General features: G+C 27.7%; 4 protein-coding genes across 9 annotated transcripts; 2 read left to right on the forward strand and 2 right to left on the reverse strand.

Annotated features, from left to right (window-relative positions):
* The first annotated feature begins 6,239 nt into the window (after positions 1-6,239).
* On the forward strand, positions 6,240-7,519 carry LOC114126961 (coatomer subunit zeta-1). Its single transcript, XM_027991022.2, has 5 exons — positions 6,240-6,416; positions 6,483-6,728; positions 6,797-6,930; positions 7,170-7,260; positions 7,336-7,519. The coding sequence occupies exons 1-5, from the start codon at positions 6,399-6,401 to the stop codon at positions 7,381-7,383; spliced, it is 537 nt and encodes a 178-aa protein (XP_027846823.2). The 5' UTR covers positions 6,240-6,398; the 3' UTR covers positions 7,384-7,519.
* LOC114126960 (glutamyl-tRNA(Gln) amidotransferase subunit A, mitochondrial) lies at positions 7,255-10,521 on the reverse strand. Of its 2 annotated transcripts, none has more exons than XM_027991021.2 (7): positions 9,773-10,521; positions 9,168-9,360; positions 8,982-9,110; positions 8,533-8,914; positions 8,240-8,460; positions 7,726-7,931; positions 7,255-7,660 (listed from the first exon to the last, which is right to left on the reverse strand). In XM_027991021.2, the coding sequence occupies exons 1-7, from the start codon at positions 9,939-9,941 to the stop codon at positions 7,509-7,511; spliced, it is 1,452 nt and encodes a 483-aa protein (XP_027846822.2). In that variant the 5' UTR covers positions 9,942-10,521; the 3' UTR covers positions 7,255-7,508. The 2 variants fall into 2 exon arrangements, with proteins under 2 accessions (XP_027846822.2, XP_050057471.1); XM_050201514.1 differs by having other exon boundaries at positions 9,701-9,814.
* Positions 10,522-12,610: 2,089 nt separating this feature from the next.
* Positions 12,611-19,482, reverse strand: LOC114126969 (chromobox protein homolog 2). Its single transcript, XM_027991033.2, has 6 exons — positions 18,881-19,482; positions 16,440-16,483; positions 16,306-16,371; positions 16,159-16,216; positions 15,913-16,087; positions 12,611-15,599 (listed from the first exon to the last, which is right to left on the reverse strand). Exons 1-6 carry the CDS (start codon positions 18,932-18,934, stop codon positions 14,746-14,748), a joined length of 1,251 nt encoding a protein of 416 aa, XP_027846834.2. The 5' UTR covers positions 18,935-19,482; the 3' UTR covers positions 12,611-14,745.
* A 385-nt stretch (positions 19,483-19,867) lies between these two features.
* Positions 19,868-49,932, forward strand: LOC114126971 (ras-related protein Rab-37). Of its 5 annotated transcripts, XM_027991037.2 has the most exons (10): positions 19,868-20,069; positions 20,163-20,310; positions 21,641-21,910; positions 24,786-25,001; positions 25,289-25,399; positions 39,831-39,939; positions 45,932-46,042; positions 46,131-46,275; positions 46,444-46,563; positions 49,664-49,932. In XM_027991037.2, the coding sequence occupies exons 4-9, from the start codon at positions 24,807-24,809 to the stop codon at positions 46,550-46,552; spliced, it is 780 nt and encodes a 259-aa protein (XP_027846838.1). In that variant the 5' UTR covers positions 19,868-20,069; positions 20,163-20,310; positions 21,641-21,910; positions 24,786-24,806; the 3' UTR covers positions 46,553-46,563; positions 49,664-49,932. The 5 variants fall into 5 exon arrangements, with proteins under 5 accessions (XP_027846838.1, XP_027846837.1, XP_027846836.1 ...); XM_027991036.2 differs by lacking the exons at positions 19,868-20,069; positions 20,163-20,310; positions 21,641-21,910 and adding an exon at positions 23,325-23,542; XM_027991035.2 differs by lacking the exons at positions 19,868-20,069; positions 20,163-20,310; positions 21,641-21,910; ... (1 more) ...; positions 25,289-25,399; positions 49,664-49,932 and adding exons at positions 32,992-35,039; positions 39,117-39,227; positions 48,943-49,590.
* The last annotated feature ends 10,652 nt before the right edge of the window (positions 49,933-60,584 follow it).

Genomic DNA, 60,584 nt, shown 5'->3' on the forward strand with positions numbered 1-60,584 from the left:
TTACATGATTAATACACGAAACTCTTAGCAAGGAACATTTTTTAAATTTTACAAAAAATATTTTCATAAAATGTAGACTAAAAAATACAGATGAGAATAGTATATTATGTATTTATAATAATATTTTATTTTTAATTAAAAGTATTTTCTTGATAAGCTTTAAAATTATAAAATTGTATTGTTTGAGACGATATTATATATTACTATATTACACTTATATAATCACTATATAGTATATATGTATAGTAAACCAAGACAAGTGTCCAACAACAATAATCAGTGTCTAGCGTTGTAACGAGTAGTTATTTTTTCGTAGTTACTAAAATTACATTCTCGACTCACATTTTCTTTTTTTTTTTTTGTTAATATAAAACGTTGCAAAATTAAAATGCTGAGATAAAATAATGAAAAGTTAAAATCTAATAAAAAAAAATTATTAAAATGCGCATTTCTTCTGACATCTTGAAGCCATAAATAAATTATTAAATTATATAAGTGCATGAAATAAAGAACCGTTAAATTGAATTTTTAGTAAATACAATTTTGAATTTCAATTTGTAATTGGTACCTAATAATAAAGCTATTTGATTTTGAAAACACTGTGTTTTTTAATAATATATCCAACTAAACTATTTGGTTTTGATGAAGGTACTATTTTTACATAACTAATTTAAGGTTAATGTGAGCATAATCTTGGAGCAACACTATGATATTTAGTATTTAAAAAAAGGTATAAAAATATAATAAAAAAATTGAAATATTTACAGTGTATTTGTAATCTAAATGTCACATTTAATGACTTTTGGGATTCAACTCGCGTCTGTTCCCTGAACGACCAAGCCGGGATAGCAGAATCTGAATTAGCCGACGCATATATACGTTGGTTTTTTTTTTTTTAATAATGTGCTTTTGAGTTTTAATAGTCGATTCTTGAAAAACTTTTGGTAAACAAATTTAATTGTATAGCCTTATTGTAGATAAACTCAGAACTCTAATGCTCATGCGTGACTCGCGCTGTATATAATGATGGTCATTACTGTAGTAGTTACTAGCTATATATTATTATGTGTAGATAACCGTGATAATGACTCTTGATATCAAAAATAATTTGTTTTGTTATTCAACTATACATTATTTATTTTATATAAATATATAATTTTATGTAATTTATATATCATATTAATGTTCTAGTTTTTAAGGAGTTAAGACAAATTAATGTACCAAGTTAATTAAAGCATGAATATTCTTTTTTTATTCGAGATATTACAAAAAAATAAATAAAAATTGAACAATTTTAAGTATCTACTATATTTTTTACAATTCATAAAATTAAAATACCTATCTGTATTTTTGAGATTCAAAATTACACAGTACTAAAAAAAGGTATTTTTAATATTCGTATTTTCAAAATACATTTTATTTATCTACTTATGATATCTACACACATTCAATTTATTGTCGTACCTTAAGCCTACTGTGTAAACGAATTAAAATAAGCCCTCTCGCGTCAAAACAACATAAAAATATCGACGTGTTGAACTCTATATATACGACATAAATGTATAGATGAAACATTATTGCATTTAAGTACTATTATACTTAATATTTCTATTTTTAAATATAGAGATAACAGTGCAAATTAACATACAATTACTCTATCATTTTTTGGACAAATTTTAATCACTGAAAGTCTAAAAACTAATAAAATTTAATATTTAAATATCAAAATGATTTATAGGTACATGAAGATGTACCTGTGTATGAAAAGTTTTAATTAGTTATCAACGCCTTACTCTTAACGCGAGACACGGTTTGTTTTGAGTTTACATACATCCTCGGGGGATGAACAAAAGACACGATAATAGAAAACTTTTCTGATGTATTACTATTATTGTATAAGTCAAGTAAAAACTTTCAAAAATTATAAATTTATAATATTAAATTACAAAGTCGTTGACAAAAAATGAAAATAAGAAGGCAGGAATAAAGCTATAATAAACGTAACCTAAAAACTAAGAATATACCAAACGAATAAAGATACACGCAAAAGTGCAACATGTCATGTATAGGTTAGGTATTTATTATTATTTATTATTCTCACTAGTCACTACCTACACATTATTTAGAAAATTAAATTGCTTAGTAATTTGTTAACAATACAAATTAATTATAAATAAAAAAATGTTAATTCCGTGTAGTTATTTATGTAATATATATATATATAAATAACAACTTTAGCTAAAAATTATTATTATCAATATCGATATCAATATGAATAATATTTAAAAAAAAATCATCTTGAGTATATATTATAAGTATGATTTCTTTTAAAACCGTTAAAAAATACAATAATTCCAATTTATGTTAAATAATTATTACCTAGTTTATAGTTATGTTTTTGATACATTGATAATTAAAATACCAATACATATTTGTTTACCTACTCAGAATCAATTAACAATGTCTATAATGTTTTCAATTATTTTTATTTTATTAGAAAAATATTTTATTTATAAGTAGATACAAGGCATTTTTTAAATTTAAAGGATTTAATATAATTTATTTACTAAAACTAAATAAATACTTTTAATTTCATTATAGATAATTTAAAGAATACTAAATTACTAAAATAATTTAATGATAAGTAGAACAATTATATTTATAATTGGAACTAAATAAACAAATCGGAACCTTATTCAACATTTATAGTACCTAGTTGTAGTTTATTGAAACCACTTAAGTATTAATCTTGTTTTACCAAGTACAGCGCATAGAACTATCTTGCTCAGAATATGAAAAACAAAAGAACAATAGTTATATTGGCTGCATATTGTCTTGGCGTGACTAAAGGGAAACCGTATAGCTAATCGAACTTAGAAGCTTACCGGACAATGAACCTAAAGTGATAACCAAAGTAAGAAATTACTTTTGAAAGTATACGGATAAAGGGGGATGACACGTATTTTCATTTGTGGGCAGTGTTGTCCTAAGGAAATGCGCGCACATTAATCAGACACTCAGATTGATATCATTACCTATAGCCGTCGCGACCAATAAATTTCGAAATCAGACCTGTTGTCTAGAGCTCTTTGAGTATCCAATTTATTTTCACGGTTTGAATAACGCGATATGTCGGTGAAAATGGCGAGCGTATACAGTTTATCCCAGGAGAGTATAGAATAGAAAAAATTCCACCAAAGTTTCGACAATTTTTTATCAGCTCATCTCCGCGTCGCCGTTTTGTCCAATGGACTTAACTGGTGCATACCCGGTGTTAGGTGAATGTGTCCGGGAAGAATTATGTGACCTGAGGCCAAGAAAAAGTTTGCCCGCGTATACTTGCGGTCTTTGATTTCTTATCTTTTTGACTTTTACGAATATATATGCAAGCGTCTACCAGCATGCCACTTCAACTTCGAAGTATTTATTAAGATTTATGTATCCAGTTTTAAGAGACGCATTAACATTGACTTATCTATAAGATATTATGTCATTAATAACATTTTTAACTTCTTTAAAATCAACAATTTAATTTTGCGTTTAGGGAAGTAAAAAGGTAGTTACACAAAAGCAATACAAATAATATTATATACACGTAATCACAATGTACATATAGATTTTAAAACAAAGATAATATAATATCATTTAGTTAAGTACAGCTTTGCATTAATATATTATACTGCATGATAACGATTATGATAGTCCATCTAAAAGTTACTCAAACCTAATAAGAGTTACTTTAAATATAGTTTGTTCAACACCGAGTTATTACAATGAAACTATAATATATAGGTAATATAATTATACTAAACTTTGACTCCCAGATAGCTTTTATCGTAGTTTATTATTTATCATAACATAATAATAAATTACTACTTACTTATTACTCTCATAGACACAAAAAGTATCAATACATCGATATACTAAGTAAAATATTAAAAACAATTTAGTTATGCAGTATAAATCTACCTAAACAACAGCTTGAAAACATAAATTATCGGAATTATAATGTTATGTCGTCTATAAAACGCATAAGGCTTCTTTATGTATTTTATAACACGACACAACATGATGATTACTTATTTCTAGATACCTACAATAGATGATCTTGTTAAATTTTAAGTATGAATGTTTTCTTCTGCCATATGATATTCAGATGTAAGTATACTAAGCCCTACTTACCTACCTATATTTTTGTTGGATTTTAAAAATCACAACAAAGTTGTTAAGTTAAAAAGTGTATAACCTTTTACCAAACAACTGAGAAAGAAATATAAAGAGAACAAAATTTTCATGTTACTGAATTCGATTCATTCATTTTTATTCATTTTTTTTTTTTTTTGTATAGTTAGATACTTATAAAATAAAAACTATCCATTTTTTTAATATTATTATCGGCGAATTAGGAATACAGGAATACTTTTATAATTGAATTAAACCAATATCTATAATTTTAAACAAATTTAAATGTCAGCATACCGATGAATAAAGATGTCAGTAAAATGAGAATGTACTTAAAATATTATAAAATAAAATCAGTTTATTTATCAGTGAAGTATTATAGGTATATGAACCATCCCACCATAGCTCTTTTGAATTTTGTACATTCAATTTTATAAAAGTATAATTGTTGTTCATGAACATAAAAAAGATGTAATTATTTTATTAATTTATGCTTAAAATATAATTTTAATACATATTGATGTATTAATTTTATAAAGCACAACTTACTACCAACTAGATTTATACGAGTAATATAGTAATTGGTACAAGTAGGTATATTAGTATATTACATACACAAGAATACAAGATAGGTATAGACAATAAAAAATATAATTACCGATCTTAGTCTCTCAACATCACTTCTTATGCCGGGTCCACTCGACGACGATAATAAAATGTAATATTCCTATTATTGCTGCTGGAGAGAGGTATCTCTTTGACTTCTGAATGCAGTGAGGACGGCGTTATAAAGGTCGGATATAGAGTAAAGGCCATCCCGGATTTGTTTAAATTAATTGTATTGTTGGGACTACCTATACGCTTATAACCATCTCCCTCCACCAAAATTTTGACCCTAATTGTACCAAAATATACCTTTAAGATACTTATACTTAATGAATAATACTCAATGGTAATTAATATTATAAATGTATATATATTCATTACTTAAATTGAGGTATAGAAGGATGTACAACCTCGTAATCTAAAACCGTATATATAACTGAGGATACTATATAGATTCCTACTTACATATACTTACTTATCTGGGAATCAATGCTAATTATCATAGATTAAAAATAAATATTATAAACCGTAATTACTGATGATCATAATAATACCATTATTACAAAAATATTGTTTATAGATTTGTATAATTCATAATTATTACCTATACTAACATTTTAATGACTTAAAAACCTAAGATAATGACCACTAAAACGCCATATTGAAAAAAATAATAATAATTTTTAATTTTAATTTATATTCCGTTTCCGTAACTTACAATAATTAATAAAAATTTTAATTTATAATAATTTTAAAATTTAAATAATTATTATAGAACATTATTTTCATAATATTTTTAAATTATTTTATTTTTTAATATACCTACCTTATACTCTATAATACTATAAATGTGTGATAAACCAGTAATCTGCAGTAGGTAACCCATGGAGAAAAAATATTTTATAAAAAAACATGGTTCCGTTATTTACAAAAAAAGTACCTAGGTATTTAAAAAATTCAGAAAATAGGATAACACTATTTTAGAATCCATAAGATAACTGAATCGGATTTTGTACTTTAAATCATGAACTAAATGTCTAAATAATAATAGCAATATAGAAATACGTACCGGTAAATAGGTTCATAATTAATTATTGAACATTCAAGAAGTCATACGTGCAGTATTCCAGCAAAATGGCACTAAATATCGGACTCAAACAAGGTACGATAAGAGTCAGTACATAACTACTCCACAAAAAATTTTCTTCTTAAAAATCTTGTCACTCATAAAGATTTAAAAACATATAATACAAATTCAAAATCATGTAGCTACACATTTTATAGTCCTAGACCCTAGTTATTTCGAAATAGTATAATATTACTTATATTACTAAATTTAAATTCGTTTCATGAAGGAAAAAATCGGCATAGTTGTTTACTCCATGATAACACGTATCAACCATTGATACTGTGAATTTCGTGATTATAGAGCTTAGATCGACGTCCACAGAATACAGATATCAATGAGTGATGATGTCTGGCAATAAAACGAATTAAATATTTAAAATTTTGTGAAATTTAATGTTTTACAAAGACACTTAATTAAATCAAACTTTTCGTGTCAACACTTTTTAATTTTGGGAGAATTTTAAATATTTAATACACTAATAATGGATTTTTCATTACTAGTAAGGCAACTATTAAATAAAATAAAACTATTGTCGCTCAATATTCATGAACCTAACATTTCGCAGGAACCAACTTTATACACTGTCAAAGGCATGGCTATTTTAGACAATGATGGCAATCGCATACTGGCTAAATACTACGATGATAATATATTTCCAACAATTAAAGAACAAAAAGCATTTGAAAAAAACCTATTCAACCGCACTCATAGAGCAAATGCAGAAATTATTATGCTGGATGGAATAACATGTCTGTACAGAAGCAATGTGGATTTGTTCTTTTATGTCATGGGAAGTTCACATGAGAATGAAGTAAGTATACTGCCTGGAATATAACATGTAAATTGCACATATAGGTACATGGGATTTTTATATTTCAGTTGTTATTGATGAGCGTCTTACAATGCATGTATGATTCAATCAGTCAAATTTTAAGGAAAAATGTGGAAAAACGAGTTGTATTAGACAACTTGGATGTTGTTATGTTAGCGTTGGATGAAATTTGCGATAATGGGTAAAACTACATCATATTTTTTAACTACTGTATAAATTTCTAAAAACAGGATTTATATTAAGCTCTTTATGGTATAGTCCTGTATTTTTAAAGGTCTGTACACATTATTACGGTGTTGGTAAAATTATATCATCTCGACTATGCCAACACAGTAGTGTTAAATTGTGTCAGACTTAATTTTGTTGCAACCGCTACAATAACTAAGTGTGTGCGTACCTTAAAATATATATTTTCTACAGAATTATATTAGAAGCCGATTCTGGAGCAGTTGTACAGAGAGTTGCATTACGAACTGATGACATACCAATTGGAGAACAAACTGTAGCACAAGTTAGTTATCTATTTTATTACTAGGACTCCAATCATATAATATTAACATGTTTACATATGTACATTTTTTTTTAGGTTTTCCAGTCGGCAAAAGAACAATTGAAATGGTCATTATTAAAATAACATATACTCCAATATTTTTATCTAAATCTTTCAGGTATAAGCTGTTTTAAAAAATACATACCATTTTTTCCATTGTTTACATAATTCTATATATTTATAATTTATAATTAATATACACTATACATTTATAGATGAATTTGTGAAAATTGTAGTTTTTTTTCTAACCAATTAGCAAATTGCAACAATCTTATGTCATCAAAATTTGAAGCCATTATTTGTATGCTGATTGGCATCTTATTATTTGATAATTTTACTGGTAAAGTGATAGCCGGGCAACCTAGAATATTTAACTAGTAATGAATATAAGATACTTAATACATGCAATTTTATAATTACACTTACCAGTCATATTAGCTGGTTGGGTACAATAGTCTTGTGTTGCACATTGTGTACGGTTATCTAAAGACTTAAATTCAGATAGTAATGGAGCCGTAGTTAATGTAGTAGGTGTAACTAAAAAGTCATAGTTAGATTTCCATACATTTTTGAAATCTTCTGATATCAATCGCCTTACTTTTAATGATTGCATGAAATACTTTTCATAATTACTAAAAAAATATTAAACTACATCACAATACATAAAATACAAATGATTAATATTACTTGTGTCCTAAATTTATAAGAGCTAATAACTTGCAAAAGTTTTCCATTAATTGTTATCACTAGTAAGTTGCATTTAGACAGTCTGAATACAAGCTACAAGTATAAACAAGTAATACTACATTTAGTTACCTATAAGTAAAATGCATAGCAGGCATATCATAAGACAAATTACATACAAGAATATTTTCTCATCAAAAATCTTATTGGACACAAATAACATGTAATCTGTACAATTAATTTCTAACAAATTTACCTTCGCAAAAGAAAAAAATTTCCACTTAATATTCGAGACCTAACGACTTCACCTAAAGCTTCCATTCGACTAGTAGTGATTAATGAATCAAAAGATTTATGATCATTTTTTGATCGATAACCATAGAAAAGTCCTGTGTATCGTGACATATTGCTTGCTACTTCACAAGCATTCAATACTGAATATGTAGCTATTGAAACACTGGTATGAGGCATTGATACCTATAGAAGTTAATTTATACATTTTAGAGCTTAAAATAAAAAATAATTAATAAATTTAATTGACAGTTGTACCTTCTTTACTGTGCCTTTAAAATCGTTGATAAGGTTTGCAACAAAATCCCACGTTTCTTTTACTTCATCTGACAAACCCTCACAATTGTATTCTTCAGGAATACCAATGCGACACTTGTCTATTGAAAAGTCAGTTTGAAATGAATTTGTATCTAAATTTGTGTCTACACATGTTGAATCGTTTTCATCTGGTCCAATCATCACACTCAGCACGGTAACGACATCTTCAACAGTCTTAGCAATAATTCCAGGTACATCCATTGAATTTACTAGGGGTATCAAGCCATAGCGTGATAACAAGCCATAAGTAGGCTTAAAACCAACTACACCACAATACGAAGCAGGATTTCTTATTGATCCACCAGTATCTGATCCTAAAGCACTAATTGTTCCAAAAACATAATATTATGAATTCAACAGTATATTAAACTTATCTTTTTAAAACTTACGCAACACACATTCCAGAAGCCACTGCTACACAACTGCCACCAGAACTTCCACCTGCGATGTGCCATTGATTGGGGTTTGAACACCACACATTTTTAGTAGGCCCAAAAATTGAATCTACAGTGCCAGAACTTGATAGAAAAAATCCAATTTTTATACAATATTGAATTCATAAAAACTAAACCTACCCCATGGCAAATTCATCTAAGTTTGTTTTGCCGATAATTATAGCACCAGCAGCTTTTAAACGCTCTACTACTGTAGCATCATATGTGGGTACAAAGTTCTGTAACATTTTTGATGCACATGTTGTGGGTACACCTTTAGTACAGAAATTGTCTTTGACTGCAATCGGAATCCCTTCCAGTGGTCTCTGTGTACCTAGAAATAAACAGTTATATTCATAGAGTAATCTAGTAGTACAAGCACCTAATCTGTTAGTCTTTTGGCAATAGTGTTATTTGGATACATCATTGTGACCATAATATTTTTATTAGCAATCAGTAGTAGGTATATTTTCTAACATAAATCAACAGACATGAGTACCATCCATCAACCAGAAGGTTAATTTATAGTAAGTTATTCATTTTAAATAGTTTAAGATGAATGCATTTTAAAAATTTAAGAAAATATATGAATAACTATTGTACCATTGCGAACTTATGAAATAGTTTTGTACCTAAATAGATACTTTCTGAATAATTAAAATCTTGTAGCTTACGGATTTTTCAGTTTATTTGCGGCAACATTTTAACGGTATAGTATTTATTTTGTTTTCGAGATAGGTACGTACCATTCTGCAACCGTTTATGACTGTCCACTGCTCGCTGGTCTCCATCTCGTAAGACATGCACAAACGCATTAAGATTAGACTTATTTTCAATATCACTCAACGTTTTGCCGTAGAGATCTATGGCCGACAGCGTTCGATCCCTTAGCCGCTTATTTAATAACGATATCATTGTGCCTCTGTACCCGAGTATCAGCTCGTGTGATGTACACCGGACGACCAGTTAAGCGGGAGTTCAAGGAAAAAATAGACCCGACTATCTATTATAAAATAAGTTGAATAAGTCGATGATTTATACAAATGTACACGAACCACGAGAAGCTAAAGCTATATTGCCATCTGTATATCGTACTAGAAGTCTAGAAAGTAGAAAGTAGGTAAGTTCCAACGCCAAGTACTTAGCACACACCGGCACGTTTATTTTTTATGAAATTATCTTTTATCAATCGTATACAATAATATAATTAAAATTTCCCACGCGGGGATATCATCAGTTGTGATCACTTATTCACATTTCACACGCTAACACAGTATTTTATATGAAAATAATACGTATGCTAGTCCGTTGTGTTGTGACTTGAGATCATAGCGATCATATTAATCATGTATTCACGTTATGCTTAAGAGTTAAGACTTTACGAGTTTTGACTTTTGAGTTATAAATGGCGGCAGGAACCATTATCAACTGACAATCCGTTATCAGTGTCATGATATTATTATTACTCTGTAATTTATTATAATTTACATACTTCGACCATATAAACTATACAGAATTATGTTCATAAATCATAGGTCCCTATAATTGAAATTTATATCATTAATATTTATACTTGTTAATTACTAATTACTACAGGTATTATTAAATAAGCGTTACCTCTTGTAGTCTGTAGACTTATTAATATTTTGTGATATTATCATAGAACAAAGGTATTATTGGAATATTAAATAAAAATATAGAAATAATTTACAAAAATCATAGGTTCATTCGTAGAAAAAGGATGTAACATCTTCGTTATTAACGAAGGTCTATCATATTAATAGGTAGGCATAATAGAAAAAAATATTTATTTTCAAAAATTCACAAATATTAACAACAAAGAAAAAGTACTTATAAAGTTATAATAAATACTAATGTACCTTAAGAGAAAATTTTTTTTACAAAATATGTTTTTAAAAGAAAATTAGTTTTGTAAAACTATCATTTAAAAGTAGAAATTATTAATTTTTATTCAGTAGTTTACTAGTTTACCTACTACTATGATTCTCAAAAGTTTAGTACACTTTTTATTTAAATAATTAAAATAATTTTCATTTTTTGGTCAAATAATTGTTTTTTTTTTTTTTTTAATATCTTTTAATGAAATGAAATTAATACATAGGTATCCGTATTACATTTGCTGCTAAGCTACCATATATCTTAATATTATATTATAATTTATTTTTTAACAGTTATTGAAATAAATAATGGATCAAAATAAATTATCATTATACATAGGTACCAGCTAATAGTATTTGCTAATTTTAGTTTTTAATTAAAAGTTGTTATTTATTACTAATAATTGATAATAAATAAATAACTTATATACTTTGAATATAGGTAATTGTATTAATCCCTATATACCTTATATACTTTGAATATAGGTAATTGTATTAATCTAAAAACAATTGAAATATTATTTCTCAAACAAATTTAAATAAACTCTATAACAGTTAAAATATTTACAACATTGCTATGAAAATATATAAAATCCATAAACTAATGACCTAAATTTCCCAAATTTGATATAAGTTATATTATTAATTTAGAATATCTGTATATTACATTTAAGTATTAAACTATTAATTAATTTATATTAAATAATCAACAATAATACCTACCATTATACTTCTCTTGGAATTGCATCCTCTTTCTTTGCATGCAAATTCTACGACCATTAGTATTCTATGCTGCCTCTATCTGGGATAACTGGGGCAACTGTGCAAAAATCCACCTATACGCAAATTGATAGACCTTGAATCAGGTCACAAATATCACACTCTTCAATATCAAGATATAAACATTGACCATCTGTATTACTTCCTCAGTTTTTATTACACAGTCTCTCGATATAACCAAGTCAATCTTTCAATAAGTTTCTTCTCTCTCATCTATGTTGCTATGTATAAGATCTTGGAACTTTGGGGGCTCCAGTGCATAAAAAAATGTCATTTAAGTATTTTTTTATTAAAAACAAATTTAATCTCAAAATAACCAGTATTTCTCAGCATTAACAAGTGTTATATAGGCTATATAGCTTGTGCACATAGGTATTACATGCTACACCAATAAAAATAATAACAGAAAATAAGCATAGTTGAGTATGAATTTTGCATTGCTGATGTTAAGTCACCATTTTTACTGTTTGATTCTGATAAGTAGATAACAATGTGTATGTTGCTAAAATTCTCAGGTGATCACCCATCTGGTGATTAGCAATTGAAACACTCACTTAACATTAGCAATATTAGACAATTAGTGCATCCACTGAGCTACACCATACCCCGGTTAATACATTTAAGCATGTATTATAACATCAATATCTGAATAGTTTTTTCATAAAATTTACCTAACTTTTAATATTTTAATAATCATACAAATAAAACCAAAAATCATTAAAAAATATTATGTATTCTATTTTAAATATAAAAATGTTTTCAACCTGTACATTTTTTTTATACCTTGAACACAAATGAGAATATTTTGACATTATTGTCAAACTTTTGACATTCTATTGTTATTCCATTTATTCATAAGAACCAAAGATGTTAATAATAATAATAAAAAAAAAGAAAACCAAAAAATTATTTAAACATCCTCGACATTTATTACAAAGGCACATATAACTATAGTAAAACTCCTACAATGTAAATATTGCAACACAAAAATATGCCACTTATAATATCGTGTCCTGTAATTAATACTTTTGCATCAAAATTCACAATAATTAATAACAATAAAACGTTACATTTTCATAGAAAAAAAAAACAATACATTCATTTCGATTAGAAAAGACCGGCCATGACTAGAGATGGGTATAAAATAGAGAACATCATTATAATGCTTTAGTTTTGGTTTTTATGGGAATTTTGTATACAGTCAATAATAGTTAAGAAATCGAACAAATAAAAATTTAGGTTTAAAACAAACCACAATATGCCTTACATATGATGATAAAAGATAGTTGGACACAATATTTTTTTCCATGTGAAAACTTAAACGAAACAAAGCATATATTTAATTTTTAATAAAATCTACGTAAAGCAACCAGTGATACAGTTACGTAAATTGTTATTTAAAACTTAACTAAAATAATCAAATAAACACAATAATTATGAATTAACTGTTGTATGTTAGAACTTAATTTACTATTAATTTGTTAAGGAAGTGTACCGCATCTTCCATGAAACAATAAAAAAAAAAAAATTAACAAAGTAATAGTACGGCACAATCCCTAAACCAAATAAAAAACTACTTTGTTTTTTTTTTTTTTTATGAATATCGGGTGCTAAAAATCATAGTGAAATTAATGTGCAATCATAATCATAATAAAAATAATATAAATAATAATGTTAAAAAAATGTTGGGTAAAATAATAAATTAATAAGTGTAAAGAGGAAAAGCAATGAAGAGAAACATAGTTTAAACAACAAATAACACTTATAAATAATTATAAATATTAAACTAGAAGAAAATATAATTTACAAGAAATTAATTTTAATTTTTTTTTTTTTTTTTTAATTTATAAGTTTTATTCATTCCTAATTTTTTTTTTTTAGTTTTCAGATTATTGGAAATACATTTCATACCCCTATACCATTTTAGAAGAACAATTTAGACTATAATATTTATTTAACTTGGATTTTCAACAATTCTTATAGCTGTTTACACTTTAAATTAAGCTTGGAATATATATTTTTTTTTTTGCTACCAGTAAATATATTATAGTATGTATATAAAACAAAATTCATGACAAACTAGAGATCATTTGGGTTGATAAAATTGTTTCTGTGAACTCACTATTAGAGGAAATCAATAACATATATGTTGAGTTAATACACAATAATTAAATAAAAACTTAAAAAATATGACGTACATAATATTAAATAATCGCATAATCCATTATTATAAAATCAAGTGGTTCATTATAATATTAATTATTATTAGGTAATCTATAAATACTGTTTTTTAAATTGACTCTTAGAATATATTAGGGAAGAATATTGGGCATGTTTGTACTTATTTTTAAGCACATAAGTCCGATCTTAATTGCTCATTTAAATATAAAATAAACATTCAATGCATTATTTGGTAAAAATATTGTAACAAGATTTGATTGAAAGATATTAATACTATTAGGGAAAAAACTTGAAATGTGAATCTGTTTAGCTATATAGCTCACAAAAATCAATTTGAAGAATTTTCTATACTTACAATACAGGGTGACGTATAGGCTTGAATAAATCACTGATATAGATTTTGGTTGTCCAAATGGAAGACCTATAAATTCTGTCAAGAACAATTAATGATAAAAAACATTTAATTGTAGAAGTACAAAAATGTTTACATGAGAAAATATTTGCAATAAACTTCATGTCAAAACATTGAATGAGCAAAATACAAAATATTTGAATCACTTAAATTACAAAATTAAAGATAATCTCATATTATGAGATGATAACACAGCTTAAAAAATCATCTAAGCATATAACCTCTCATTTTTTCAAAATGTATATATTATTCAGTGCTTGAAACACAGCTTCATCAATCACCCTGTATATATATATATATATATAAATAGTTTTAAAAATATATTTATATTTTACTAATAACTGTAATAACTATCTATTTATTAGCCATAAAAAAAAATATTGCTCCTACCATATTATATCTAACACCATAGGATTATTATTTAAATAAAAATTTAACATAAATTTCATTAAATTCTAGTTTCAACACTAGACTTAAAAAATCCTTTTTCTGTTTTACATTCTCTAATTGTCACAGTGTTCAAATTAACTGTAACATCAGTAATAAAAACATTATCTACAACTGGATTACGTGCAAGCCAATACTCAGGACCTGGGTTTGCAAGTATCGTCTTGTACTGTAAACGCTGAGTGGGAGTTTCAGCAACGGATGCTGTATCAAGTACCTGATGTTGACCCCCAGCCCCTTGAGTTACAGCAGTTGCAGCATCCTCCTGCGGCCTAGCTGGTTCACCAGATGTCCGGGAACTGATGGGCGCTGCTGCAGCTAAAGTGTCTCTTGATTTTACACTTGCTGGAGTACTTTGAAGAATAGCCGTCAGGGTTAAATGTTGATTTTCAGGTGCTGGGGAAATTTGATTTGTTAAAACTGCAGGAACCGCATGTTCTGACGTTTTTCTTTTAGGAGTTCTTCCACCATCTTGAGTAGGTACTACTGAAGGAAAACTATTTGTGTTTTGAATATTGGTGGGAGATTGTAATTTGGGCACTTTAGAATCTGTCACGGGAGGACTGGTAGTTATAGTTACACCAACTTTACCAGATTCTTTAGACAAAACCTCTGCTTTACGTTTAACTTTTTGAGGTTTAGGTAAAGGTGGAGGTGATTTGGAAGATTGTTTCGGTGTAGATGGTACTAGAAGTGAAGGTGCAGGTTTCACCACTGGAGATAACTTTTCTTCTTCTCGTGTATCATTAACTTCTATGATTGGTGTCTTCTTTTCTTCGCTTATCTTTTCTTCTTTCAATTCAACTTTTACAGCTGCATTTAACTTTGGCATTTCTGCCAATGAATCATCATCAACTATAAATAATAATAATAATAATAATAATAAATCTGTTTTTGAACAAACAAAAATACTTTTGGTATATTATGTAATTAATAAAAATTTTATTTTTTATTAAAGTACATCTGAACCATACCGTTTTTGATATTTTAGCTACAGTAAACAAAAGTACATAATAGGATTTGAAAAAAATATATTTTAAGTGTTAAACATTTTTATAAAATAATTCATTGTTTCATTAATTATGAACTAAATCCTAAATTAAAATATTATAAACAAATACTTTAATATGTATATTATAAAAGTATAATAAGGACAAATAAAAATTACTTGTTTTATCTTCTTCAGTGTCATCATCATGTCTGGGCAATAAAGGTGCACCATTTGTAGACTCTGGACACACTTCAGCTTCGTCTTGGCTGTTATAATCAGGTACATCACCATCTGCATTTTCATCTTCATAGTCACTTCGGGTAGGTTCTGTAGTTGGTGTTTCAATGTGTGCCTAGAATTTGCCAAAGTATAGGTAAATACATGCATTATAATCAAAATCTTTTTTTTTTTTTAATAACTTACATTTTGTGTTTTTCTTTTAGGACCTCGTTTATGAGAATTATTATCTGTACGTGTTTGACTAAAAATAAAATATATAAATAATAAGTATATGCATTTTAAAGAATCAAAAGTACTTTCATAGAATTATAGATAAATGATAAAAAATACCTTTGCTCAAAAATATCAATAAGTCTGGTGTCAATAATGTTTTCTTCGGGTTCCCAAGTATTGTGCCTAAATATATTTAAAATGGAATTAGTATCACTATCAAAATTAAATAATTTTATATTTATAAAACATACTTAGGTCCCCATCCTTTCCATTTTACATGATATTCAACTCTGCCCTAAAAAAATAAAAAATAATTAATAAAAATGACAATAACAACACTGACACAATTTCATTTAGGTACCAACCTACTTAATTATACATTTAATTTAAGTTATATTCTAATTTCCAAATAAAGATAATTTTAAAGATATATTTTTAATGAAAGGGTTAGAATGGTCGATTAGTTAAAATTAAAATCTTTTATGGTACATTATTGCAAGTTTGTTTATTCTTTTAAATGTAAGTTGTTATAGAAGGCTGCATTCATTGTGTACCACAAAGCTCATGTGATAAATCTTAAGGTGATGACTGAAAGGCTTGATTAGGGTGAATGTTCATAGATTTTGCATAGTAAGCTGAGGTTGATGGAGGTATAAGTTAAGTTATATTTGTTTTCGTTTAGTATAATTTGACAAAGTTAAGAGGTTGTTAAAACCATATTTATTGTCTCTGTCATACAAGTATGTAACATAGTAAATCTATGCTCAGTAGTTTGTGTTTTAACTTTTTTAGCTTTAATATTGGAGTGAATCGATCTATTATAAAACTTAATGGTAACAACTTTTTTTATGATAGGTTATAGAATTTTAATGATTATCAAAACGATAATACATTTTTTATCCAGTTTTAAGTATATAAAACAATGCAGTTCAAAAATGTTTATACCTAACTCGCTTAAAAGAGAATTACCCATAGTAAAAAAACTTACATAATACGAAAAAGTTTCATAATAGGTTGATTCAATTAATCTAAATATAAATAAAATTATAATTAAAATAAATGATATCAAACACATGCTGTTTTATCAAAAACAGTGTATTCCATTTAAAATAAGTATTACCTACTAAATATTAAGCTAATGATACAAAATCTAATATAAATTAGTGTTATTAAAGGAAGTTAAAAATTAAATACAAATTTAAAGGAGAAAATTCTATGAATTTTTAAGTATTAACAGACATTTTCTTTCATTTATAAAATGAAAGGAACATTGAAAAGTAAATATCTACAATTTATACAATATTGGCATAATGAACCGAAACATTATGAGTTCTTTCAAAATCAACAATATTACAAGCCTTCATATTTGCTAGCTGTATAGCAACTTGGAGTTGAAAAAGTTTGCCCCAAAAAACATTATTTTAAAATTATGTGAGTTGAGTTTAGGGTTTTATAATTGTTTGTCTGAATTGAGTCCCAAGTTTTATAATAATTATGCTAGTTGATTCCCAAGTTTTATCATAATATGTGTTAGTTGAGTCCCGAGTTTTATAATAATATATGCTAATTGAGTCCCAAGTTTTATAATAATTATTATGCTAGTTGATTCCTCAGTTTTATCATAATATATGATAGTTGAGTCCCAAGTTTTATAATAATGCATGCTACCTAGTTGAGTCCCAAGTTTTATCATAGTATGAATTATTTGAGTCTCAAGTTTAATAATAATACATGTAAGATGACCCAGACTTTTATAACAATTTAGGTACATTAATATACACATTTTATTATACAAAAATATTTACAACTAGATAAACTAAATTTAAATAGCTAAAAGTAAAATTAAAAAATTGTTAAAAACAAAACTTTTAAAATAGGTAGGAAGCTACTTATCTACCTAATTAAAATTATATGCTATATTGTAATAAGCACATAAGTAAATGAGAAGGAAAATGTTGTTTTTATTAGAATATTTAAAGTCAATACCAATAAGAGAAACTCAATTGTTAGTCGGTATTTCCAAGGTTTTTCCTCTGGGACTCAATGATATGTGTTTTTAGTTAATACCTAGATGATACTTAACATTTTCAGAATTATGATTAGAAATATATTAGTAAGGATCAAATTCAAAATTGGTCAATTATTCACTAAACAAATTATCAGGGTTTACTTTCTAAAATAGATAACATTAGATGGGTATAATTTAAACCAGTTTTATCTGTACACAAGTACAATATCAAGTCATGAAAAATAACAGAACTTAGAATACTAAACACAATGGTCACTAGCAAAATATTACTAAAGTACAGTTACAGACTTAAGTATTTTATACTCATTTTATAAGGACCCCTTACAATTTTGGTATCCGACCCAGTTAACTCTTACAACAAAACAATCCTAGACAAGTCAACAATGGATAAATGCTATGGCAGTATGGCATATAAAAGGTATACCTAAAACGGGTTAAAACAGCACTGATATGACCCAATGACACACAAATGGGTTACCTAAAATTCATAGGACATGGATGATGGTTGAATCATGACCAGGGAAGTTGACCAGTGCAGTAGGTATAGAAGTTCGAAAAAAAGTTAGTGTACAAAAAAGGCGCGCAAGTCGTTATCAAAAGTTGATGCTAGGTAGGTCGCGATCTCCAGACATGTCTCCCGCGTAGATGAAAGACGACACTTACCTTCCTGACACGCTTCTTCATGAGCTTTTCAGCCGCGTACACTCGGTCGCCCATTGGTGAAGATTATAGTGCACACGACTTAATCAGGAAACAGCAAAAATTACGTGGAACGACGGATACGCGCGGCGGCGACGACAACGGACGCGATAAACGGTAAACGACGACGGCGGTGGTGGCAGTGACGGCAAAGTTGACGGACGTCCTCCTCCTGACGATAGGCAACGGTCACAGCGGCGGCAAAGTTAAGTTCAGCAACAATCATAAAAAAAAAAATAAAAATAAAAACGAAATTTTAAAATTAAAAAAAAAATCTACATGTGTACACTCATGAGATTAAATAAATAACAATTAAACGGTGTTCACGGACGGCGAAATACCGTACACGGCGGACGGTTCATAGCAATTATTCTGTTTCGACACGAAAAATAATAATAAGTAATAACATGTAAACACAACAAATATTTACGTCGCACACACACGCACGCGAATCACAACGTAAAATGCGGTGTGACCAACCGTATCCGGTGTGTGCCGCGGCCACCACGTTTCGAAACCGGAAAAGAAAATAAAAAATATGTTTTTCAACGCGCACAGCAAGTCGGCAACGATAGCAGCAATAGCAGTGTTGCTGACTACTGTATTTCTATGCCTTACGGTCGGTTATTTACACTGCGCGAGAGATGCGTCTGTTCACGCGATATTATATTTTATATCGATGCTCCGTAGGTGAAACACTGAAACGTTCGCATTTGCGTTATAAGCGTTACGCCGACGGTGATCGGATGGATCACGACTGACGTAGTCGTCGACCGTTTTGGGCGGTGCTGTTTCTAATATGTTTTCTGTGTCGTCGCATATCTATCGGTTGGCCGGCGAGGAGACGGGTGGACGGACGGTGCCAAGGAGATCGCGACGGATATTCGCGCGAATCCGGACACAAACTGGTTTTTGCAACACGCCCGTCGCGGCGCCGGCAATATACTTTTATATATAATGTTGTACCTACTTAATATTATATTATTGTTACTGCGTCCCGATATTGGTTTAACGAGGGGGGGATTAGCCCCTACTTCGAATTTAAACCGAGTCCTTGCAAAAAAATACTTTTTCACGTCACGAGTTCAATGTGTGGAATAATAAAAAACTTCACACATTATTACATTACATTGAGATAGTATAGAATGATATGGTATATATTATTATAATTTATAGTAAACTTACATATTTGTGTTTTAGATGTAAGTAGTAATAACGTTTATTTTAAATATTTCAATTTTTACAGAATTACAATGATACACACGGCAATTTAAAATAGCATTGATTCTTCTTCTTGTAAGTTGTGTTAGAAGAAATAAAACGTACAGAAAGTCCACGATATCACAAAATAAATTCAGTGAACTAAAAAGTCATCTATAGCTATTATAATATAGGTACTATAAACATTAAATTATTGAAATTATTGATTAAGATTAGTGTGTATAATCATAAAAATGTCAAATGTGCTTAGTGCTTACTGTAGAATAAAAACATTTTAAGTTCTACTTTTTTAAACAAGAAGGATGTAGATTGTTGACTGAGTACTGACCTATTTTAAACTGATTTCACAGTACTCCCTATAACTACAGTTGGTATATATGCCCGTTAAAATATTGTGTGGCTTTGGGTCTTATTATGAGCTTTAATCTCTTAGGACTAAAACCCGCGTAATTTGAAATAATACATCCCATAGTCAGTACTCAGTAAAGTTGTGCCCATGTCGATCTAGGTAACGTTGTCAGGTTAGATTAGGTACCTAACCGAATACATATAAGTATATTTGCTGGTATGCATCATAATTTGTATAATATATTATAAATTAGTGCACTAGGCATAGTAGTTTGGCTGTTGCACTATCGATACTACTAGTTGCACTCGGCCAAAGGTATACACGCGCGCATCGTCGATTGCTGCAGCAAGCCTCGTGGCGTACAACAAGTCTGTAACGAGGGCAGCTGCAGACGTGTCTTAGTTTTTCGGCGCTCATACAATTCAATAATACAATGCACGTACACACGCATAATAATAATATTATAAACCTTCTTCCCTCCGGTACCGGTTAGTTAAGACGGTCGGTGGTGGTGAAGGGTCGTCAATTGGTAAGGGCTGAAAACGACAGATGAAACGCTCGGAGCGTGCGCGCGTGCATGAGTTATCATCTTCCTTTCCGTAGGTTAATAATTTAGGTAGGCACTGCAGAAGGCACCTACCACCACCGCCGTCGTCGTTACCAATCCGTCTAGAAGGGCACGTTCTAAACACTGCAGCAACAGTACCTAATAAGGGAGTACTTGCACACGCGCGTTATTCTGCAGAGGTACCTACCTACATATTATAATAATAATATATTTATATATATAATATGGGTACGACGAGTGTACGACAATAGTAAGACATTTTACCATTGTGCTCGTGGGCTCCCCTCTTATATATATCCATCCCACCACCCCTCAACAATTTTGGCGTATTAAATGCGCAAACCAAACCGGATTTAATTTTAACGACTGTTTTGCGCTCTACGACAATCGGGTGCTGCCGTTATTCATCATAATATTGTACAGGGAAAATCGCATAATAATGCATATTATATCATTCTAGATGATTAACAACATAGGTCGTAGTATGGTAAAATAGTGTGTAATTAGAATATGATATTATATCGATATAAGTAGATACTATTATTATTGTACGTGTGGTGATATTGGTGATAATATTGAATTATAGGGACCAACCACCCACGGTTTATATAACATTATTATATGGTTCTTTCGACGCCACGACTGGTGTGAACAGCGTCCGGGCCGAAGGCAGCCGTACCGGCGCGGCTAGACAAAACGCAAGCTGTTCACGTGCCGGAACATCTGCCGCTCTGCCCGGTGTCTAATCAACTGTTGTCGAGGCGGCCGGACGGACACCCAATGAAATTTCACCACCAACTGATGCGGTGGCGTCGGTCAGCAGGACGTCCGTAAAATAATAACATGAATAAATGATGTAAGAACATTAAAAAAATGGTCTTGAGACCAAAGATATGTAGTGAATAAGGGGTGAGTGGCGATAACAATAATATAATTTAAGGTTGTACTCAGCAGTCAGCACACGAACCAGCACTATGCAGAGCAATTATAATTTATATAAAGTATATATAGGTATATATTATATATATATAATCTTATAGGTACCTACCTATAATTGTTATTTTATAAAACATTAAATGCCTTTTGTTTTTTACACTATATACAATATTATACATGCATAAGCCCCAACTCATTTATTACCTATTCTAATCTCGCTACTATTTATTTATTTTTATTTAACAAGGGTAATTCACTAATATTCCTTATAATTTGCACACGGGAGTAGCAATAATTAATTATGTAGAAAAAGCTGAGAACTGACTGACCACGTTGTAAATTTTTCAATTGACCGAATTACACTTTTTCCATTACATCTAAAAAATAAGAAACGAAGTTGAAGAATAATCGATGGTTTTTTTATTGATGTTATACCGCAGCCAACCATTATCAACAGAGATTTATAAGGATTGTTTTCCAAAGCATTTAAAACGTATAAATATAATAATACATTTTCCTTAAATAAGCATCATGAAAAACTACGTAAAAATATGTAATTAGAATGAAATGCACGATGCACATAAAAATGCAAATGTCTCTTAAAAGAAATATTAATTATTATGTTAAGCTTTTTCTGTTAGGTATATTATTTTTGTTATTTTATTAAAAATAATTTGCTAATGCACATAATAGCTAAGTAGTATTAATATTATGTAAACAAAACTAAAAATTATACTATAACGATATAAATTATAATTCCATAAATTATGATTTAAATAATATTATTTATTTATCTCATTAATACAATGTGTATAGTAATAATAACTTCCAATTTTTTTTTATAAATTCAATAGATACATATAATTAAAAATTTATTAAACTTCATTTTTGATTGATAAAATTTCACTAAGTACTCTCATTATATACTAAAGAAAATATTAATTAAATAATGATAAATGATAATGCAAAGAAAAAACAATAATATAGGTAAATAAAGCATTAACATCTTAAAGTCTTAAAGAATTTAAATAAAAATAATATGTACTTTACTAAAATAACTGTAATATTGACTGCTGAGTTTGTCAGTTTTAAGTTAATTATTTAGTATGCTTTGAAAGTATAATAATTATTATTATGGATGGTTATTTAATTATAAATTATTTATGTGGTGTAAAACTTTTACCGATATAAATTACATAAAATCTATTAAATATTAAGATATTAGACCCAAATGTATTTAGCGCTGATATGATAAGTGTATCTGTATCAATAGTTGCTTATATAAAGGGTCAAAAGGTAACAGAGCATGCGCTACTGTGTTTGGGAAACTCCCAAAATTGATTGTTTCACCCCAGTTTTATATTTTCTCTTCGAAATTCTTCATAACACAACAAGTGTTTTTATAGACAACATCAGCTACAACCTGAAAAATATGTTTCGTAAATTATGTTTTTACCCTCCTTTACGACGACCAAAACACAACAATTATTGCAATTCTACTTTAAAAGCTTGATAATTATCTACAACGCAAACAAATTTAATGATGAAAAAGGTAAGTTATGATAATATGATACATTTAATCTATATAAACTGAAGCTTATTTACAATTATTCTAAGCCAGATGTTAAGTATAAATGGGTAACATAAAATTATAAATACATAATATCACTAATTAACTCATAATTATTTTTATTTACTTTAAAAATGTTGCTAAGTAAGTATGAATATAGTTTGCATATTCTATAGCATTCATTTTTACGATATAGATGAAACAATTAAATCAAACATTAAATCATTTTCATACATTTATATCATGTTGTAGTATGATTCTTATTAATTATTACCTTTTATATACCTATCTACTTAAATCGTTATATTTAAAAAGTTGTAATTTATTAGTTTGCGCTTTGAGTGCACCATACATTATTATAAGTAGGTAATTGGAAGTAAAATGTTTACAACAAATTTACTATGTACAACAAAATAACAAATAACATAGTAGAGATGAATGTAATAATTTAATATTTCATATTCAGTTAATAAACAATAAAATATTAAAATGTAAAGTTTATTTAAAAATATGTAGGTACCTGTAATATAAACGTTTATACTTTTTAGATACTAGATAGGTACCAGATGTATAATTCATAACACGTAGGCATATCTTACGTGCTAAAGCACTACTAATATTTAATTGCATTTTATAATTTTATATATGTTTGTCGTTTATAAAGTTTCAATTTTCAAATCCCATTATAAAAATGAAAAATTTGTTGAAACAATTAAAATAAATAAAAAAAAGTTTCATATTACATCATTATACTTATACAATATGTAGGTGAATTTTACCAAAAATATAATTAAAACTTAAAACTACTGAACTCGACCATAATTATGTATAATAAATTCTGAAGGTTAAAATAAAATACTTGATATTTATTGATTGGAAATTTAAAATGTATTTAATTTTACACTCGGGACTAATAGATAATAGTAAATCAAATTGTATGACAATTTTATGAAAACAGGTATTAAATACTAAATTACAACCTATATACAATATACTGTATTGGTTGTAGAGACAACATTTATAATTTATTAACAAATTCTAAATCCGATTTTTTTACCTCACTATTTAAATAAATGTTAATATATATAGACATTAGTATATTTATGAACTACTAATATATATATATATATATATATATATATCGCTAAATTATGTATAATTTGTTTCTATTTATATTTAATTTGATCTATAAGTTATAACTCACTAAAATTACATTATATTTTAGATAAAAACACCGGTGTTAGCGATGTCACTACATGACAACATAAGTGATGACGTATTCGAAAGCATCGAAGAGGCTGAAATTAACCAAAACACCAACAATTTATCTTCCATAGACCCGAATTATGACAAAAGGCCTTCGACGACTGGGTACAAGGATTATAAACCCCCAAGTACCATAAGAAAGCCTTCGGATCCATCTTTAAAAATTGTACACAAGGTGAAAAAATATTTTTATTTAAAAACTATGCTGTATATTTCTAAATTTCTTAATCGTAATTAAATATTAAAATTAAATAAATTAGGGAAATTATAAATTTTTGTAAAGTAATAATTTTTTAATGAAATGTATAAGTACTACTTACATTGGAATTAAATTAAAACTGAAATTTAGGTTGAAAAATATGTTGTAATTACTCGTTATAAACTGCATTAATTTATGTGTGCAAAATATATATACTTGTTTCAAATTTTAAATAATTTTACTAATTAATAATGAAATTTCAGACTATTTTACTAGGTGACAGCGGAGTAGGGAAAACATCACTATTGGTGAAATTTGACACTGGAAAATTTCAGACTGGCAACTTTTCTGCTACCGTTGGTATAGGTTTTACAGTGAGTACAATAAATATTATTAAATTATTAAGTTATAAGATATTTAAATTTTAAATAAATAACCTTAATTTATGTATCAAATTTTATATTAATATAAGTAGTTGTAACTTATAATACCCACGTCTTCGCACATTACAATGCATATAATATTACCGCTGTATTCAATTATTTGTATTGTATATTTTTGTATTAAAGTTTGTTGTTTTAAACATACAATATGACTTGATATACCTATATAATTTATTCTAGTTATAAAATTAAATTTAGTAATTATTGTAAGTGTCTACCTATTTATTAACATACTAAAAATTCACGCCAATAACATTATAAAATTATTGTTATTTTAATCATTATTTATCATTATATATATATTTTTAAGGGGTAGGTAAATTATTGTTAAACTGTTAAGTATAAATGTTTATGATTTTTGTATTCAAATTTTATACTTGGAAGCAAGGGTGATACTGGCTACTAGTTGCATGTAGTAAATATTTCTTCTGAATAAAGGAAACATTTTGGGTAGTTATACATATTAATTGAGGTTTAAGTTTTTATGGGTATATTCTAATTAAAAAAATAAAATATAAAATTATATGTATTTTATATGTCATTGAATTTATAATTCCAAATTATTCTAAACATAATTTTCCATCCCAGTTTTGAGATAGGTTAAAATATAGTTTTATTTTAATTTAATTTATTTTCTATTGTGTTATATTTTAAATTCTGAGCCAAGAATATATAATTTTATACAATTATGAGTATTCTCTTATTTTTGTGTCTGAAGAAAATTAATAAAAAAAATTCCGATCATCAGCTTCAAAGTTTCTGATATCAAATTAAATCTAAAAAGTGTTTTATGTGGTTAAAGATAAAAATTTTCAGAATTGTTTAAAGAATAGGGAGAAATGTACAACAATTTGTTAACATTTTAATATTATTATTAATTGATTAGAAATTTAGGTTACCAAAACGTAAAACCGTATTCACTCAAAATCGTTTTTTATCGTGTATAATGATTTCTCATTGAATTTAGATTTCACACATCCATTACAGTGCTTAGTCTATAACAAATTACACTCGACACTTTCTGCACAAAAAAGCGCTTACCTATTGACGGGTTTTTGTTTCTTTTTTATGATTACATCATATTGTGGTATATTATGGTACAGATAACAACGTTGAATATTTTTAACTAAATTCGAACTTTTTAATTTAGTTTTCTTTTAATCATATTGTTATTTGTTATGTATTTCTAATAAATAGTCTACCGCCAAAGATTACTTCTGTAATAATTTAAAAGAGTTATTCTTAGTTTTATATACCAATTACCTAGATATATTATTATATATTTTTCAAAACATCGAAGTATACTAATATAATTATTTAATAATACAAAAAAAATTTTAATTGTAATGAAAAACATGGCGATGAACTTAAAATAAAAAACCTCACAGCTATTAACAGTTTGCATTTTGATAGATACAAAAATACAAAACACATGGTAAATATGAATCGGGTTACAACTATAAAACACAAAAGAAACAAAGCTCACTATTTTGTTTATTAGTTTTTTTAAGCTATTTACAAGTATTTTTCTAAAATAAATAATAAACAACAAGTCAATGATTCTGTTTTTGTTTTACACCATTTTTTAAAAGAATACTAACATTTTTAGAGTAGTAAAAATCTGTGTTAAATTTTAGCCCTGCATTAAATCTTTTTAATGACACAAATAAAAATAATTTTAATCATTGTCAAACTATATTATCTTCATAAACTAATTTAAAATTAATAAATTCAATAAACAAAATTTAAAGAATGTTATTCACCGTTAAGTAGGTCCTAAATATATTGTATGTGTATTATATAAATAAAATTAAAAATTAATTTTTAAATTTTTATTATTTCATAATTATTCAATAATAACAAATAATTTATCATTAGTGGCCCAGTGTTATTTTTCTAGAAATCTTAGTACCTATTTGTGTTGTATATGTTATCAATTTTTGTATTGTAGTATTGTAGGTAAATAACTGTAGAGACTTCAATTTTTACAAATATTTATATTAGAATTACTTAGACATGAAATAATTTAAAAATATTGTTAACTCTTTTTGTGCTATTAATTGACATTTGAAATTGTCGACTTTATTTTAATATTTTTTTCAATTTATATATGACACAATTTTTATTTGTGAGTAAGAAAGTTTAAAATATTGAATGCAAAATTCCTAAAAAGTTTTTTTAATTTAAATAAATTATAGTCTAATACTATAATATGCCACATAAAATAGATATGAGTAGTTGAAATTAAAATGTTGATGATATTGCAGATGTTCACACAATATATAGGTAAATGATTTTTGTTGTTTTATTGTACATTTTAATCCCAGAAACGTACCTACTACATTATGGCTTGATTTTTTTTTTAACACAATTCATTTTCAAAATATTTTAACTAATTTTAAACTAACTATACACAAATCTATTCACACCGTTCTATGGTAAGTACACACTGGCATTGACTAATAATAGTTAATTTAACAGCTAATAATATTTTATAAAATGATAGTAAAAATAATAAATTATAACAATTACTGTATCATACTACGAATTACGATTAGTTCTGATATCATATCATTAGTTATTTAACTAATAGATAAATATAAGTATTATAAATAGCAATATATAAAGGTATTATAATTATATAAAATACCCTTAAAATTATAGGCTAATAACTATTTCCGTTCACATTCGTTTTATATTTGCAATGAATTATTTATTTATTATTAAAATACAGACTTACGCGTTACGCCCAACAGTTAAATAAGGTACAAAATTGGTTGATATTAAAATTAATATGTTGAAATACTATATACTAACAGATTTATACTAAATAAAATCTAGGACCTCCCTTTGGTAGTATAAGATCCATGGTATTAACGAAAATCCTCTTTCCTAAATAAATAGCCGAATGAAGAAATAGAAATAGAATAGTGCTATGATTTTTAGAGTACACGTGCTGCGGGTTGGTACCTTAGTACCTACATTAAAATTAACGAGAGAAAAAATCAATAGAACCTGCAGAGATGATTTTTTGAAAAAATGAAATTTTGAGACCATATCTACCTTCTGCTGCTATAAATGCTAAATTATAAGATTTTGTTGTACTATAGAGTATAGACTATCTAATCATGAGGCGGGCTATAAATTGCACTTACCTAAAGCTGGCAAAAAATAAAAATGTTAATTAAATACGTTTTAGTTTGTTCCTATTAGTAGCCGTTTGAAGTTCCATATTCTAATTTTGGTACAACAAGCAGTGCACACTATAATGCTTTGAAGAATTAGAAAAATCGAATTCACAAGTGGTTCTTTTAATGAAACTTAGTAACTTAAGGGATAATGCTGTGATATTTATAAGAATTTTGGTATTAAAATAAACCTTTGAGAAAACAGTGAAACATAGCTACACATGCCGTGTACTGCAATGTGTCTAGTCTAGCAGATTGGAGTATTACACTATTGACGGAATGATGAAAAAAATTGGGCATTGGAAGGCGATGAAGGTCAGTTTTTGGTACATTGCAGTACTTCAGAATTTTATTCTAAAATAAAATTTTATTTTTTCATCTAATTCATATTTTTCAAGTACCTATTTAGTATTTAACACTCGACTTCTATTGCATGTCTATACAGTCATGCAGCGGAGCAATGTTTACAGTTTTTTTTTAAATTTAAGATAATTTATAGATTTATTTAAATTTAAATGTAGCAGTGGGTATTAAGAATTGACACTTATAAAAGGTCGCTTACTCTACTGGTATAGATTACTTTATTCAATAAATGTTCAAAATAATCAAAATCATTAATCGTTAATTTTTTGTACATTTTTATTTGTATTACTATAATAATACATAAGAAAATATCTAAATAAAAAAGTTAAAAAGCCTTAAAACCACAGTAGTAAGTCGATGTCCTTAGAATCTTTATATAAGTTTTATTGTTTCTGATTGCATTCGAATGTATAGTAATATAATGTTTAATATAGTTAATATACGAGTAAAGTAACTTATGCTTTAGTTATCAATGCAAGAGTGCAAGACGAATTTCTATTAATTTTATATTACCCACCTCTATGTATATCCTATTCAGCGTTTTGGGTATTTGAAATTAATATTCTAAGTATTATAGGTATTATTTGAAAATATAAGTAATTGAGTTCGTATTCCGAATACTATTATGAATATTTAATCAAAACAGAAAAAAGTCTATTTACATTAATAAACTCGGCACGTACTGATTGAAATTGAAAAAAAATGACAAAAATATAAATTAAGTGGATCAAAAGTAGGATAAAAACAAAATTAAGTTAACATAAAAAATATTTGTATTTTAGTCTAACAAAACTTTGTCATTATCTTTTACTGTACCTATTGTAGATTAAAGTATATAACATACAAATCAGCTGTTTTTACATAATAATAAGTTTATATTTGTAATATATCATATTAGAAAGGAATTGAATACATTTTTTTAAAGTTCATTTTTACATTATTCAAATAATCGTCTTGAGAACATACTAAAAAAAAGGTAGGCAAGTGGATACCGCTTTTCTATACATTAAGTGTCGAGTGGGTTACTGTTATAGGTATGTTAAATTTGAATTCAATGATATATCTTTATATACAAAAACGATTTTATAAGAGGAGACGGACTTTCAACCTAGCTACATCAGTATAATATTGTATTTTTTTGATATACAACTATTAGAGTTATTTATTTCACAATTTTTCCCGAAAATATTGCATTTGTTATATTATTATAAATTATAATAAAATATATATATATATATTTACACCATATTTTATCATTTAATATAACTCAACATTTAATAACATCTTTGAATCTTTCTGTAAATACTATAAAAATAGATTCATATAGTGTAAATAGATAATCAGACAACCTTGTAACAACTAGCTCCAATCTCCCTTACCTATAATTTCATCATCACTTCGTTGAATGATTATTGATTTTTCTCCAAAAATATAGTGGTATAAAGAGAAGTTTAAAAATATATTTTGTTCTATGAAATAGAATTCTATTTAAATAGAAACTGAGTGTTCTAAAGTCAAAACTCATTACTCTGACATAAAAATGTCCATAAAATTCGCATCATATTGGCACTAAAACTACGCAAAAAGTAAATTTTATTATAATAATTTTCTTATACGTATATATTAATAACATATTCACGTAATCACATTATACTTTGAATAATATTTAGATATTTTTATTTAAAAATAAATTATACATTTTATTGCATCTTCATGTTAGTAAAGTAGTATAAACCACCCTGAAGGACTACTGTGTAGGTGCAGTGAGTAAATGATTGTAAGTTTGAGCTGGCGCATTACAGGATCAAAATATAGGAGACAGGAGTGTTGTGAAACATTGTATATATAGTCTAATTTTAATGTTTTAATACCTAAATTTTTATTGGGCCGACAGGTAATAATGATATTATACATTCTCAAGTATTAAAAATTGTTGTTAATCCAAAAAAAAAAATTCATCCAGCCCTTGAAATTTCTTAAAGTAATGTATAATATACAATGTGTGATTTTCCATAATAATAATATAATACATCTAGCAAAATATATGATATTATAAGCCTACATCAAACTTACAAATAAGATAAAGTTCAATTTTTGAAATATCGATATTTTTCGATAGCGTAGGTATAATATATTAGCTTTATTAACACATAATATGATACTTAACATATTCAGTTAAGAAGAATCGTTTTACTCTGTTATTTTTAATATTAGAGTGAAATAACTTATTATAGAATTTAAAAAATAATTATATTATGTTGGGTACCTTGATAGCTTTTTTTGACATTTTAATTATTGTAAAGCAACCTACGAACATTTTAAAATTTACAAAATTTGAGGTGTTATTTGGATTAATAAGAGACCTAAGCTTGGCATTGCCAGGGAGGAGGATAAGGGTTAACCCTTCCTCCCTGTCAAGTTAAAAAAAATTATATTTTTTATTTTATATACATCGTTATTATTCAATATTCATAATACATAATAGTTATTAATACTTATTATTTATTAAATTGCATTCGTGCTCTTACAACTTCACGACTTTCAACGTACTGTCAGTGTGGTTCACTAAATGTCCAGATAGAACATTAACTATTTCAAATTTCATACTATTGTATTATAGATATCACACGGCCATCTATATATTTCACAAAAATTATTGACATATTTAATAAGATTAAATAAAAATAAGATTGTTTTTATTTTATACTTAAGAGTATAATATAATAAACATATTCAAAAGGTCAGATTTTTTTTTTAATCATTAAACATTGTGAATTATGATAAATTATTAACTCAATTAACTATTTACTTTAATTGTTGTATACTTATTAATTATTAATTGTAATTAAGTTCAATTTTATAAAATTATCAATTAAATATGTCGTATAGGTAGGTACATATTATTTTCACAATTTCATCACCACTGTAATTGTGTAGTGTCGTATTAATAACTTTAGATTATTATATGAATATATTGTATATAGAATAGATTATACATATTTTTTGCATATTAGTGGTTATTAGGACCTATAATAGTGTTAATTCGGTCCTTCTTTGATCTCCCCCCTCATTTCAAAATTCTGGGTATACGTCGCTGACAAAGATATCAGATGTAGGTAAAATATCCTTTTAAAATCCATTCAATCCATTTATATTATATTAATAATATTGGACGACAACGGTATTGAGCGAATGTCGAACATTTATATATTATAATACTATATTATAAGTGGTGATTATATTTTTATTAGATTCTATTGCTTATGGGATATAAATTAGTAGTTACACACTTACACGTAGGTATAACCATTCAAAAAATTTCACCAAACTTACATCGCAGAATATAGCAACGGTCATTCTATGAGCATTTTATTCAAGTCTGTCACGTAAATGCTTTATATATAATTTATTACACACAAACACAGCACACTGCACATCAGGTACGAGCGTAATAATGTAATACGTTATTATATGGATATAATAATACGCGATGGCGGCAAGTATAATAATACTATAAGGGAGCCGCTGTGAGACCCTTTTAGAAAAAACTAAAAACCCGTCTACTCGCGTACAATAATAATATTATGCTGCTGGCAAACGCGTTTCCAGCAATTATTATAGTCCAATTATTAAATTACCGACTGTAGAGAAATTGTGTATATATATAATATATTGTACTACTTTTGGACCCACCTATTAAGAGTATGCAGACGTCGCATACATTATATAAGTATAAATAGAATATATATATGTAGGCGCGACAGCACTATATCAGCACTTAATTAATAATTTCAAATAATTTCATATTGTATTAAACGTATTATACAAAAAATATATAATAGAATACTTCGTATACATAGGGGGTATGATTACACCAATAAATAAGATCCATGTAAAAATGGTCATAAAAAAGTCTAGAAAATATGATAAAGTAAAAAAAATAACCAGAAAAATACATATTGTTTTTTTCAAAAAAAAAAAATCTAATAAAATAGCAAAAATATTATACATAATATACTACAAAATACATAAATATAATAAAATATATGAACACGTTTTATTACGTGCGTAATTCAGCTCTCTGATAATGTCCGATGAACTCCGGACTAATTCCAATATTTTCTTACTCATCTTTAAATATTTGTATCTCACATTACAGATTTTTAAACTCCATATCTTATCCGCAATGAATTTTATAATGATAAGAGGTCAACTTCACTGTTCTCTCAAACTTCGGGGGTACCTGGGTTATTTAATAAGTTGCGTTTCGTATACAACTATAAAGATTATAATTTTTTTAATTGCTGTGTTGAACTGTGTATAATATAATTTCAAACTCAATCAATCATACATTTTTTTTTAAGGGGGGGGATTGTTTGAATATTTGTTAAAATAATATTAGTTTCAGTCATAATGATTTGATACAATTAGTTTATAAATCAGTAAACAGAGTTAGAGATTTGAACAACAACCTTGCAGTGCCCACGCTGTTATGTCTATAATAACATAATTGTGTCAAATATGCACGTTATCAAATATTGACTTTACGTACTTATTATTCGGGATTCTGTTTTTAAACTTTTATTACTTCGTGAAACACTATGTTAAATATACTATATTAGACTGCAGGATCACAAATTATACGGTAGATAATAATATTATCGTCGCGGTTTAGTATATCTCATGACTTATAATAGAAATAATCGGATAGTTATTTTTTGTAAAAATTAAATTTCGTTAAAAATTACATCGAGTAGGTATAGACGATCCATTTTCACGAAACAAGATCGTATGAATTTGACCATTTTTTGACATATTTTCCATATAGACTAGGTACCTATATATAGTTTGTGTTAGTCGATTTTGTAAACTTGACCATTATTCCGTTATTTTTTCATAATTACTCATCGTCTACCGACGCGCGTATACAAAAACAAACACAATAATATTATTCTACAATATTGTGTAACAATATAATAATACGAATTTGTGACGTTGCGCGTAACGCGCGCAAACATATTATAACACAGTGTGTATTATTATAATTTACAATAATAGAGTATATGATAATAGCGATATACTTGATAATAATAATAACGCGATGTATCCGCGGACGAATTAGACGTACACGGCGGGACGCGCATCATTAGCCCCCAGACGGTAACTATGGATACGCCCGGGAAAGCCATAAGCTCGCGCGCTCCCTCACAGACCGTATCGTGAAATGCGATGCGTGTGCGCCGCGCGCGCGTGTGTGTGTGTGTGTGTGTGTGTACGCGCGTGATCGGCGCGAAATGTATACGCTCACGCTCGCGCGCACGCCGCCGCCGCGAGTGGCCGGGCGGGACGGGGAGGACGACGCTGCTGGTTGAAAAGTTTCCGCGCGCGCCACAAGTGTTCAGATACGGGACCGTGGCAACAGTTCGCGTGCCGTCAGCAGCGCATGTGTCGTCGTCAGAGACACCGCCGCTGTCGCTTATTGAAGGCCCTCTTCGCGGTACCACCACAATACGCAGACCGCGCGTAGACGTGCTCGACGTTATCTTTGTCGCTGTCGTCGTCGTATTCAACTGACCGTTATTTTCTTCTCGTTTACGGACCATGACCGTGTGAGTGGTGTTGTCTGTAAATCATAACATTACGATATCATGACGTGCAGTGCGACCGAGCGCGAAATGTTCGCTAAAGTGCAGTGAAACGTCTACGTCACGCGTCTGCCAGTCATAATAATAATACGTTAACACCGCTTCGACGGTATAATAATATAACCTACTAGCGCGATGTCGTCTGACGACCGGGTGTTCGAACGACGGATCGTGTCCAAGCGGAGGACTTCCGCCAACTTGGAGGACACGCCGGAGAAGCAATGTCCGAACGGTTGGGCCGGCGTCGTGGCTGCCGCCGCGGCGGCCGCGTCGTCTTCGTCGTCGTCGCTCCGGCAAAAGGCGGCCGCCTGCAAGATCTCGCAGAGGACGACGTTTCAACCGCATCCCGATTCCATTTGCGATTGGTTCTTCAAAGTGAGTGAAAATGAGTTATGTAGACTTAATAATATTGCGTACCACGTATTACACAAAATATACAAGTTCCTTGATGAATATTGATATGCACAATTATCTGCACACATTATAATACCTGCGTATGTAGCGGTCATTCTAAAAATTGTTTAAATTATTTTAAAAACGCAAGTCCATTGCCAATTATTCTTAGTTTTATGACTTTAGTTTTGTTTCTCTATAGAAGTGTTGCACGAATCCAAAGCTCTTCGAACTACCTATTGACTAGTGACTACTCAATATTCAGTTTGATAATTCAAATATTTTATGCTTTCTAAAAGATGTCATGGTGTTTATGTATAAGATATTCTAATAACTATATAATTATGTAGATTTTTTTTTTGAAATTTCAGAAACAATTTTTTGAGAATATTTTCTATAAAATTTTTGTTTTTGAATAATTTATTTTTTAAAATATTAATTTAAGTTAATAAACTAAAAAGTTTCTCATCAAATTGACATGTTATATTTGAATCGTAGCAGGAGAAGCTAATGATATTACAATGATTTATCGTTCTTTTTAGTTATAATATTTTTTACAGGTAGTAAAAAAGTTCAAAAGTTTCATGCTACTTCTCTATAGATCAAAAATTGAGCACAGATGGCACTTTAAAAATGATATTTTTATTTAGCTAACAGTTTTTCAGAAAACTACACTAAAACGAGTTAAAGGTGAAGCCTATAGGATTTAACTTAAAACTTAGTGACAATAATCGAGATAAGGTAACCTAAGAATTGTTATTCATCATTGTCTTCAAATTTAAAAACAAGTACAACACTACCTACTTTTGTTTAACATATTATCTTTAATTGTTATAGTGTTATTTAATTAATTTAAATAACTTAATATGTATACCATATTATAGTATTACTTTTAACGTACGCGATAGTTAGATTGGTAAAGGGAGTACCCACAACATACTTAAATGAGTTTAAACTATGTTTAAAATATTTTCTACCTTATCCTTGGGCTTCTCTGTTATAATTTTTAAATTTAGACATTGTATACGTATAACTATACAATACAATGTATACAACAATAAGTACATTATACATAGAAGCATACTAAGCACACGATGTATAAGTTCACTGTATATAATAGCCGCACTGCACTACAACAGTATTACAATCCTTATTAGGTATTTGAATACATTTTTTTCTGGATATTCTGGACAGTCTGTGTTTTCCACCATACATCAAGTATATAATATTCTCATTTTGATTTCCACCAGGTAACATTAAATTGCTAATTTATATTTCATTTTTTAAATATCTCCTAAAATCTAGTCTAGATGACGTATCAAGATTGTAATCTTTTATTTACCTCAAGTACGATGGTAAATACCACTGAAATTACACTCTTTTGAATCTCCTATAAGAAAAGCATATTTTTTATATAATCATATTCTTCACAAGCTATATTTGTGTATTAATTATATACCAGAACCAGATAATCATTTTTTCGTAAGACGCATTGTTTCAATAACTATTATAATTGTTTTTGAAAATATTTTAAATTGTTTCCGAAAAAATTTTACTATTTTTAAGTGTTTCACTTTTTTTAATGACAACATTGACAACGTATATTTTAGTCAATTATTCCAAAGCAGAATAATTTTTCAGTATTTTGGTGTATAGAAATCGATCTTGAACGAATAGTTTATAAGTTATATAAGTAGGTATTCAAAATTTAGATGAGCGGAATAGAATAGTACATAAATGCAGAGATACTCCGAAAATGTTCGTCCACTACTTCATTTGTCTAAACTTTAAATACTTTCAAGTAATTAAGAGTAATGCTTAATAAATAAAAACTAATAGTTATAAAAAATTTAATAGTTATATAATAACTATAATATATAAAATATATATTCAAAAATGTTATTTTTTAAAAACATAAAATCATGTAAAAGAAATATTTTCATAACATTTGTATAATAAGTGTCATGTTAAAATATGAATTAGTCGATACTCAATAAGATATCTAGTTAACTAATAGGACAATTTTAAAGTTAATTTTTATCTAACCTCAATAATAATAATTTTATAAACAAATTTTTACACAATATACATTGTTTACTAACATAACAACTTACTACATAATCAATAATAATTACATTTAATAAGCTTATTAACATGAAAAAAAATTTTATTAAAAATTGAGTTTATTGGATTGTTATTTTTATAACATTTTACACTTTTGATAATAAATTATTATGTTATGCGAAAATATTTTTTTTCGAATTCTATATTAATAATATCATCTCACAGAGTGCCGTTGTCCGCAGGTGTTATGTTTCACGTTTTGTTATTTATAATTTATAAATACAAAGTAGATTATCAACTATGCGAGTCTATAATACCTTTTTGTGACCTGCCTAATTGACATGTTTTTAAATTTATATATCCATAATGAGTTTAATATTAAGAAAACTATAAATTTCTTAGTAGCAACAAATAAACGAAGTAGATACAATGAACTATTAGCATATTTAATTAAATATTTAATTTTAGCATTAATTTAGTTAGAAACTTTACTTACATATTATCATAAATTATTATATGGTATTATATGACTATATACTATATAGTATTGAGATCCTTTTTTAATATTATTTAATGGAATTTTAACAGAAATTATTGTATCTCAATTATATTTGAAGATAGACGAAGTACAAAAAAAAAAAAATAATAGGTAATAACTAATAACTAATAAGTAATAACAGAAACAAATAAATCATGTGAAATAAAAGTTAATTTTTTAAATCAATTTGAAAAATTTTGAGATACTATTATTATTAGTTTTATGATTCAACTATTCTTATTCTTTTTAATCCGTTTATTTTACAAAACGTTAAAAAATTCATCGTAAATCATATTACTTTGTTATTCTGGATATTATATTATTAATGTAAGCTAACAATTAAATTAAATATTACTTAAATAGATTAGTATTAGTTAAATCAATAGGTACCATAGAAAAAAATGAATTTAGGATATTCATAGTTATTTATTCTTCATTCTCGTCTCTTGAGATTCAAAATAATCTATTTTTATTTTATGAAATATCTGAATATTGCTGTTGATATACGAAATATATGTTTGTATCATATCAGAAATATTGATTGTTATTTGTTGAACAAACAATAGCAAGTTATTCAAAATATTTAATATTGCAGACACTTGAATTTCATTTATTGTTACAATACAGTTTTATCCATAACATCTTTATCATTGACTGAAAACACATTCAATAGGTGACATAAAGGAACTTTGTTTAAAACATGTTAATCAGTTTTAGATACTAAATAATTTTGACGTCGAACCAACAATGTTACAATTTATAATAATTTGAGAATGGGATATTCAATTTATCTCAAATGATAACGTAGATACCTAATAAATTATTTTAAAACAACAAAAAATAATAAAATTTTTATTTATTAAATAGTAAATTTAGAAAAATAGTATCATTATCTATAATATCATTATCTAATATTATTAAGTATTATATTGGTTCTTCAGTGACTTTAAAATGTATTTTTAAAACTACGAATATCCCTATCCTATAATTTTATTTTGACGTGCAATTAGCCTAACAAGCTATGCATGAAGCCATGTTTTTTTTATATATCATACAAAGACATTGTAGTGAAATCATTATTATAAACTTTACATATTAGAAGTCTTTAAATTGTACAATAGGACATAGGTACCTACATATAAATTAAACGTCCCTATTATAACTAAGAATGTCCTTCGAATAGTTATATCACAACCACTTTTCAAACCTGCGGGCTTTCGACTGTCTTCATTATGCAGAGTATATTATATTATTATATTAGTTATAATAAAAACATCAAGTTGTATTCTACATTTGTGTAGGTTTTGCTTGGTTTTAGTATAGGATAACTACGTGTTTACATTTTTCTATACTGGCTTTTATAAGTTATAGAGTCATAAAGTTTTGTTCTTTCCCTTCATGCAATAATACAATTTTGATTAGTCTATTTTGTATTAATTGCAGTATTTTATTTTTAGGTGATGGTACTTGGCGATTCCGGAGTTGGGAAGACTTGTCTGTTGGTCCGTTTCAGAGACGATATGTTCTTGGGTGGCAATTATATTTCTACCGTTGGTGTAGACTTCAGGGTGAGATCGACGATCGATTTCGAATCTTGTTTAATTATTGATCGTCGCATATGAAAATAGATAAAAAAAATACTATAAATACGATTGTTTTACTGACGAATGACGATCATTATTAATATGTTATGATAACTAAAAGAATAATAATAGCAATTTGTACGTGACCTAAAAAATGGAATCAACCCGTATATAATAACATCAAATTATAAAACAACATGCACGTGTGATAAGATAATGTAGACGCTGCTTAGCATAGGTAGACGGTGTTATTTAGACAGTTGCTATGAACATGTGGTAATTCATTTGTAGTTGAAGGTACCCTATATAAAATTGATGTATTTTATATTAATATTATTATTTTTTAAACTATGTAGAACCAGGAAAAGCACCTGTGCCTTGATCGTTTATCGCGATTTTAAGATCTTCATATATTATACATTAGAAAAAGTCAACAGTTGGATAACGTAGCTGATGTGTTTAAATATTTTTAATAACTAATGAAATAACATTTTTTTTATATACATTAAAAAACGTTTAATTTTTTGTGAACATGTGTTTTGCTTTTTATGAATTTTACTATAAAATACAATTTATTATGTGTTTTAGAATAAAATTATATCTGTTGACGACTCCAAAGTCAAGCTACAGATATGGGACACTGCAGGTCAAGAACGATTTAGAAGCGTAACACACGCTTATTACAGAGATGCTCACGGTAAATATTAATATTAATAACTAATATAAACTAAATCAAACACATTAATAAATTATGTACAAATTACAAATAAAAAACAGAAATGATAAATTTCACGCGTTAAAAGGACGTCGTACCCTTATGTGATTTTTCTTATCATCACATAACATACAAAAATATACTAGTACGTTCTGTAGTTCCATTTTGTGTTGTTAAATTAAACGTTAAAGAGAGTAATTGACTTATTATCAAAAATAAAGGTAAGAACATTATCTATGTTATATCGTTAGTTCTTTTTTACAATTTTTTAATTTTTAAGTGAGTTATAAGTACTTACCTATGTAAAATATTAAAATTTCAAAACTTTAAATATTGTAAAAAATTAACTTAAGAAGATAGACGATGTCTATACCTCAAAGTTAGATAATAGATAAATTTACTCGAATATTTAAACTAATACCTAAAATGTACTGTGTTGTAAGACAGAAATACTATGTATGCGGGTGTGAAAAATATGACGTCCTTTTATGTAGGAAATTTATTATAATATACCCAGCTATAAATTATAATTGTTTATGTAACTAGTATCTACAATACGCCTACATACCATGTAAATTTATCGTTTTAAATTGAAAAACGATGCATACTAATAGAAAAAAAAATGGGTGACAAGCGAAGTAGTAATAGTTAACCAAATATCCAACCTTGTCATCGGTTCAAATATATATATTTATATAGTTTGACGTTTAATATTGTATCTCGGTAGTAATTAAAATACCAAAATTACAAATTTAAAAAGGTGGGCAAGTGTGAAGTGGGATACCGCTCTGTTATATTTACAGTAGGTGCATGTCAGGTAGGTCACTGTGATGGATGTGTTAAATTTGAACTTAATGATATCATTATATCATTGTATCTATGTGAAAAACGATTATGAGCGAAGACAGTTTATTAGCTTATATCACTAAGTATATTTCATGTTAATATGTGTTTTTTGATATTTCTATTTCTATTAAGTAAAGTAGTTGATTTTACTATTAGTAGTTATATTTTGCTGAATACATTGCATTTGACAAATATCAATATATTATGTAAAAATATAATAATATAAGTAAAAGTTGTATGTCCCCAAAAATAATGAATATCAATAATCATCATTAATATATATAATTTCGTCTCAATTTTAACTTGAAATGTATAAAAATAATTAAGCTTATATATGATTTTTGGGTTTTTGTACGAACTACTTATGGGAGGAGAGACTTTCTATTAAATGTTCTAAACTAAACTATCTATATTAATATAGCATAGTTCATACATTTTCAACTGCAAATCAATTTACAACATTTGGTGATTTTGTGAATTTAGCCAACATTTGATCTTCAAATGCTTTTAAAAATAAATAGTGGTTATGTACTTTAAATATTTTTACATATTATTATCTATAAAAACAACTGATATGATATTTTGTACTAAATTTCAAGTTTTTGACCAAATGAAAACATTTTTATCGACATTTACATTTATTGGAGTAAAATTAGAAAAAAAGATTAAAATATAAAACATCTATAAATAGCTCAAAAGTATCGTAATATTTTTAAAATTATATTGTACATAGATAATGATTATATTTGCTAAGAATGTGAAAATTTCAAGTAGGTATCTATAATGAATATCAAACAATATATACAATATAGTATATTTACTATGATTTACTATGATCAAAATATACAATACCTTTCATAAACATTTTAAATTAATTAAATATAACTTATAAGTGATAATATAATATAATATTGATGTTTATTTAGTATACCACACAATAACAATATATACCATATATTGATCTGGCTAAAAAACACTCATCCATAATATAACTTATACTGTGTAAACTATGTTGCTGTATATTATAATGTAATATAGCTTGAAGCTTTTACATTTCATAGATTTATTAAATTTAAAATGTATATGTTTGAAAAACTATTATGAACTATAGCTTTTATATGATAAAAATTCAAATTTTATTAGTTATATTCAGGGCTAGACAGTATATTAGATACTAGATACTAGATAGGTATGTATCTGAAATACAATTTTATCTTGTACTTTGAATCGAGACACATAATTTTAATGTGTCTTGTATCAGTTGTATCGTATATTTAAATACTTTTTTTACTCGTATCTAGTATCATTTTATGATCAAGATACTAGATGCACAGTTTTTTCAATAGTTAGTAATTTTTTCGATAATCTAACGTAAATCATAGTGACTGGTGTTGGACAATAACATGTCGGCGATAAGATTTTGTTGGTCACTGTTCGTTGATTGTTGGTTCAAATTCTCTAAGTCTGTCTCAAGTGTATTATGCACATACGCGAATTTGTGTAGTGTAGTCCGACAATATTTTGAGCATTGTTATTTAATATTTATAATTATTAACTTTTAAAGAATAAATTGTAAGCGTTATACTTATTTTTAACGAATCCAACTTTAAGATTTCTATAGAATATTTTTCTAACTAGTGTAGAGAGTTCTTGATATAATAAATTTGAAGCAGATATAAAGCTAAAGACTATACTTTGAATTTTTTAAGTTGGTTATTATGATCAATGCTATTATTTTCCCAGATTATCGTTGCATATTTTAAGTAAACGGTAGGAAGAGAAGTATATATAGGAATTTGAAGATAAAAGGATAGTTGAATTCAGAATAATTACCTTTAATCGTACCAAAATAGTTAAAGCCTTAATTTAGATTGTTAATACATGGGAATTTAATCGTAGTTTAAATTCAAAATATATAGGTAACTGAATCTTTGATTACAGAGGAATAAACTAAGCTTATAGTGAATAAGGCAATAAGCCATAAATAAAATTAATTGGCTTTTTTGAATAAAGATATGACTTGACATTTGTTAGTATTTAGAGAGTGATAATTGAAGGTACACCGTTCATTAAAAGTGTTTAAATCATTCTGTAAGAGTATACTATCCTCAATAGATAAAATTAACTTGATAATTTTTAGGTCATCAGTGATTAGAATAATATACGAATTAGTAACAAAAAAAAACAACATTAAAAAAGTTAAAGAGGAATGAAGAAAAGTGATACCCTTGGGGAACCTCAGAAGTTAAAAATTTAGGAGATGATGAAGAATTTTTAAATTCAACAAATTGGATTTATTATGATAAAAAAATAATCAATACATGATAAAAAATGGATTTGCAAAGTCAATTGGTGAAACTAATCAAGAAAGGCTTTCTAGAAATCAGTATGGATAACATATTATGGTGAAAATGATGACTTTTTAAAATAATTTAATACATGATATTTAATTGTTATTAGGTTAGGAATAGATGACCACAAAAATCGTATAATTGAAGTATTGTAATGTTCTTAAAGAAGGAAGTAATTTTTTATTCTTTTTAGTCATAATCTTTGAAAATATATTTGGAGAATAAAAATTATTAATCTAAGATGATAATTTGAAATTAAGAATCGTTTTCCTTTTTTAAAAATAGGTAAAACCTGGGTAGATTTCCACAGGTATAAGAAATTGTCCATTTTTTAATGAAGCTTAAGTTAGGTGAACAAAAATAAATTCACAATCATATAGAAATATGGGGTAAAAGCCATCGGGCCCGATAGCGGTCTCTAATTCATGGAAAACATCAAAAAGTTCAATATGAAATTCATTTAACGAGCTGGAGAATTAAATTTTATAAGAAGTAAAGAAATTATTGAGATTAACTTAAGTTAACTCTTTCTTTATATACAAAAGAAAAAACTACTAAATAAGTTAAATATTTCTTGGCCATTATTTACTGTTTTTTTTTTTTATATTTTTATTTTGTTTATAAGTAGGTAAAGTAAAAAGTAAAAGTAAAATAAAATAAAAATGATAATCAAATAAGATTAAACTTTTTATTTATGTAAATTAAATCTTAATTTGTATAAAATATATAGATGTACCCGTGTACTTACTATATGTCCTTAAAACTTGTAAAAAGTATGAAATTTTTTTAAGTTCAATAATAAAACATTTTAATTAAAATATAATTTTGTAAACTGTATATGCTATTGAAAGATGTCACGAAATTACAAAACATGCATACTAAAAATTTAAGAGAAAAATAAATTTAAAAACTAAAAAGTTACCTGGGTATCTTTCCATTCACATAAAGATCAAGATACATAGTGTTGTGTAGTTTAGTTTATGATCCAAGGTTTTTTATGTAACACCATAACTTTTAAGGTTGAGTTTATAAGGAATATTGCATATTATTTAAGTAGGTAATGAGAGTAATCTAATTTACTTAGGACTTTACATTGTGAAAAGTTGAAATAACCACTGTTATAATTAGACATCTTGAGTATAGTATGATAAGTTTTTTTAAGTTTTATTAACTTTATTAGGTCTTAAATACCAGGGAAGAAATATAGATTTAATAATACTTCTAATTTGTGCATAATACTTTATAATAAGATTTAGTAGAGACTACAATTCATCGATCAGAATAATCATCATAAGAAAGTCTAAAAAATTTTACCAATTAATTGATGCAAAAAAAATTATATTTTAGAATATATAATAGAGAGGAGAGGATATAAATATTAGTATAACAACTGTTTAAAGATGGATGATAACTGTGGATAGGATCAATAACATAATTTTTTTAAGAATTATATAATACAAGGTAAGCATAAAACCCTTGTGATTTAGTTTTGTATTTATTTAGAATGCATTAAGAAAGGCTAGATTCACAAGGAAAAAGAATTCTAAAGAAAAAAGGTTTAAATTTTCATTGAAAGTTGCATTGTGCAAGTTGAAAAATCACTGAAACAAAGAAAATAATAATAATGGTGAAAAGAAATTAGTTTATCAAAAACATCCAAATAATCGATATTCAAGAAAGAAAAATAATTTGAAATTAAATAAACAACCAATAATTACATTTTTAGTAATATTGTTGTATATTGTTAATGTTGACCTAAATAACTAATGAAATATACTTGTTTAAAGCTAATTTCCCCAACCTCTGATTAATAAGCAAGATTAATGTATCAATTGGGTACATCTAAATATTGAACAATTTTAAAAACCCTTAAACAGAAAAATGTACGTTATTTATTAACCAAGTTTTATTGAAAACTAAAATAGAAAAATTAAAAAAAATGTATGTTTGATATTAATACGTTTAGTTTATTGTTTAAACATTCTGGTTACTTATTACATTCTAGTTGTTGAAAAGTAAAACGTGATTAATTTTTAGTGTTTTGAATTAATAATTGTAGGATTACCTCTAACATATTTTATGATAAGATCAGATTTTAATTATCCTTCTAGAGTTCAATAGAGAAACTCTTATTGCAATCCTGGGGTATATGGTTTTGTTGCATTGGAGATGAATTGAATGTCTTTCCATATTGGATTTGATTTTAATCTAGTTTATGACGAAAATCAAAAACCTATTGTTGATCCAGAAGACATAGTTTTTTTTTTTTTTTTTTAACATAGTGGTCTTAGTTTGGTTGCAGTAAGAGATGGTTACCAAAATTAGAGATTTTATTCAATATAGATTTTAGATTAAAAAATTTAAGCACAACTTGAATAATATTAAAATCCGATGTCTGGTTGTTAGATTAGGCTCAGATGTTAAAAAACATTTTTCAGACAATTTTATAGATCAATCATCTATACAATATTAAAGGAATATTATTTCTGATACTTCCGAAGTATAATTAAATATCATTACAAATTCATCTTAATTTATTCAACAACGTATATATATATACCTATTTCATACTTATATGTTAGATACATATAATATATTTTCTTAAATCTTTCCGCCGTAATACATTCTGAACTATTATATTTAATAACAGTTCTCATTAATTATTGCTTTATTTTAATTCAAAAAGCATACTGGCAACTAGGTAGTTATACTGCTTGCATGTTGCGTATAATGTGTACAGTAAATAATTTATTATTTAATTTACGTTTGTATTACAGCACTTTTACTTTTGTACGATGTAACTAACAAAGTAAGTTTTGACAACACACGAGCGTGGTTGAGTGAAATTCGAGATTATGCTAATGATCAAGTAGTCATAATGTTAATAGGTATGCGCCCAAAATTAATTATTAAACTATTTATACTTATTGATTTGCAATTTTCTATTATGTTTAATTAAATTATCATTTATCTTAGGAAATAAAGCTGATTGCAGTTTAAATGATAGAATGGTGAAAAGAGAAGACGGAGAACAATTAGCCAAGGAATATTCAGTCACTTTTATGGAGACTTCTGCAAAATCGGGTTTTAATGTCGAAATCGCTTTTATGGCTGTTGCAAGGTATCTATAACATAATTATTATACATATTATAATTGAGTGTAAAAATGTATTTCACTAAGTGGGACTAAACAATATACCTACACGAATAATTATGGACACTTGCCATACACATAAATATCTTTTTTATATTATAATATATATATTAATTATTATATTTACAATTTTAGGGAATTATTATTCAGAAAAACAGGGATAGAAAAAAAAGGATCTTTTAATGTACAAGATTATGTAAAAGAACAAACTAAAACCAATTGTCCTGCATGTACTACAACATAATACATTTTATGGTAAAGTATAAAGATCAAATTATTCAATGTATTCTATAAAATAGTTGCAAAATAAAAATATCAAAGTAGAGTCATAATAGAATAATTTTAATGCAATTAAATATTTATGCTGTACAATCATTTTAAACATGAGTATTCTATTTTAAGAATGGTAGATATGTATATAATTTATATATTGTATATGAATTTATTTTACAAATTTTATAAATACAATTAAAATACTGAAATGCTTGTTTCATTAATGAACATGCAATGTATATTTATTAGAAACCAATGAAACCATACTTTTTGTTTTCTGTGTTGGCGTTTGTTTATTGTATCAAATTTATTTTATTAAAATGTGTCGAACACTACACATTAAACCGTAATGTCTGTAATACGCTTTAATTGTTGTTTGTGATGACTTAAAATTGTTTGTGTCCAAACTAGAATTATTATTTACGAAATAAGTAATAACGAATACTACACATTTAGTTGAATATACGTTTGGTTATTTTAGTTCATTTTGCAAGCCCTTAAATTGCTACAATAGGTATTGAATATCAACGCTACACAACCGCACATTATAGGCTGTTTACTAATAGTAAACATGAAGTCAACACGAGAAACAGAAAAGTATAATTCCCACCAATTGGCAATTAGTGTTGATAAAATGCTACTACAGGTAGCATATTATATTACCTTCCTACATAAGTATTAACTTGAGTAGATAATGCATTTTTAATAATGTTTACCAACTCAAAATGTACCTAGATAATTATAGTGTTAGATACTGTCCTATATTATTTTCGTAATGAAAAATAACTGTTTATAACTACCAACTGCGGTAATACTGATTCTGTGACATAACTACGTTTAATAATCTGCAGATCCATTATTAATCTGTACTCAAATGGGTAAATACGAATACCAATATCTGCCTAATTGGCCAATTAAAAATTTAATCTATAACCTAGCTCGAATCTATTTAAATAGCTTATTTTTTAACATCATATAAACGATAATCGTTAATACTTGGGTAATTACCTACTGGCTACTGCTCATATTGTCTTTTTAAGTTTTTTTTTTTTTTAATCTATGTAGGGTTTTATCTGTATGTCTGAGTAAAAAGTAAAATAATAATAAAATTAATAAGTTTAGGTAAAAAATATAAGGTTTATATAGTAATATTAATAGATATAAATAATTTAAATATTCAACAATCAGCCTAGTTTGTTATTTATATTATTGAACAATAATTTTCTTAAATCGAACAAGTGTAAAATACATCCGGTATTTGCTCAATTTATTTTCAATAAATGTTTTAAATAAAATTTGAATGTATTCCAATAAATACAATGGACTCTCAGGATATAAACTCAACGTTATCGATGATTCTATTTTTTAAGAGTAGAAATGTCTATTGAATTGTGAGTTAAAATACAATTTTACACATTATGACACATTTTAAACATCAAAACCATCCTGCGTGATAGGTACACTGTATGCTAGATGCTTAAATTCTATGTATTTAAAAATAAACATAATTTCAACTTTCCATAATGATTTAATAAAAAAAAATTCTTAACTTATTTGAATATTTTTTAGTTTTGAATTAATGTTATGAATGTATTTAAACTATTTAATCAGCTTTTTAATAAAATTGTGCATTACTACATACAATTATGTTCTAATTAAAACTCGTCCTATCGATAATACATAATTACATAATGGTAAATAATAATACATAAATAAATTTATATTCATTGTATTTTAGATTCTGGGCGGAGCAATAAATGTATTTATTTTACTATAGTATAAGTTTAGCATAACATCGGGAGAGTTTACCTCCGCCTAAAAATTTCTAATCCATTAACTAGTTTTTATAAATCAATTATAAAATTAATAATAGTATAGAGATTTAAATTTCACAATTCAATTTTTAATTTTCAAAATATATTGAATATTTTTGTGCTAGTTATAGACATTTAAGACTTTTGAATTATTTAGTTTTATTTTGATTATAACGTATGAAAAAATTGCTTTGTAAGTAAGGAAAAGCTTTACATTTTAAAGAACGTCCATCTTAAATAGTTTTTACCGTAATTACAAAATATAGTTACATATATTTTTTTTATTTGTATTTGAAATTCAAATTTTAAAAAAACTCATTACAATTTCGAAAGTTCACAAATTATTTTTTAATTAAAAATTTAATAAAAAGCTATATTTTTATAGATAGAACTTACAACAACTTGAAAATTCCAAAATTACATTATATTATACATTTACTATCTCCGCTCAGAATCGTTTATAAATATAATACCGAGCATATCATTACAACCTAAACGATGATTTATCATCAAAATTCAAATTTAACATATCCATTACAATTTACAGTGACTTGGTCAATGACGAGATATTCTCAACAACCACTATACTTATACAGAAGAGTGACTTCCTGATTTTTTTAATTTAATACAAATAATATAATAAATTGTGACTTGTGTTTATAAATGGCCATGAAGTAGTCCTTTGTCTGTAATTACAGTATTACGAATGATGCGGCAAGTAGTCCCAACCACTAATAGGTACAAACAACAGTAGGTACCCATGAACCAATACTACTGAAATGATTTAAATTTAATCGTTTTATAAAGAAATACGATATATAAATCGTCATATTAAATATTCGTTATTATTAACTATCAGTCTTGTTGTGTTTCAAAATCATACATTCATTTCTATTTCTAGGCTTCTAGCTGTTGTTCGTATTGTATTGTATTGTATTGTATTTATTTGGCTATTACATTATATAGGTACCTATGTACAGCATACGTCTTATTAGTTAATCACTTTATCACATTAAACAACAAAATTGTATAATTACGCTTGTATATTAACATTATTAACTATTATATGAAAAATTGAAAATTATTTAGCTATTATTGTCATAAACGTAGATAATAAACATAATAATATAGCAAATAAACAAATTTATTTTAAATATTGTATTTATATTTTATACATATATAGCTATGAATATTTTAAACAAAAATAAAGTATAGTTTATATTGTATGCTTATATTTGGTTGATTTATTGCTTACGTCTAATCTATAGATTTTCAAAAACAATAAACTGGATACACGAAGAATTGAAAAAGAGATTCTACATGTGAGAATACGAATATCTCTACCTGCTTATTTATAATTCATTTCAATCGTCATTCGATAATCGCCGAAATGAATCTATGCCACTATAAGGCATAAGACTGGCTGATAAATATTTTACAATAAGTTATCTTATAGAAATATAAATATAATACGTTGTTAAATAGATTATTGTTTCTAAAATATTTACTACAAAAATAAAATATATAATATATATTATATATATATATATATATAGTTATTGGTAACTACACCGTAAAAAATGATTTTAATGATAAGTTCCTATAGCCAACTACCAAGTAACAATAATCGTCAGATACAGTTGTTATCTACCGCGAACTATAATAATATTATATTAAGATATTATCTACTGACTTCAATAATAGAATAATAATATTAAATATAAAGTAGTAATAGTTATTAAAATAACAATAATCATTAATGTGTTAATAAAGTAAATAGCATTTATATTTATTTGTATGGACGCTCCGTGTATAGGAACTCCGAATTAGGAAGTATTATAATTTATAATAATAATTTATATCTAAATATAATGTTATACGCGTTTTAACTTATAACTTTTACTATTATTAAAAAATATTGTTATTGTTTAAAATGTATGTTGTATTATATACATGTATATTTTTTTTCTATCAAAAAAATGTATTTAATGAGTTAGTATATATTGATTTTTATAATATTATCATTTTTATGTTTTAAAAAAATAAGTGAATTATTAAATATGTTTTAAATATACTGCCATCGTACTGTTATATGTGCATGGTATTTTATACTGTTTTTTTTTTTTTTTGACATATTATACTTACACGTATACTAATATTTTACGTCCAGGGTCGGCTTGGTCATGGCCAATAGTTTTGGGGGCCCAAAATTTATAGAATATGGTCATGTAACTATTGACTGTCTTTTGTTCTTTTCTTGTATATCTAATCACTATTTAGTCATAGATTAATTAATATATATAGTATTGTTCAGCTGATAATTACAAACAGCAGTTCAATAATAAGTTATAATATTATAATAATTTGTTATTTATGTGAGCAAAAAAATGTACATATAACGAAAACTGAAATGTGTATTAAGTATATACATACCTATTACCTATACTATACATTTATACCAATCAAATTTTGTTGTTTTTAATAAGTATGTATCATTATTTTAGCCATAAACCAAACCACTATTGCAAACAATTATTTTTTAAACTTAAATGTATTTAAAACAAACTTCGTTCAACATTTCATTAATGTCACATAATTCATAAACCCAGTCTTTTAAAGTAATTGATTAAGAATTCAAATAATTTTTTCAAGTACCTACTTAAGTATATATATATATCAAATAATTTAAAAAAGTACATTGACTAATTAGTATTTTAAAAACTTTCTCAAAAATTCAAAGTGTATATTTAAAATAAATTATTAATTTTCAACTTTTTTATTTTAGTTATAGTTTTTAAATTTCGAACAGAATGATAAATGTATTCAATTAATAAAATAATGCCATATTTTCTGAAAAAATTATATCAACCTATCAATTTTACCTTAAAGTAAAATAAACGACTTTATAAGCTAATGCCTAATAGCTATAAATCAAAAAACATATAGACTGACAGACTGTCTCTACTCAGAATAGTTTTTGGTATTCAATCGTTGAATTCAAATTTACTCATCCATAACACTAAACAGTGACCTAACCTACTCGACAGTCGACACCTAATGTACAATAATACAGTACCCGCTAGCCCACCTTCGTTATTTTCAAATATTTCAACACAAAAATTCTTATAAAAAAACTCAGTTCAGGCAGTTCAGTTAACGTAAAAGTAAAAAATCAAATTATTTGAAATCGTTATATTTGAAAGTATCTACTATCTATAATAATAGATGCTTTTTAAGTACCTATCTTTATTTATATTTAAATACAATTTTTTGGTATTCGTTTAGTATGTGACCTACCGGATACGTTTCCTACCGTATCGGGAATTCGTTTATTATACGTGACTTACCAGACCGATAATTACGAGGCATGTCCAGAAAGTAAGTGTACCTAATTTTTATAGGCTTCAAAAATATTTATTAAAAAAAAAAAAATTACATGGTTACATCAATATATTTTTTGCTGTTTTTCTACATAGTCACCACCTCTTTCAATGTTGGTTGTGAGACGGCAGATTAATTTTTTGATGCCTGGCTCGTAGAACACTGCCGCCACCTCTTTTGTCCACTTGTCGTCCGCCCCTTATCGTCAGTTGAACATTTTTTTTCACCCATGTGCTTCTTCGAAGAAGTAAACAGATGATAATCTTAAGGCTCCAAGTCGTGGTAATACGGGGGGGGGGGGTGGTTCAAAATATCCAACCAAAAGAGTCCAAAAATTGTTTCGTAACATTGGCCGTGTGGGGTTTGGCGTTTTCGTGCAGCAATCAGACTCAGCTTGTTAACAGACCTCTCCATTTATTTTGAATAACTCACCTTAATTTTTTTATGGTCTCACAATTCCTTGACGGTTACGAAAACATTGCAAAAAGTTCATCCAGTCAATCTGGATCACGTTCTCTACTTTTTTCACAATGTTGTCAGTAAAAATTGACGGTATTCAACTCCTCAGATCGTCATGTACATTCGTACGGCCGTCTTTAAACTTCCTATATCACTTGTACACACTGGTACGATTCATATGACATTTTTGAACAGCTCGTACCTAATTAAACATCTCATATGAAAATTTTATCTTCACAACAAAGTAACGAATAACGGCGCAGATTTCGCACTGGGCGGGAGAGTCGATCGGCATGTTTCACAAGAAAAATTCATGTGGCCACAGTTTTCAACGTACTATTGGCATCATTTGACAATAAAGTTCAATCAAAAAGAGTAAAATATTAGTACACTAAAAATCGAAATCCTAGATATAAAATATTATATCTATTATTCGTAGATGATATAAAATATCAATAAGTAAAGGTGTTTGGAAAAATAAACAGATTTGCGAAATCCTAATGTCGGCTGATTACAATGATAAACGTAGGTATATCAAGGTAGGTGTCCTGGCAGGTGAGCCGGAACCACAGGGCGCATCAACAACAAAACGGCTACGCAGAGGGCGACTTATTGTTGTGTGCGCGTGTGATGAAATGGCGTCCGCAGGCACTATCCCCCCCCCTTCACCGAAGACATCGGACAGGACAACGACGACACCAGGTAAGGAGACGATACGAAACAGAGCACAGCGGTAGGTCACCCGAGCACGTTTTCCGACCACTCGCGGAAAGACGGGATTCGCAGGCGTCGCGAGCTCGGTCGATCATTCTGACGGTTCGGCGAGTGCCCTTCTGCTTTGGTCACGCGGACAACGATTCCGCCCCGATGGTAGCTGTATATGACTCCGACAGGTAATGACTCGATACGACCGTGACGGTGGAGACTTTGGCGCGGAGTGAGTGACGATATCATTTTGAGCTAGGATCGTAGACGTCAGTGGCGGCACTCTCAGTTAGCGGGAACTCTACGTCCACAGGGTCCGATGGCTACGGGGAATTATAGACGCAGCCGACAACTAGGGGCGGAACACTAGGAGGGGGAGAGTATATCAGGACCGCGCGGTGCGTTGTGGAGCGATCCATGTCGACTCTTCTTTTTGCCCCGAGGAGATCCGTAGCCAAGACCACTTCGGTCTCCACCGCCCATCGAAAAGTCGTCTGTACCACGGTCTGACAAGGTTAAAGTGTTAAAGTTTAGACAAACTCACGACATCGCGCACTTGCCGCTTGCCGTCAGCCACCGCTCGCGCGGCCGAAGATGTCGAGCCTCGTTTGCCCGTAGAACCGACTGCGAAAACTTTGCAGTGGTCTATAGCAATTCGCTTTTACCTTATTACTGTATACCTTCACCTAGTTTATTGTGTTGTCCACTTTTTTTTTATCAACATTTTACACATTGAACAATTATTTATATTTTCCCTTATTTTTCATCAACGCTTATAAAATATTGTTAGAAGCCTTGAGCCATATTGTTTTTCTGATCGAAATTTTACGCTTTTTGAACATTTTCTTTGACAAATTTTTATTTTTTCTTATCTCCATCGACCATGCAAGCTTATAATACTGTTTGAGCCCTTAAGGCACGTTTTTTTCTAAAGGTAATTTTTTTATTATTACTCATATATACCTTATTTTGACTGTTTTTATAAAAATATTAATTAACTTAAAAATTGTATTTACAAGAAATTATTTATTTTTTTTTTTTTATTTTGTATTTTAGGCTATACTACAATTTATTTTAACTGTTACAACTTATAAAATCGTTTAAATATTTTCAAAGATTGCATATTACAGGAGAAATTTGCATTAAATATTTTCTGTAATAGGCAGCGAAAATAGGTTCATTAGTTAGTAATTAGAACTATCGAAGAGAAAACTATTTATAAGAACTAAGAATATATTTCCCTGGGAAAACTGAAGACCGACATAAAAAATGTACAATCAGGTATGCCAAAAAAAAGTAAAAGCAGTTGAAAGGGACAAATGGAGTATAATTGGCAATAAAAATTAAATGACCGAAAAGTCATATAAGTTTTATACTTATATATTATGTTAGTACCTAAGTGCTTATAATTATATTATGTCAGGCACCGATAGCAGGCGTTTAAAATAATCTATTTTGGTGTTCGAATTTCGATTATATAGAGAACTCCTGACTCTAGACTCACGGCAACACAACATACGTGTCGATTGTCAACGTTACTGAAACCTTTTTAGTTTTTATATTACATAGTTCCAAAAAAAATGCATAAAGATTAAATAATTTATTAATATTAAATTAATATAATAGTATAATATATTAATAGTATTAATAGTACAAATAGTTCGCCGCGCGAGCGCGATTTTAAATCGCCTCGAATTTTATTCGCTTGAACACAAAGCTTACAAACTATACAATTTTAGGCGGTTAAAAATCGCGCAGAACCATAATGTTATTCAGACGAAACGCGCGCGAACATTCGCCCAGTGTGAATAGACCCATTCAAAACAACGTGTTTAATTTTAGCCGTTTTGAACGAATGTTCGCCTAAAATTAAGCATGTGCGAACAGTCGTAGATAAAATCCGCTTGCTTTACATGGTGTGAATGGTCTAATTTAATATAGGTAAGCTGTTTAATTTTTAAGCGAACGTTCGCGGTGATTTAAAATCGCGTCCGCGCGCTAACTATTCGCCTAGTGTGTAAGTTTGGAAGCGGTCGCGGACGCTGATTCGGATGGGAACCGCGACCGCGCGGGGCTAAACCGCTCCGTGTGTAGTCAGCTATACAATTTCAAAATAATTATAGAAATAATAATTGTGTTCGATCACCTATAGTCGTGTTAGATACAACATACGGTGCGTTTCATATTTTCATTTTGTATAATTTTTATGTTTTTAATATGGATCTAGTCGTTCTTGAGTCTAGACAGTATAAAAATTATTTTATCATTAATAGGCTTTATATTATTATACATCTCTTTGCTTAAATAGTAACAAGTTAGGTATATAAGTAATAAGTATATAGTAATACTTCACTTTTCACTTACACAAATACTGAAACACTTGGGCTAGGATCACACTATGTGTTTTGTCGGTGCGACCGCAACACGTTGCGTCCCGACGGTTCTATACGGTTCCACAAAATGCAAATCGGTCTAGTCTGGCCCTGATAACGCGTTTTATATTTAAACCTATTTTATTTTAATGTGTTGCGGTTCGAGCTCCGGTTGGTCGGCAACCGACAAAACGCATAGTGTGATCCTAGCCTGAGATATATATAGATATATAAATCTAAAATCTTACTACATGATATTAATCAATAAAATTGTCGATAAAGCTCGGATCATTGGTGAAATAATACGTGAAAATAATAAATTACAACATTTCGACAATGTCAAATAAAATATTCTATATACGCTCAATCGTGTTGATAAAAGTCATATTATACTCATTAGTATTAAATTGTGCTTTACTGATAATATCAACTATGATGGTAAAGAAAAATAAAATAAAAACAAGTTTGCATTATTTACAATTACAACGATTTACGTGTATACAAGAGATATCACAAGCACACGATGATATCGATGTAAAATACAAATCAATTAAATGTTCATGTGACTAAGTTGGTAAAAGCTTTGATTATATAGTTTACTATTATATAATAATCAATGATAATAGTATATAAATTACACGACGTATAATATTGGCATGTTATGGTCGTAAAGACGATAAGTGCAATAAAGGCAAAATGTCCGTACTTTTTCGTAAATACTATCTTTATCGCACGAAATAAATGATTATTGATAGATTAGAATTATAGCAATAGTTGTATTTTAGTTATAGCCTCATAGGTATAAAACATAATACGAATATACGTACATAGAAAATACGCAACTATGCTGTCTATACTTCGAAATAATAAAAAACTTTTTGTTATTTCGGGAACAATAACAAAAATAATAATAAAAATTAGAAATTTATCTAAAAATATGTATTTAAGCAGTTACTATCTTTCATTCAACCGAAAACCCCATTTCAATACAAGGCCATCAAACTGAAATATTTAGTGGTATCACTTAGCGTGAAACACTGTATATAGCCAAGCGTGCCCAACCTTTTCCAACTTGTTAGCCACATTTAAAATGTATATTAATTATTATACTGCGAGCCGTATATATTTCATGGTATTTTTTATATTCATTTCATAGATATTTAAACATAGTTTAATATAAATGGTTCATTTTGATATTGTACATAATTAAAAATTCAAAATTGTACGATATTTTGTTATTCTTAAACACTTATAAAAATAAAATTTTTTTAAATTATAATTTTTATTTTATATCTATACGAGTTTCTAATTTTTATGAAATGTTCACGGTCCGGTACTCCAGGTTTGAATTACTCCTGCGGGCCGTGGGTTAGGTATTCCTGATATAGATGTCTTTAAGTATCAACTATTGTTTTGTGATATCAATACGGATTTGAGAATTTAGTAGTCATATTGTATGTGCTATACGATCGTAATTATATAAACGAGATTATTTTATTGCATTAATATTATAAGTCACTTAAATCCAATACCTGAGAAACGCTTTGAATAAAACGAAATACTATTATTTGGAAAAACATCATATTACAATATATTATATCAATTATCAGGGGTGGCTAACATGAACGTGTTCACGAGGCACATGAATAAATACAATTATACCAAGAGCCAAAATGTTTATAAATTGTAATAAACGCTTACCAAAAAATTAAAATGTATAACATAGTAAATTAAGTAAATTTAGATTTTATAAATAAAACGCGAGCCACATCTAAGTATGACGGAAATCACATGCGGCTCGTGAACCAAAATGTGGCCACCCCCGATATGTATTATGAGGTTAGGAACACAATGTAACACGCATAGATTTTAAAATGATAAAATTAAGTTCAGTGAAGTATTTATGTGGGGATAGATCCCCTCTCTTGGCTTTTTTAAGGCCTGGACGCCCGATATAACTGTGGTATAACAGTATAGACAATATAGTTGTTACTTAAGTTATAACTTTGTTATCCTGTGAACTGTGAGTGAAATTATCATTGATTAAATATAAAATATTTGTATGTATGTATATTTTAATTAATGGCATTATACAATAATAACAACAAAATTAAAATAAGACATACTGTCGCGTCGAAGCCGGCATGCCGGGTAAAACCCGGTAGTACCTACGACTATAATTCAGAATATTCAGATAGCACAAAGCTATTATAAGTTATTGATGTACATTTTTGAACAATTCAATAGTCAATACCAATAAAATATTAAAAACTGTAACTAAAATGTGATGTATTGTAGACAACAGCAGATAGTGTTAATATAGAATTGCAAAAAATATAATACATAACATAACATAACATTTACAAAACAAACTCAGAGCTAATTCAATTCTTCAAAATGACTGAATTTATCGATTGAGCAATATTATCGAACCATGGTGTTCTTACCATACGATTACTTTATTTTTCAACTTACTGAACAATTATTTAAACCATATTTCCATGTACCTACCTAACTATTTTTGAAAGTATTTATATTTTTGGTTGTATACACTATAGACTATTCAGTAACAGACAACAGAATACAAAAGTATATTAATATTATATTATACCTATAGGTGTATAAAAACATTGTAACATTATCACTAGGAGATCTACACGACTATACATACCATTTAATTTTATTTCTTTGTCATTAAATCTAATTAAAAGTTCTATTATAACTGTTCCAATAAGTTACATGATAAAATAATATTTTTACAACCGACTATTTTAAGATTATTTTTAATATAATACGTAGATGAACTATCTGTGACAGTGGCATAACTAACACTAAATCTTAGGGGGAGGTGGCTACAGCCCCATCTCAATATTATACCAAATAATCATTATGTAAAATTCTGACTTAATATTTGTGATGCTTCAGCTGTATTTATTCTTTTTTCGTGGTCTTCAGCTGGGGCGGATTTAGATATGTGGTGACTCGTGGGAAGAAAGCATTATGGGGGCCCATTATGCATAAACAAGAAAATATATTTTTTTATTAAAATATCATAAAATTGTGGGAGCCCCTGAGCTGCAGCCCACTCAGCCCTACCCTAAATCCAGCCCTGGACTCTTCAGAGATTATAAAGAGATAATTTAATTTCTCATCAAATCCATCAGTTAGTCTTATTTCAACAGTAGCTAACCGATTTTTGTAATTCTTTATTAGTACTTGCTAATTTTTCAATTTTTGATAAAATATAATCAAGTGTTTCTTTTAAACTGCCTAATTCAGTACCAAAATTAGTATCATTAGCATAACTGTTTTTGTTGAGGATTTCTCGAAAAGTGATACCTAAGACTAGTTTTACATTCAAGACATGTCCATGTTTTGTTATCTTCAAGTAATTGATTGTAATATTAAAAATCGACCTTAATTCTGTGCAGATTGCATGATATTTCTTTGAACAAGTGATATATATGAAATAGTTTATGATGGTAATAATGCTTTATAACACGTATTACACGACATTTCTTTAATGCCTACTAAATAATAACATAACGGAATGAATCGATTAAACGAACAACCGTAGTTCACAAAAGACTGAAGATCTCTTTTATAGGATTTTGTTCAATTAATTGTTGAGTGTAAAATGTATACCTACTATAAGCATTTTCATACTTTTCCGCCTAAACGGTGTACGCCCCAGAAAGGTTCGCCATCTCTGGTTTAAAGCCTTAAAGGTACCTACATTATATTATATAATACCTAGCCACCTAGGTGGTTAGGCGATTAGTCATTAGTGTCATAATATACTTATTTAAATATCTTAAATTTAATGATGACACCCCATTCCAATACACTGCTCAAACATCTCACAAACTCAAAAATTATACCTAGCTTAATCAGACCCGTGAATAAAGCCGGGCACACTATTATTCAAAGAATGACAATCACCGATGTTATTTATATTAACCGATAAAGATTGACAATCTGATTGATGAATATTTCAACCATGTTTGATTTTAAGTAGGTATAGGAAAATTGACAACTATGGTTGCCAGTATAAGCCCGGCTTAAAGGAGAGGTTAACCCCCCACCATTGCCTTTTTCATCTAGATCCTAGGTTATTAAAAGCTACTGATTTTATCGAATTGAAGTATACATGATCGAAAAATTATAAATAATAAATACTTTTCAAATACTTATATAAGTTTAATACTTTTTATATAATACTAATGACACCCTTCATAAAAAAATCTTGCACACCGGCCTGCACTTGGCGATTTGAAAGTGAAAAAAATCAAGTCTAATCTCTCCAATCTTACAATCCTCCTAACTTAAAATCCCAACTTCATTCAGTAGACTAAAATAAATATAATAGGTAGGCTTAAACATCTCAAATGACTACTTGAGAATCCCACTTTAACCAAGCGTTAAACAATTATTAACCTACGACTTTAATTACTTACAGTTTAGACCTAAACTCTATTCCTAAGTCCTAACTCCCGTAAAAACAAAACGTTCAATAAACATTGCTTTTCTAAAATCCACTTCGTACTACCTATTTTATAGAATTATGAGTTACTATGAAGCTCTCAAACACTAAAACCGTAGAGACATTACAATTGATGTGACTACAACAAACATAAATTCATTATTGATGTATTATAATTACTTGCTCTGTAAAAACGTTTACATTTAAAAATGAACCACCCTTGTTTAAAAAAAATAACTCACAAAAGGTTCAATGACCATTTAAATTTATTTATTATTATAGTTTCGTTTCAAAACAAGTTCCAGATAGCCTACCGACGCAGACATCTAAAAAGGAATAGAAGCAGCTGGATGCAAGGACCTACTTTTTCCTTAAAAATATTCACTTTAAGGACACCGCTTCTAGGCTACTTCCCCATCCCTAGATTAAGGGCTGTAGTCCTCTGACACTACTATTCAAACATTTATTTATTGTAGATAACAATCATATCTACCTACATTATCATATTTTATATTATATATTTTATTATGTAAATATATCATTTTATTTCGACAAAAAAAAGGTAAATAACAACTGAGAATATTATAAACTTATAGAATAATAAAAGATTTAAATGTGGTGTTATATTTTTTTTTTATTTAAAGTAGAAATAAAATGTTTCAAAATAACTAACGGTCGACCGTGCCACGGAGCTACTCTACCTATAAGCCACAGGCAAAGGCCATAACTCCTAAAATGCCTATTGCATATAGCTTATATATATTATGTATAACTAGTTGGAATTTGGAA

Source organism: Aphis gossypii, chromosome 2 (assembly GCF_020184175.1).
Source record: "Aphis gossypii isolate Hap1 chromosome 2, ASM2018417v2, whole genome shotgun sequence".
NCBI lineage: Eukaryota > Metazoa > Arthropoda > Insecta > Hemiptera > Aphididae > Aphis > Aphis gossypii.

Coding starts and splice junctions, on each gene's coding strand:
- LOC114126961 (XM_027991022.2), top strand. Junction 6,931..7,169: donor GATGAAATTTGCGATAATGG/GTAAAACTACAT, acceptor TATTTTCTACAG/AATTATATTAGAAGCCGATT. Junction 7,261..7,335: donor GAGAACAAACTGTAGCACAA/GTTAGTTATCTA, acceptor ATTTTTTTTTAG/GTTTTCCAGTCGGCAAAAGA.
- LOC114126960 (XM_027991021.2), bottom strand. CDS start 9,941: ATGATATCGTTATTAAATAAGCGGCTAAGGGATCGAACGCTGTCGGCC. Junction 8,461..8,532: donor TTAAAGGCACAGTAAAGAAG/GTACAACTGTCA, acceptor TAACTTCTATAG/GTATCAATGCCTCATACCAG. Junction 7,661..7,725: donor CCAACCAGCTAATATGACTG/GTAAGTGTAATT, acceptor TAAATATTCTAG/GTTGCCCGGCTATCACTTTA.
- LOC114126969 (XM_027991033.2), bottom strand. CDS start 18,934: ATGGGCGACCGAGTGTACGCGGCTGAAAAGCTCATGAAGAAGCGTGTC. Junction 16,217..16,305: donor ATTGATATTTTTGAGCAAAG/GTATTTTTTATC, acceptor TTTTATTTTTAG/TCAAACACGTACAGATAATA. Junction 15,600..15,912: donor CACTGAAGAAGATAAAACAA/GTAATTTTTATT, acceptor TATTATTTATAG/TTGATGATGATTCATTGGCA.
- LOC114126971 (XM_027991035.2), top strand. CDS start 34,800: ATGTCGTCTGACGACCGGGTGTTCGAACGACGGATCGTGTCCAAGCGG. Junction 39,228..39,830: donor CCGTTGGTGTAGACTTCAGG/GTGAGATCGACG, acceptor TATGTGTTTTAG/AATAAAATTATATCTGTTGA. Junction 39,940..45,931: donor TTATTACAGAGATGCTCACG/GTAAATATTAAT, acceptor TTTGTATTACAG/CACTTTTACTTTTGTACGAT.